Genomic DNA, 72,089 nt, shown 5'->3' on the forward strand with positions numbered 1-72,089 from the left:
GATGAAGGAAACAATTTCCGAACTAATTAATAAGAGCAGGGATCTTATTTAAATTTGCATGTGGAGGCATTATAAGTATTCTTGTATTTCAAATATATATTCAAATGATTATTTGTAGCTCCACTTTCAATCAAATATAATTCAAATTCACTTTTACCGTAAAAGTATCGTTTACCAAAGATCCGACAAAGTCACCCCATTACATGTACAATGAAATAGCTTCTAAAAACTTCGGCTTTCACTCAATGAAGCAACGATTTAGCACTATCCTGCGCTGAGGATCGTGTATAAGCTATTGTTTTTTGCAGCGAGTTGATTTCTTTATTGGTCGAATTACGTAGTTATGAAACCTGATTATGAAAAACCCGGTATTGATGCCATTTAAAATGATTATGGAAGTACTTAATATGAACAGAATATATGAGAATGAACTCAGCTAACATAAAGTCGTATAATTAATATAAATATAAATCCTACATTACTCTCTCGTGTACAGTTGTGAAACGTAATTACGATAGAATTTTAATCATAAATTGACGTAATATCCTTTATTCAGTTTCATGTGACAATAAAAATGCTATTCCTTAAGAGCTACTAAACTGTAGAGGCGATTATAATCGATTATTGTATTGAAAAAATATTAGAAAATTAATTTATAACTTATGTTTTCTTTCTAGTGAACATCATTTTCCTGACTTCAACTGCAACTCCTACACAGGCTACAATAAATCTCATGAATCAAGCGATAGCTAATCTGAACGTGCCTACTTCCTGGGTGAAGCTGACGGAACAGGATACATGCTAAATGCTACGAATAATTCTATGCAATTTTCATGAATGCATAATCACAGCTCGATATTCAAATGCTTCGTTTTTAATTTATAACGGTTTTTTACTCTAGATTTCTCACTTGTATGTACTTTAAAAAAAAGTATGATAACAAATATAGAAAATATATACATGACCTGAAAGTAATTATCTTTTTAGAGGTGAAGAAATGAATTTGTCAAAAACATTCCAAAATGTTGAAAAAAATAGAAGTTGTCAAATTTTCGATGCATACTATCATATTATTATTTTTGAACTTTTACTTGATTCAAATGTATTGAGCTATGAGTTATTGACGTAACCTTCGGAGTTTCGACTCATGACAAGAAAAATAAGTAAACCTATTCTGTGTACACTTTTATTTCCAACTTATATTTCTCTACTTTAAACAAGAATAAAAAAAACTAATAAAATTCCGTTTCCGCGGCTTTATTATCCCAATACCCATCCTTTTCTAAAACCATGCCTCATACGTAATTGCATTTAATCAAATCTTCTTCCGCCAACGTGCTAATACATCCTTTAACGTTAAGAATAAATTGTATCTAAATGTAAATATAGGAGGTCTGTATCAATATTGTAGTAGTTGTATGTACTTCTCCTACACAAGAAACAAAAATTAATTGTCAATAATATATATATATATATATATATATATATATATATATGGTATAAATTCTAAAAAATGTTATGCTTCGTATTTAAAATGGTAAAGGCACTATACTGAAGAGAAATAACTTATGAAGAGAAAGAAAAATTGCAAAAAAAATTTGCCTTTTATATACTTAATATATATGTTATTGGTAATGGTGGCCTTTGTCACAAGACTATTCTTAATATTTTCCAACCTCATTTTTTAGAACCTAAATTCAATTTTAATTTATAGCATCAAGACACTTAGGAATGGTCTGAATACAATTCCAAAAGAACTTAAGTTATTGAGCTAAAACTTTTTCAGTGACATGCACTTAATTTGTGTATACTTAAATTGTCATGCAGTAGGATTCATGAAAGTATATCCTAACCATTAGTCAGTTTTTAAACACATTACTCTAATGGTTAGCATTGGAGGCTCAAATGAATTCGAATAAAAAATAATATTGACCGTTAGAAGCATTTAATTTCCTAAGAGTTTCGACGCTCCACCGGACACGAAGCAATATTTTCAACTTTCCTGTCTAAAATCTTTGGTGCCACCCCAAGGAATAACTGAAAATCCCAAACTTTTGTCTTCACAACGAAGAATAGAATGAGGAACGATTTAAACCATGTCGTCAATAACAGCCTCATTGTTCCCCATCTTGGAACTGATACTGAGGTAATGTAAAATCTGTTAGCGCTGTGAAGAATAAATGGTTAGCACTTAGGAAACCACCTCAGCCATGGTAATATTTCACTTTCCACCTATCAAAGTTAAATGCTTTTAGGCCTTTTAAAGTTATGTTGAAAAATTCACATGGTGTTGATCCATACTGGGATCTTCTTTACCTACATACGTCTTTTGCACCTGTGATAATATATCATTGGAAAAATTTATTTTTGGCATGCGATTTATCAACCTCTGTACTGTAGTGCTTGCATTTATATGTACCTATATAACATGCAGAAACCCGTAGCTACTCTCAACAATCGGATTCCCATAACACTCATTGTTCTATACAAATATCAATTCTAATTATATCAAAATAAAATAAAAAATCTATTTTCAGGCCTAATTTTTTTAGCAACTTTTTCTTTCTCCTCAAAAATTATCTCTCGAGAGCATAGTGCCTTTATCATTCTGAGGCGGTAATGAGCGGAAGAAACCGACAGTTGAAGCAATGTGGTACATGAGGATAGGATAGGTAAGGAAGGGTGGAGAGAAATCCGGCGTCGGCATTAGCCAGCTCTAACGAAGCACCAACGAAAAGCACCAACGATACTTTACCACTTTACGAAAAGCACCAACAGGACCAATTCTTACTGTCCCATCCGACGGACGTAGTGTTGCATTTGAAATGTCGACAACATTTCAAATGCAACACTACGTCCAACATTTATTTAGCATTGGTATCTAGGTGTAATTTTTACGTTGACTGAAAATAAGTCACTAGTGCCCCTAACGTTCATAAATGGTAAAATACTCCTTCTCAAACAGTCCGTGATGTGGAAAATATTCCTTTGTGCAATAGAATTGGGATCATTTCTACTGGTTGACCTAACCGTTATTTCATGACTATTTCTCTGGATTCATTGACATAAGTCTAGGTCAATTTCTTCAAAGAATTATCAAGATTTTAATGGGATATCGTTTAAAATATGAAAGTTTTTGAAAAGAGAATTTAAGTTATTCAACGCATTATTCAATGATCAATCAATGAAAAAAATATCTCATGATGTAGCCGGTACAGTTGTTCAGCCTTCCTTACTAGGTTTTCGAAATATTCACTTTCCTCTCAGTCTTCTTATGACTCTTGCCCATATGATAGATCGACTTCATTTGCATTATTCATCCAGAGCAAAACATTACAAATAAATCACCCGTGACCTATGTGCTACTGTCATCAATTCGCGCACGAGTTTTTAATGATTTTACTAAAAATGCTACCCTCTTATTTATAATTTTCACCTCCATAAAATCATAATTGATGCACTTTCCAGTGTTAGCTTCCATTTCAAAATAATTATGCCAAGTATTTTACAACCTGAATCCAAATTGATTTACTTTGGTAAATAAAGGAGCCGCGGGTCTTCGTAATAATTTTGTAATATAATTTCAGAATTTTCCGTGTTTTCAGTAATTCAATAGAAGCAAATGAATATGCTCCAACTTATAAGACATACGGGGAGGGGCGCTCGATAGTATTGCTCCATTTACTTCAGCCACTGCGCAATACTCCCATACTGCTGCATACTGCACACTACATACATATACTCCCAAAGTGCTGTCACTTCGCTGAATGTTTAAATGTTGTTATTTATAAATTTAATATCGTCTAGAAAACCACAAATATCAGCATGAGTACAGACCAAATGCTTTTTACGTGTTAAAAAGTTACGCTCTCTTACTTCAGACAGCCAATGACGAAGAGTAGGTCTAATTAAATATTCCACCTGGAATTGATCAAACGAAATTATCACAAGATACAGATGTTAGGGATTAGGCACCTATTTGTGTAATGTCAATGGCTGGAAGTCGAACCTCGCCATATAAAAATCGCTGTTTCTGGCTCATGAAGTTGATTTCGTAGTTTTTCATGCGACGCTCAGAGTAGTATTTTTTTAATGCCAGCGTTAGGGCACTGTGGATCTAAAACAGAATATTAGAATATGACTGAAAATTAAGTAATATTGGGATTTTGACAGAAAATAATACGTTTTTATAACAACTAAAACATGAAAGTGATAGCAATGAATTGTTTTGACAGAATAGTAACAAAAACCAAAGCTGAATGAGACGGAAATCGACCGATTGCGGTGTAGAATGTTTCATTTTGTAGTTTGTCTGCTGGCAGAAATTTTCTATCCCACTTGAAAACTGCATGACGAATATGTCACATAAATTTATTATGAGCGTAACAAAACTGGGTGAGAATTTAAAAATATAGTTGAATTATGAATATTATGTTGAAGCATTGTAAAAAAATTTATATCAATTTCGGGAATGAAGAAAACTATAAGAGGTACCGCAATTATTTTATTGTTTTTCAAAAGAATTCTCCACGATAGCCAATGCAATTTTGCATTCGATGGAACTAGATGTTATAACATGTATTCAATTCCAAAGTAGGGGTAGTCAAAATGGTTTTTTTGCAGGCATCAACCGCTTCTTCAGGCGTCTAGAAGCGCTTTCCACGTAGCATATTCCTGATTCTGGGGAATGTTAAAAAGTCATTTGGGCTTAAGTCCGGGCTGTATGGAGGATGATCAGGAATTTCGACGTTTTGCTTTTCCAAAAACGACTTTGTGACTCGAGCGGTGTCTGAGCTTGCATTGTCACGATGAAGCGTAATGCGTCGATTAGGGTTATCTTTCCGAAGCTAGGTGATCACTTCCGGCAAGCAAATGGTGGTATACCATTGATCATTAACTTTTCTTTGATTTTCAAGAGCAAACGTCAATACATGACCTGATTTGGCTACGAACGATGCGACCATTTTCTTGGAAACGCTGCGAGAGCGAACAACTTTTGTAGGTATGAGCTCACTTTGGAAGACCCGTACTGAAGATTGGCGTCTTGATTCAGGCTCGTAACTATATATCCATGAGTCATCACCACTTACGATGTTGTGAACGTGCTTTGATGCTCCTGAGTTGAGTATTTGTAGAGAATTTCGACACCATTTGACTCGAGCTGCTTTCTGTTCTTCTTTGAGGAGGTGCAGTATCCTACGGGAAACCAATTTTTTAACACCTAACTCTTCCTGAAAGATCTTTTGAACTGAAGTCCCTGAGATGTTCAATGATGTCTGAATCTCACGGTATGTAACATTTCAATCTTCCATAATCATGTTACGCACATCATCCACGTTTTCTTGAGTGACGGTGGTTTTTGGTCGCCCTTCACGTGGTTCGTCACTGAGGTTATAGCGTCCTCGCTGAAACTCTGCATACCGGCGATAAACGGTTGTCTTTGATGATGCTTCTTCACCAAAAACGACAAAAAGTTCGGTAACGCATTCTTTTTGGGTGAGGTTTCGTCGAAAGTTATAGAAAATTATGGTGCGGTACTGTTTATGACTTAATTTCATCTCGTACAGCGACTTGGGAGCTTTGACACCTCACCGTTTTAAAACTATCGGGCCGTTCTTAATGAAACTTTGCATGGGAATTAAACAACTGAAAGAGTTGTTTACAAACACCATATTTTTGATGATGGTGATAAGGAACATTCTATTCCTGACACTTAAAAGGCTACCTCGTTCGAAATATATTGTAACGTATTGTATTTGTTTTTGGAATATTGGTAAATAAAAAGTAAGGTTTACTATTTCAATTTTTAAATGGATATATTCCTATTCAAAGGATATTTATTCCATGTGAAATACTTAATACCCATCCCTCCAGTTTACTATCCACATATTTTCCTTCCCTATACTAAAATATAAATAAATATTGTATAGAATGACCGTAAAAAGAGCTACACTTCCTAAAGCATAGAATTCTTGTTAATTCCACCTCAAGTTACTGTCGAAAGATGAAGGAGTAAGAGAACCTCACAGGTGGAAAGACAAATATTAATGATAATGATAATAATAGTAATAATAATAATAATAATTAACAAGTACCAAGAATTGGCAATAGAAATAAAAAGAATATGGAATATGGAACATGTTTATATAGCTCCAATTGTCATCTCAGCTACCGGTATCATTCCAAAACATATACAAAATAGTTTCAAAATACACAATTTCCATCCAAATATATACATCAAACTGCAAAAGGCTGTAATAATTTCAACCTGTCATATCACGAGAAAATTTCTCAACCCAATTCAACAGTAAAGAGTTACCTTGGTGAGAACCCGTGCTCTTAACACTAAAGCTACTCAGTGAAAACTGAAGAAAATTAAAGAACAAAATAATAATAATAATAACATTCATTGTTCTTGGACAAATGTCCATTAAGAACATAAGATGAATATTACATACAAAAGAGATCACAAAATAAACTTGTACAAAATATATAAAAATTTCCGAATGGAATTTAGCACAACTAACACATCAGGGTATAGAAATGAAATCTTGAAGCTAACTCAATCAATCATAGCAAGAAAATCTAAGTATGCACATATACCCATCACAACATTTAAGGCAGAAGATGAGAAAATAATTAAATAACAAAATAATAAGAACATGAATAATGATAAATCATTTACTCCTACAAATATGGCATTCGATTTCAAACAGACCTGAGGTTAATGTTACAAAGCATTAATTATGAATAGTTGAAATCTCAATGACGAATAAATAAATGCATTCATAACAAGTTTGAAATCCAGTAAATACTTTCCAATAGCATGGACATAAATTTTTAAACATGCTAATGGTATTGCATCTGCGATATATTATGTATTTCACATTATTCAAGAGTTTGCAGGTGTATTCTTTCTTAGCACCATCACTTATTGCTAACTAACCCACATCTATAAAAACTAAAAATATTTATAAATGATAACCACAGGAGTAGGCAGACACATTACAATGAAAAACAATACAAGAGCACAAAACGAGGTCATACATTTTCGAGGGTTTTAACGAATTGAAGAAATCTTTGCTTGAAAGAAGACCGAGACATAGAATCTTTTACATTCTTTGGAATGCTATTTCACAGACGTGCTCCGACTACAGAAAATGATTTTTCATACGTGTTATTATTTATTATTAGTATATTACAAATATTGTATTTTGAGCTAACATAAAAAATCATACGTGGTGGAATATCAATCGACAAAGGCTTACAAAGTAATTATGATAGCATTTGCTGAATTTTATGCCCAGGCATGAACGAAAGCAAATGATTAAAAGTATTTTTCGTCTTGTTTCCAGGAAACTACAAAATTCCAAAAGAAAAGCCTAAAAAGGCCATTGCCGCCGACAGTTTACTTTTCTCATTTGTTACCTCCTCACGAATCAATGCATAACACCCCTCCCGTTCACTCAAAGAGAGTCGCTAACATTTGTTTACTTTGCATTTCCTCCAAACGGAAGTTTTCTTTTATATTCAAAAGCGCATGCGCAGGGGCTGTTTCCAAGACCTCTATAAATAAGGGAGTCCTCCAAAAATAGTTGGACTTGAATGCTGTTCGTGCTTCTGAAACATTGACTGAAGAGACTCCTTTAGAAGGTAATTTTACATTCACTCAGACTGACTCTTCATCCTTTACTCAACTCACGTTCTTCAGTATTTGCATTTGATATGGCCTCTTTTCCTGGATTGTCTTACGATATCTGCCGCAAAAACATAGTTTGCATATTTTGGTAGCAATTATAGGGACATTGCGGACTTTATCTGTATAGGTCGGCCGTTAATTTCAAATTTTGTCGAACCAATTTCATAAATCTGATATTACCTCGTGAACCGGCCTAATATGTTTTGGCGTGTGGAAAAGCTTGTCATTTTCAAAATTTCTAAACGAGTCTCCAGAATCCTGTGAAAATGCCTCGGAAATTATAATCTCTATCTTTCTCTAAACTTAAATCGGATATCAATTCATTCTACTTCTTATGTTAGAGGGGCCAAACAGTACAGGCCGTATATATGCTGTTGGAGGAGCCAACAATGTAACTGCAAGTTTTTATAATATTTATTTATCTCCATCCAAGTCCATCAAATGAAAATGCTCCCTTTCACTGCTAAATGGAAGCTCCAGAGCTTTTTATATTAAAATCTCTACATACTATCTCTGATTCTGCGGTAAAAGTGACGCACGTAAATAGTAGACGCCCTTTTGTTGTGTGGTCTAAAATACTTCGTTTTTTCTTCTTATATTCCATGAAAAGTGCAAAATTCATTTGTATTCTCTAAGCCTTTTCTTTATGCAACAAATTTTAGTACCCTAGAAAATAGTTGCGAAACAGTTTCCGCAACTTGGGCAGAAACAATTTATCCAAAATTCTAATGTGAATTTACAGTGTCATTCGTTTTCCTGAGAGTCATGGGTTCCATTTGAATGATTTTCACCTGTCTTGGCATGATATTCCTTACGATGCATCAGATCAAGCCTAGTAAGGGATATACTTTACGCAAATTTTAAATTTTTCTTGGCCAATTACTCATCAATCCTGCCATGCATAAGTTTCATAGGAAAGTGTCCTCAGATATTCTTGACAAATTTTCCACTCAGATATCTTAGCTAGTACACAAACGTGGTGTTTAATCTCAAATTTGATTTCGTGACGCTATAAAAAAATTGAGTTACTGCTAAAGATTATAATCGCTCACTCTACGGTGGACACTGTCGCTGCTTGCTCAATGGCAATTGCTTGGAAAATCTTGAAAATTTGTCACCAATCATCTATATTTATTACCAATGAAAAGCATCGTTTTATTTCTCTATTTAATTAACATCCGAAAACTAAATGGATATTTTTATCTTCCAATTTTTTTATTTTGATAAGAATCTACTAATTAATCAATTTCATTGCAGGTCACAACAAATAATGAGTGTTAATTCGGTACTACATTATTTTTCTTCTAGGGTTATCATAATCGTTTCGAAGTATGGGGTTAAGAATGTCAGCTTCCCTGAGCTTCCTTGTCACAGCATTATTGGCGGTGGTCTTTAAAACACCAGGATCCAATTCCCAAATAGTAAGAGTTGGCAACTGCCCGAATCCGAATGTAACTCCTCCTAATCCAGCCTTAACATTGACTACGGTACGTATAAGAAACGGTTTCATCTCCTGAAAATAAGACTGCTGGTCATGTGAAAAAACTATATTCTTTTCTCTCAATAATAGCATATGTTGGTGAAATAAAAATTTGAGAGGCATCATGCCGCAACAATCGCTGTATGTGTTACTTCGAATAAAGTCTAAACTCTAGGATATTGTTATCAACTTTACTAAATCTTATTTTAAAATTTATCTAAAATTTTTTTTTAAATCAACCGGGGAGTCGTCACACATTTTAAAGTTACCTTGATATCACCCAGTGACGAAACCATAGTCCGCTTTAATTGATACACATGTGGAAAAAGTATAGTCCATTCTTGAGATTGGATTCTGTTCCAAAAGTCTTCCATACAAGGTGTCTCAGGAAGAAAATTGTTATAATTTTTTGTCTTATAAACATGGGGTTGCAATTCCTTAGTCACTGCGATAATAGCAATTCCTCAGTTACTGAGTCACGTAAAGATTTTGTTGGGCAAATTTTGCAAATCCCATTAAAATACTGAATAATGTACTGTAAAATGATCACAGGATAGTAATACTCGTGCTAATTGTGTTTGAGATATGTTCCGCTCGTTTTACTCTACCTACGAAGAGAATGGTGGCTGATATTTACAATTGCCTCCGCATAATAGTAGATATTACAACTTTAAAAGACACATTTATTTACGATAAGAGCTTCATTTTTACAGGGATAAAATAAAAATTTTCACAAATAATTTTTAGGATAATTTATTTTGTTCGTTTCAGTACACATCATTTCTCTATCGTTATTTGCTCTGATGATATGGAAACTTTGGAAACTGGAAAAAGTGATGCCATGACCGTTTAGCAGCATTCCACAAGCAATGGGGAGATATTTGTTTTCCCCTCCTTCTGAGGCCATTAGCTACAATAACGGAAGCTTGACAGAGAGATAAGCAACTTTATGTGAATGAATACACCGAAATTTCTAGGTATTATGTAATAAAATCATCTATTAAAGTATGGAAACAAGAGCTTTGAGCTATTTTCAACAACACAATATTCAGTGCCGGCCCCAACTTTTTTCTTGTGTTTCAATTCCTTAACGATTTCAGTCCGAAGATAAAAATATTAACTTTGCCGTGATCCGTCATTTAGGCTTCGAAGAGCTACGTTTAGTCTAAAAGAATCAAAATAAGTCCTTATGGAAAAAGACTTTAATGCCGACATCCGTAGACTATGCTCAGGTCAGGAGGAAGTAAAAGGCTGCGGCGCTGGCAGTATTATTACGTAGATTTCACAAAGCATTGTTTTGAGAATCTTTTTTGCTAACTATTACACATTTTTTTATTTCTATGGCTGATTAAAAACGCTACAGGTTAAACGTGTGTATAGAAACGTGCATTTAAACAAACGATTCATAAGGCCACAGGAGGATAAATTTAGGCTATTTTTACTAAGTGGGACATTTTTTTACTAGTGTTACTACTGTTTACAGGTAAATGATTTATTTTAGTTCCAAAGGGAGGGAACTTTCTGTCCGCGCGTCAAGTTATGTTCGACTAGGATTAGCGGTTTTTAAGTTGTGGTGCCGCTGATAGTACTAGTTACAGTGTAGTAGAAGGGAAAACATTTAGGCGGTACTCACCCAAAATTTGCCAACAGCTTAACATGTATTATACCGATTTAAAAATGTAGTCTAACCGGTACGCTTATAGCTGGTATCTATTTAGCGGGTACGCCTTAATATCCCGTACCGGCCCAACTACAGCACTAATTATTTACGTGAAAAATTTCACTTAGCAACGAAAAAAATTTTGTTAGTTTTGAACGCGTGTCCCAATTGTACCAGCTCCGTATATTCTGGAGAGGCTCGGATCTGGGCTGAGTCGGCGCGTTATCTATAGATGATGCTCGGTTTCAAAGTGTTAAGCTCTATGCATATATTTTTCTCTGAGGTGATAGATCGCGCACTGGTAGTCAGAACTCAGAATCAAGTCAATGAAACTAATGCAAATTCTTCTTACAGCTTGTTGACGAATCCCCATGGTTCGTTACGCATCGAACAAAATCTTTTTTTGGCCTGAAACCTTACTGCGAGACGTTTCAATTTACTGAAAAACAGGGCGCCATGAATACTTTAGAAGTTGTCATCACAGGAAATATCCCACTGTGAGTATCGCTTTTCTTTCGTCTCATATCTGAATCCTCGTATTTGTATAGCCTAGTTTTATTGATATAAGGAAATTAACTCTAACAATTTATCCATTTTTATGACAAAATTAATGTAATTTTTTGACCTTTCGTTAACACATTCTAAATTATAAATAATGAGTGGATTTAATTTGTATTTTGAGCCCTTCTGGTGCAGTCGTGTTTCTAACCATGGAAGCTTAATCGTATTCTTGTAGTTTAATTATAAAATTTCTTTTAATTTTACCAATGTTATTACTAACTCCTAATCATATCTAAATAACTTCAGAATATAGAGAAATTATGACTTGAATATATTCAATCTGACTATCATGTTTCGATTTAAAGTACTTAATTTGCATTTTTTAAAGGTACGACTAATTTAGATTGAGCATATGTATCTATAGGAAGGGTTTTCAGGTCACAACTTTGCAGTCAATCTACCTAATCATACCAGTTCTATCTGTCATTCACAAGTCACATGAAACAGTAAAATAGTTTATTTCAAAGTGTTTATTTCTTTGGTGCAACACATTCCGATACATCCGGATCGAAGATTTAAAATTATTTTTATGAAATCATTGTACTTGTGGATAAAGATACATGTCGGTGTTATCCTCGTGCCGCAGTACAGACTTCAGGAAAATGAATTAGTACTGAGTGCATACCTAAGCCCTTTCTGCTGCAGTTTAGTGCTCACTAAATAGCGTACTATTAGTATTTGAACAATTATATCGGTAAATTTGCATCATTATATTTTCAGCAAGTTATTAACAATTATTAATGGGGTCTTTCATTTCAGTTTCAATAGAGTTACGATCAATGGTGAAATGACTACAACGCCTCCGGGTTTCCAGAGATATACGGTGACATTTAAAAGAACAGGTGAGTAGAAATCCACTCTCAAGATATAGATGGCTGGATTGATGATTTTGAAACGGTAGCGTTAAAATTAAAATAACTAAAAATCAATACTAAGCCGCTAACACTACTGCAACGAAACTATTCACCAAAGGCTAATTATATTCTCAAATGTAAGCATACCGGAACCTGCCACGATGATAATTTTACGAAGTCACCTGCAATACAAAAATTGTGCGAATAATTCTCAGATAAGAAATCGTTCCTCTTGACCAGCATTCGAACACAAATCTTCCAATTTCCGGTCAAGTGTTTGAGATAGTTAAATATCCACTGCTAAGCTGGCTAATGCCTCGGTAATACCTCGGTAGCTTCAATGGCTACAGCCAATTTTGGCATGTGACACGAAACGAAAATGTTCCGTTTCGACCCGGCGGTAAACGAAAATAAGAGGCCTAGGTTTAGTTTCGATACCGCACGAAATTAAAATCACCAAGCAATTTATTTGCGATCCGGGACGAAACTTTACCCTCTGGAACAAAACGAAAATAATCTAACTACGCCGCTCATACTTATGGTTCAACCCCAAAGGTTGAGAGGAGGGGGACAAGAGAGAATACTTTCGACTCATTACGGTTGACATACGTGTAAAGAAGTTAAAACCTCGAGCTTGAAAATCTATTGGCCAGTTTGCGTTTACCTTTATCATGTTAGTGGTAAAAATATGAGTGCCCCACGCAACTAATGCGGTTAGCCGAGCCTAGCATACCATTAGTGCGTACCGTCTTCTTATATATAAGAAGTATTCTTCGTACTCGGTGTGTGGGTCGAAACTAAACTGCTCGAAGGTAAAGCATGTGGTCGCTGCGGTGCAAAACGTTATCTACGATTGGTTTCATCCCAGAGTTTTAGTTCAGTTTTTACCCAAGGTGTTTTGACTGTGATATCGCTTGGACCCCGAGTTCAGCTCCCAGGGTTTAAATCCATTTCGTTTCGTATCTACATTCCGCTCCTGAGAACGAAACTATTCAAAGTTTACTGGTTTATACTTTCGTTTCGTTCAACTAGCCAAACCTGGCTAAAGCACCCAGCCAAATTATTGGGAAAACCGGGTTCGACCCTCGATCTAGGCGAATGTTTTTTTTCTCTCTGGGTTTTTCTCGAAATTCTTTCTCAAAACTTTTACAATATTCTACTTTTGGCCACTCATGTTTATACTAAAATGGCAGTCCATGATACTCTTAAGAGCTTTTCTAGTTTTGGAGAAGTATTACAAAATGAATGGACTGAGAATCGTACTCCACATAAGTCCACAGTTCAAAAACCTAAGTTAGCTTTGCCGGTTAAGTATAATTTATTTTTTAAATATTGAACCCAAAGGATTTTAGGACAAAATTTTGACCTAGCATTTTTAATCATTTAAGTAACATAATAACATAAATATACTAAAATGCTTTAGCCATAGTTTTGAGATCTATCTGCGTTGCCAAGGAAAACGTTTTACGATTCCATAGTCATTGTACTTTATTTACCTTATGAGCATTTTCAAGCTCATGTGTTATCCATAAGTGACCAATAAATACTAAAGCAAGCACAAGTAAGAAGAATGACCAATAACATAAGAAAAACACATTACATGTATTTCGTAGAAAAACTTGAAATGACAGAAAAATTTCCCTATTTAAACGATTTTTTCATTCTATTGTTTTTTGATATTTAAAATAAGGTATCTAAAAGTATTAATAAGCATTCAACTTTCTGAAATCTTCATCATCTTTAAAAATGAACTGGACAATTATATTTCATGCTCCAATTCACTTCTTGATTCTACGAATCATTGACCTTAAATGTGTTGATATATCTGTGATTTAAAAAAATGCTTCTGTTACTTTTCTGTACACCTTTATTAAAATAAATGGTGCATTGAATCTCCTTTCAAAGGAGAAATGAGAATGAAACCAATTTTCTTTTCCTACTTTATTTCAGTGTTGTCTACCCTGGTACTACCGAATCTCCTTTCTTCGCAATACATTATCCTTGGCACCAACGGCAATCCACCCACCTTGGCTGTTATTTATTCATGTAACCAAAGTGGCTCATTCTTTGTAGGTAAGTCAGGGGCGCCGACTTAAAAAAAATATTGGGGGGGCCCATATCGGGGGTCTTACCCCGGGAAGAGGTTAAATTCAAAGTGTTTCTCAGCACCGTGACACTATCATAATTCACACCACTTGCTTAGTACCTGCTTAGTACCTTAAAATTATTTGTTTTAACACATTATTGAATGCATTTTAAAAGGTGTCTATCGTCAAACATGGGAAAATAACAATATATTTTGTGATTTTCCCTAAGCATAATATAACTTAATTATTTTCTTGAATTATTGAGGGGGCTCAGCCCCCCCTAACGGATCTTTGAGGGGGCTCGGGCCCCCTCAGGCCCCATGGAGTCGGCGCCGCTGAGGTAAGTAAAAGATCAGTATTTGCTAGCTAGAGGCGTTTTAGTTTATTTTTCTAGATATCATTGGCGTTGTGATTTAATATAGCCAATTATCCATCAATAGCTTTAACCTAGGTCATTGAAGTTATAAACAATTTGGGATGTCACCGCGTCAAATTTCAGGCGGCCCCAGCGTCTCCCGACAGGTGCTCGCGCATTTTTAAGGGAATCTGTTGCAGTTCAAATTACATCAGATTCCGTAGAAAATTCAACCGGCAATAGACCTGCATCGGTCGCCAAACGTTGGGGCCACTCGAAAATTGACGCGGCGACATAGTTTAAAGAGTTTTTAACTGCCATTACGAGAACCCACGAAAGTTTTAACGAAGAATTTTGGTTTAAATTAGGAATGGAATCTTATCACTATATACATTACACTATATTCTTTCAATTAATATAATGCGTCGCAAAAGTTTAAAAAAGATGAGTATATTTCGTAATTTGCCTATCACTACACAATTATTAGCGGGGGGGGTGGAATTGAGTCTTACCATCTCATGCCGTGGGCCCGGTTTCACATCCCGGCAGATATTCAAAGGTTTCTCGATACCTACTGGAGTGCTTTGTGGGGGACATTTCTGGTACAGCACTGCGTTCGTCAAATGGGACGCTTACCTGTGGTCTAATTGGCGCATTTCACGGATGCTAATGGCGAAGCCGGGATTCCTTATACCCTTTTTTTCATACCCTTCCCTAATGGTGCGCATGACCTAATCTGTGAGTTGCCCACTCTGAGTAATACACTGTACCTTTCAAAATTACACTTTATAGTACGTACGTCCCCTATGTCATAGTTTTTTTTCGTCGCCCAGATATTTTGTGTTTTTAATCCAGATTTACTCTGCATTAATGGAAACCTGACTCTCCCTCTCCTTAGCAATGTACATAACAAACTTGCCACACAAATCCTTAACATTCAGCGTTTCTAACACGTTTCGAAACATGAAATAATTATTGCTGCTAATGAAGTCTCACATTTGTCTTCAATGTTCCTGGGAGACGTGCATTTGATGCACGGTCTGATAATACGGATTTTACATCCCCTTAAGATATATTTCACATGCAATCCCTACCTGATAGCAAAAACAGCGCGAGGAAAATGATGAAGGAAATTTTTTTAGCAAAAGATCTCCGTCCGGGACCAAGAGACAAGTACTTTGGAGAGTCCAATTTCAATTAAAAGAATTCAGTGAGTGGGCCACTGGCGTAAGCGAAGCTTCGCAAACCTGAATGTGTGTGTGATTGAGACCTACGTGGTAATTTGTTCCTTAGAGCAAATCTGCTAGGTGAGTGAGTGAGCTGCGCGATTGTTTTGTTCAAAGTGTTTTAGCTTAATGCTCGTGTATCACCCAGCTCGCAGCCTTTAAACTTCCAACCTATGCCCAGGCAAGACTATGGCACTGGGGAATTTGTTTTATTTCAAGTGTTCAACAGCCGTAGATCGCTCAATTACTTGTATTTACTCTTTTTTAGGACTGTTGAACATTTCAAATAAAATAAAAGTTTTAACTGAAAAAAATAATATTTGCATAATTTATGAATGTAATTATACATTTCCAAAATCACGCACTGATTTAGAATTCGTTATTAATGTATTGATTCTCTATGATATTTTTCGCAGAATCGGCATACGTTTTGTCCAGGACGAGATTCATCAATACTGCAGACCTTGACACTGCGAGGGGTATTCTCACCGGAGCTGGATTGTCCAATACTCTCAGGGAGGCGGAGCAAACAGTCTGTTCGACATAATATATGTAAAAAATGGGCCACGTACCTACTTTGTTCTTTCTTAATCATTTTATCTAAGTTAAAAATGGGAGAAAATTGTCCCATATTCTTCCGGACAATGAACAATATCAATAAATTGGTTAAGTCCTCAAAAAATTGCTGACTGAGTTATTATTGAAAAAAATGTAAACATTTATGATGAGTTTTTGCAAATCTAGAGCCTTGATTTTAGCGCAAGTTAGGGTAGAGCCCTCCTAAGACCAAGCTACAGCAACGTAAATTTCATACACTTACGGTAGAAAGACTATTCACTTTCCCTGGTGTTTTCTGCCAAGTTTTATAAAAAGCTTCAACCGGGACTCGAGCAAGGAACCCTCAATCAGCCGCTTCACGCTCGGCATATTATTAAGTCATCGAGCCATATCAAAACACAGAAATATATATTGTAGCTACTTCCACAGCGCAAACTTTCAGGGAGAATTTTGACAATTCGAGCAGAAAGGTTATTAAGAGCAGAAGAATTTACCAAAACTTACATTTCTGTAACAGGTTTTCATATTGAAAGGCGAGGGAATGTGAATATGATGAAGTATGAAAAATAGAAATATAGTTTTTGGAAATGGTATGCTTTTGAATACTCCATGAATATTATTTAAATTCAATACTTGCGTTAAACACATTGTAATATAATATTTAAGTGTGCTATATTATACAAATAATTAATGAAAAAAATTGATTTCGACCTTAAAAATGTGTGTTTAATTTTACTCGCGACATTTGCAAATTGTTAAAGAGGTAACTTGTCGGCGGTGGTTCGCACTGAAAAAATCATTGACTCAAGTAATGAAATGTCGACAATAAATATGCAACAATTTTACTGGAAGGATGGTGTGATTCTTTTTTAAAAACTGTCCACATAAAACCTTCCACTCAATTTCTTTAATACATTCTCAAACTGGCCTCCCCAACCAGAATGTGTAAATTTCCACGCCTTCGGCTAAGTTCGGGTTGACCAAAACTGTCACCTATCCAAACCAACTTTCGGATCAACTCACTTAGTGAGTGATTTTCAATTTAAATTATGACTCTTGAAAGTTGAATGAATATGCCTATGTACTTCTGTTTTATGCTACGTCAGATGAATTCACATCATTATAAGATAGCTCTTAACAATGATGTGTAAAAATCGAAACCGGTTGAGCATATTAAACAATATGAAAAACAGCTTTTTGCACCATTACTTCTTGCTATTGCAATTTAAATCAAAGGAGAGAAATTGCAGAAGTGAAAGCTACATCTCACTTTGAAGTTGAATTCAAGACGGTAATAGAGAAATTATTTAGAAAACAAGCATTCATTCATCACTGCAAGATAAAAATAAATAAATAAATGTCTGCCTTTAAGATAGCAAATAGCAATAGCAAAAAAATAAAGATGCAAGACAAAAAATATCCTAATTTAGTATTGTTAAATGAGCATTAATTTTTGGAAACGTATTTAAAATTAACGGAATGAAATTGAAAAAAAAAATCTTACTCAATGCCAATGACACACGCCACAAAAATCACCTGACATCGGAATTGGTATACTCACATACAGAGGGAAGAATATGGGTAAAATATATTCAATATACTACAATGATGGGTACATATTTTTATCTTCATTGCTTTAACCGTGGTAAAAGCAGCTAAAGGAATATTCCAGAAGCAGTGAATACAATAATAACACAAGTACAATGTGCAATGCAAAGTGAGGGCTATATGGGCTAAGATATTTAATACGAGTGCACTAGCAGATGCCAAATTTCAATGAAATGCATATGCATACAAGAAAATAACTAGCATGCATATCAAAGTAATTTAATCTTCAAATACATTTTCTTCAAATCTTCAAAGAAGATGATAATGAAGAACAAAAGGTGATTGCAAGTTGATGAATGATAAGAAAGGAAAGTTTTTCAGTATACATACTTGAAAAAATATGCCTATTTTATTTAACCCATAAAAATATCTTCCATTGATAGAATCACCAATGTTTGATTATAGTACCCATAATTGGACTTCACTGTTATGTGAATCATACAAAAATAATTTGCCTGATATATTGCATCTGCAATTGCAAACCTAATGCCGCTTAAAATGTAAATGTTGGGACCGAAATGGTTGCTTTGTATATTATGCGTCAAAGAACAAGAAATTATCTAGATTCAGTAGGCTTGGGCTCACTGCAGTAACTACCAGAAAATGTAGTACTGCATACCGTTGTGCGATAACATGTCAAAGTCAAAGAGCTACCACTTATAACTGAAAAATGAGGCTATGTAATCATCATTGCAAAATATACCGATTTGTAAGATGATGGTGGTAATGGAAAACACGCACCTTGTTATTGATTTGAATATTCGTGCAGCATTGCTTTACGGTGTGCAAAAAGAGGACTCCGTTCCAAATGAGGATAAAGAAAATTTTCAATCAATGAGGAACGTTAAAAAGAATATCATTATTTCTATTAAGAACGGAAATCAGACAATGCAGTTCAGTCCCATATTCAACATGAATTATTCATTCAATTTGAAGGCCTGACCTGTAAATTTCTCCCAGGCGAAATCCGAACCCATGGACTTCGATTATGCAGTCAAGAATATGACCATGCCGCCACCCTGGCCGTCACAATAACACGATAAGATGAATAAACAAGGATGCGATGTTTCGAAGTACGTGGGTCATTTTCCCATAATCGTACAAAATTATGTCCATGGACTGCCATAAAAAAACCAAAACTGTTAAATCAAAAATAAAAGGGCATATTATTTTATGCACCCTGTTATTAATTTAAGTGACAAATTAGGAAAGAAAAAATTATATTGCTCAAATTTAATGCCCACAGACTATGAACCATCATGTCCATGGACAGTCCCACACACATTTACGGAGAGATGTTTATTGTGTTAACAACCTTTACTAAATAATTTATAATAAAATCTATGATTAAACAGTTAACAGCAATATAAACATTCCGAAGTAGTGCACAAAGGTTAAGAAAAGACTTCGCTGTTTCACAAAATTAAATATATTTGCGACCGGTTTCGTTATATAAATATACTTTATTTTGTGAAACAGCAACGTCTTTCTTAACCTTAGTGCATCATGAAGGATTTTCACCATGTTACGCCAACCACCATCGCATTTCCGAAGTAGTGTTTTTTGGGATGCTCTTATTCCATGATATTTATTACAAAATAAAATTAAACATTTGTCCTACCCAAAAAAGCAATGTTCATGGACACACAGAAAAAAGGGGGAATTATTCATAGGAGATGGTGGCTGCCCTGTATAACCAGTGTGAAGAAAAGAGGATGTTCAGCTATACTGGGTTGTTTGCTTTAATACTTGGCTAAGTGAATGTTTTTAACGCTGGAAGAAAAATTTCTTGGAAAAAAGTGCAAATCTGTGGACAAGTAAAAATTAGTAAAGTAAAATATTTTACTAATTACAACTGAGATGTCTTTAACAGCTATAAGATTCAAGTTCAAAGTAGTAAGGACAGTGTCCTAACTTATATCAGTCCCAACTATAACTTAATGTATAGGAAATCGTCATGTCCGTGGACATCATTTCCGTAGACACCATACCCGCGGACGTCATGCCCGTGGACATAATGTTCGTGAACTCTGCAGTCCATGGGTATGCCAGATGGAAACGGACATGATGATACACTATGCCTAGTTACAGATGGTCCAATGACAAATAAAACAAATATTTTCTCGTCAGTAAACACAATATTCCTTTCCTGCTGTGCCCGTGGAAGTAAATATTATGTCCGTAGACGGCACAAAAGTAAAAATTAAAAACAAACTGTAAATAATACTGAAGATCTATGCCATATACGTCATTAGATTGTATGCTTGAAAAAATGTAATAACACAAAATTGGTTCCAATGTAAAACAAAAATTAATTTTGTTTTAATTTTGCCTGTAGAAGTACGTAATGTTGGATATTGACCCATGTATGGTCCGTTAAAGATATTTCGAGACCATGATGCTAACAACACATTATTTAAATAGGATTTTTGGAGTGAAAAACCTGAATGAGAATATAATAAAAGTATGCATTGTATGACTTAGGCTTCTCTCAATATAAGTTTCAATCCGGTATTTTGAATGAAAATAATTTTAGTTAGTGTACCTACACGATATTCTTGACAGAATATCAATTTTTTTCTCACGGAACAAAATTTATAATGACTTTATGACTTTTTATGACTTAGGCTTCTCTCAATATAAGTTTCAATCCGGTATTTTGAATGAAAATAATTTTAGTTAGTGTACCTACACGATATTCCTGACAGAATATCAATTTTTTTCTTACGGAACAAAATTTATAATTGTAGCGGAAGGAATAGCCATATGAAATGCGAGCTGCAAAGTTCCTACATTGGGCATATCTCATCGCCAGAAGTGTAAGTTGATGAATCAATAAATAAATACTCCGTCTTTTTCAGGTACCAGACTTCCGTTTTTATATGCATCGCTATTCCTTTTTTAAATATCTAACCGTAAAAAAATTTAATCTTTTATTTTCCACAATAGTAAGGCTAAGTACAGCTAAAAGAGTATATTATTCAATGAATCTGCCAGAAAGAAACAGGAAAACTAATTCTTTCAGTAAGCGGCCGTTAATCGGCCGTTTCCTTAAAGCAGGAATATTCTGTCTGATTTGACAGTAGTGGATAATTGTATGATTCATAAAACTTATGAAATTCTTTTCTGAATAGAAAAGAACTATCCATGCTTAAAAATTAATTCCTTTACTAAAATTTAGCATGTGTTATTATTATATCTATGACAACTATTACCAAAATAGAGTCACAAAAGTATATTTTGTAGGAATGCAGTTCGTTTTAAGTAGATTTCAATATGGATTAACCAGATGCTAGAAAGCGGCGAATTTATATAGCAAAACCTAAATGTCCACGTTGAGTGTGAAAATGGCGTGGGTCACCATGTCCTGATATCGCTATTTAGTGAAAATATTTAATGAATAGATAACAAGAAATTTCTACACCAAATTTAAAATTCATTAGCCCACTCTCTTCTGCCATAATTGAACATAACCAAGGAAATATGCTTGTAAAGAGGAAAAGAAAAATAATCATGAAAAAATAGAAACAGTACGAGAATGACAGTAGAAGACCGAAAACGCATTGCAGGCATCCTCAGAGATGCTCGGTGATTCAGCTGTCTCCCCAGGATAAAATTGAAAAGAACAAAAATCTGTGAGTGACACATGGCCCGTATATTTCCAAATTGGAATGTTCCCAATGAGTGGCATGTTTCCCGTCATATCTCCTTCCAAGTATTTGAATAAACGACAGAAACTTAACAAAGCACGATCGGCTGTATAACGTTCCACTGGATATGCTTTGTAATAATATTTTTGTGTCAATGCATCCGTAATCATATTTGGTTCCTCGATATCGCATTCAAGTGCCAATACCAGCGTTCATTTATATTGGAATTTTTGATAAATATACAATAGAAAGATCCCAAGGTGAAGGTATAAATTCAATATTTATAATGCTAAATAAAGGATGCACTAGAATATTTTCTTTTCATTGCCTGATCCAGCCACTGATGCCACCAGAATTACAGAGATGGTGCACGTAAACCAATTTTCGTGAATATTTACAGCCTTAGGTTTATTGCACGGAAAAAAATAATCAAAAATATAACATTTTTAAAGAGCCTTAATAATGCCATGTTTCAGCGGGTATTATCCAGTCACTTTAAGAATGAGATTCATTCAAGTAGGGAATAAATATAATCCTGGGGTGTATTTAAAGGAGGAGGCGATTGATGGCTAAACGTCACTTGCTTTATGACTATATCGTATGATGGAGATGACATAGACATCGGCATAATCCTTCTCTTAAAAAAATGCGCCGAGGGGATTATAACGTTCAATTCAACTGGAAGACTGCTGAATATTAAGTATTGTTAAAACATCACCCAATCACTCACACAATCATCGGGCAACCTCTTATAGATATCCGCCACCAACGACATCTGATCCCAGGCCGTAGATACTGTAAAAAAAGAAATCATCACCCTAATATGAGAGGTAAAATACGTTGAGAATCGAGTCATACGCTGTAAATCATTTCGGTTATCACACTCAGATATTAGGTCGTATGCGTTCAAAACCGAGTTGTACGCTACAAATCAATTTCGTGGACATACCCTAAGCCCCTTCAACCTTCACAATTCTTGCTTCGAGTTGAGCGTCTGATTGTGAAAAGGCCTGGGTTTGTCCTTGCTGCGAATCCCCTCGTTTTTGAAAAGCAACACAGTATTTGTTTCGTATCTATGGTGTGATCCTTAACGTTATGGCCATTGCAGCGTTTATTTTCTGCTTTATGATATCTATGATTTTGACATAAAAAAACACGAAAAAAATCTTTAAACGAAAGCTTCATAGGAATGTATACGCCCTCACAAACGCTCATTTATTGGAATACGGCCTTCGATTCGCGGCGTACTACTTTTACCCTAATCTATCCTTTTCTTGATTTTTTAGAATAGGACAGCCAAATTTTCACTGCATCATTAAAAAAAAGTTTCATCTTACCTTTTTCCGCAGTGCAATATTTACATTCAATTTTGACAATGGTATTTTCTACCTCCCCATAAAATTTCAGGATTAAATTTTGTGTTTGAAGCATGCGCCAGGACACGGAAAGACACAAATTACGTAGCGCAGAATTAGGTATCAACTTTTAGATACAGCCCTGGCAATTTCAACTATCCATTGCGACTTTCATGACTTAAAGAGCTATATTGCAAAATAAAAATAGTGTCATACATTCCAAGTAAATTGCCTTCAAAGGTAACCCTCTATCACTTGGACCTGTGGTAAATTACCATTGGAAAAATTAAATTGTTTGGGTGCAATTTATCATCCTGCGCACTGAAGTGCTTTCATTGAATTTTACAGCTAAGGCTGGCAAAAAAACTTAATAATTATTATTATGTCATTTACACCAAGTATATTTCAACGAAAATGGTTTGTTTAATTCGATGATTTCGACACTTTGCAGTCTTATATAGTTCGAAACATAAAGATATTGCATTGGATTGTAAATAATTGTATTGTAATTGTAAATAATTCATTTAATTATTCAATGATCAGTCTGTGAATAATATATCCAATAGTAAGGACGATTAAGTTCTGTAGCCGACTACATCGATACTTCTTCGATTCGTACTTTTTTATGCGTTCCAATCATTTCTCTTTTTTTATCTTAGTCTTCCTACGAGTCATAATTCACACGATCGATAAATTTTTTTTTCATTGTTTATCCATACCAAAGCAGTACGAATACATCCACCCGAGAACTCTTGACTAAGTCGATTCGCCGGGAAATCACGAAATCTTTCTTCAGCCGTACTTAATCTGTTGCTGTTACCCTTTCACACTAGAATTTTTAGTAATTGTATTCATAATGACACCCGTCAATTTAAATGTAATTAAATCCATAATCCATCATGATCGTTGCATTTTCCAGCTAAATAACCTCAAAAGTAATTATTCCTGGTTTTCTAAAACTTGACGAAAACATAAAGGATCCCTAGGCCTACTAATCGAATCAAAATAAATTTCAGAATTTTTCGTATTTTTAGTAATTCAATAAGAGCAAATGAATCGACTTCAAGATGTTAGTCTTACATCAGATCCAGAGATTTGTTGGCAGCGAGACCCTAATATTAAAAAAATCGTTATTTGTGACGCATGAGGTTAATTCAGTTCTATTCCATGTTACGTGAAGTGTTTGATTTTCGTTATTGCCATTCTTAGGAAACTAAAATAAAATCAAAATGACTACAATTTCAGTAAATTTTTGATTGAGAAGAAAAAAATACGCCTGTAAAACAAAAAATTAATTGATAGCAATATTATTATTAATAAATAGCGACATAACCCAAATCTGAAATAAGTTGGAAATCCATTGATAACCTATATAAAATTTTATTAGCCTGCTGGCAGAAAACTTCAATCTTATGTGATGACTGCACGATTTATAAATGAAGTAAATTTCTCAGGAGTGATAACACCTAAGGTTGAATTGATATTTAGAGGTGATTCATTAATTTGTTGGAAAAACTTTCGTGTTGTAATTTGAATTTCATGGTGAAAAAGTTAAGGAGTACCGCGAAAGTTGAATGACAAAATTTTTATTTTTAAATAATTTGAAGAAATAATTGGTGCTTATTTAAAAGTAGACCAAGGTTTACCAAGTAATATTGAAATTACAATTTCTGACTTTGTTGCCCTGAAAGAACCGAAAAATAAAATTCCCACCTGCAAACTACAAATTTCCAAATGAAAAGCCTAAAGAATGGTCATTGCAAATGACAGCTTTATATTCTCTTTTGCTATCTCCTCCCATATCAATGTGTAACAAATTCTCTGTTTGCTCTAGCAGAGAAGTTAAAAATTTTTTTCTTGGCATTTCCTCCAAACGCAATATTTCTTCTAAGGTCGACAGCGCATACGCAAGGCTTCTTTTCCTTCCAGACCGCTATAAATAAGGGTGTCCTCCAAAAATAGTTGGACTTGAATGCTGTTCGTGATTCTGAAACGTTGACTGACTCCTTTACAAGGTAATTTTACATTCACTCAGACTGACTCTTCATCCTTTACTCAACTCACGTTCTTCAGTATTTCATTTGATATGGCCTCTTTTCTTGGATCGTCTTACGATATCTGCCGCAAAAACATAGTTTGCATATTTTGGTGGCAATTATAGGAACATTGCGGACTTTATCTGTATAGGTCGGCGGTTAATTTCAAATTTTGTCGAACCAATTTCATAAATCTGATATTACCTCGTGAACCGGCCTAATATGTTTTGGCGTGTGGAAAAGCCTTTTTTTTTTCAAAATTTCTAGACGAGTCTCCAGAAGCCTGTGAAAATGCCTCGGAAATTATAATCTCTGTCTTTCTCTAAATTTAAATAGGATATCATTTCATTCTGCTTCTTATGTTAGAGTGGCCAAACAGTACAGGCCGTACAAATGCTGTTGGAAGAGCGAACAACGTAACTGCAAGTCCTTATAATATTTATTTATCTCCACCCAAGTCAATCAAATGAAAATGATCCCTTTCACTGCTAAATGGGAGCTCCAGAGCAGTTTTAACTTTTTATATTAAAATCTCTGCATACTATCTCTGATTCTGCGGTAAAAGTGACGCACATACATGGTAGACGACCTTTTGTTATGTGGTCTAACAAACTTCGTTTTTTCTTCTTATATTCCATGAAAAGTGTAAAATTCATGTGTATTCACTAAGCCTTGACTTTATCTAACAAACTTTTGTACCCTTGAAAATAGTTGCGAAACATTTTCCGCAACTTGGGCAGAAACAATTTATCCAACATTCTAATGTGAATTTACAGTGTCATTCGTTTTCCTAAGAGTCATGGGTTCCATTTGAATGATGTTTACCTGTCTTGGCTTGATATTCCTTACGATGCATCAGATCAAGTCTAGTAAGGGATATACTTTACGCAAATTTTAAATTTTTCTTGGCCAAATACTCATCAATCCTGCCATGCATAAGTTTCATAGGAAAGTGTCCTCAGATATTCTTGCCAAATTTTCCACTCAGATATCATAGCTAGTACACAAACGTGGTGTTTAATCTCAACCTGATTTCGTGACGCTATAAAAAAATTAACTAAATGCTAAAGATTATAATCGCTCACTCTACGGTGGACTCCGTCGCTGCTTGCTCAATGGCAATTTCTTGGACAATCTTGAAAATTTGTCACCAATCATCTATATTTATTACAAATGAAAAGCATCGTTTTATTTCTCTATTTAATTAACATCCGAAAAGTAAATGGATATTTTTATCTTCCAATTTTTTTATTTTGATAAGGCTCTACTAATTAATCAATTTCATTGCAGGTCACAACAAATAATGAGTGTTAAATCGGTACTGCATTATTTTTCTTCTAGGGTTATCATTATCGTTTTGACGTATGGGGTTAAGAATGTCAGCTTTCCTGAGCTTCCTTGTCACAGCATTATTGGCGGTGGTCTTTAAAATACCAGGATCCAATTCCCAAATAGTAAGAGGTGGCAACTGCCCGAATCCGAATGTAACTCCGCTTACTCCACCCTTAACATTGACTACGGTACGTATAAGAAACGGTTTCATCTCCTGAAAATAAGACTACTGGTCATGTGAAAAAACAATATTCTTTTCACTAAATTATAGCATATGTTGGTGAAATAAAAATTTGAGGAGACATCATGCCGCAACAATCGCTGTATATGTTACTTCGAATAAAGTTTAACTCTAGGATATTGTTATCAACTTTACTAAATCTTATTTTAAAATTTATCTTAAATTTTTCAAAAATCAACCGGGGAGTCGTCACGCATTTTAAAGTTACCTTGATATCACCCAGTGATGAAACCATAGTCCTCTTTAATTGATATACATGTGGAAAAAGTATAGTCCATTCTTGAGATTGGATTCTGTTCCAAAAGTCTTCCACACAAGGTAACTCAGGAAGAAAATTTTTTGTCTTATAAACATGGGGTTGCAATTCCTTAGTCACTGGGATACTAGCAATTCCTTAGCTACTGAGTCACGTGAAGAGTTTGTTGGATACATTTTGCAAATCCCATTAAAATACTGAATAATGTACTGTGAAATGATCACAGGATAGTAATACTCGTGCTAATTGTGTTTGATATATGTGGCGCTCGTTTTATTCTACCTACGAAGAGAATGGTGGCTGATATTTACAATTGCCTCCGCATAATAGTAGACATTTCAACTTTCAAAGGCACATTTTTTACGATAAGAGCTTCATTTTTACAGGGATAAAATAAACATTTTCACAAATAATTTTTAGGATAATTTATTTTGTTTGTTTCAGTACACATCATTTCTCTATCGCTATTTGCTCTGATGATATGGAAACTTAAGTGATGCCATGACCGTTTAGCAGCATTCCCTTTGCAATGGGGAGATATTTGTTTTCCCCTCCTTCCGAGGCCATTAGCTACAATAATGGAAGCTTGACAGAGAGATAAGCAACTTCAATTGAATGAACACACCGACATTTCTAGGTATTATGTAATAAAATTGTCTATTAAAGCATGGAAGCGAGAGCTTTGAGCTATTTTCAACAATACAATATTCAGTGCTAGCCCCGTCTAGCTAGATCCGTCATTTAGGCTTAGAAGAGCTACGTTCAGTCAAAAATGATCAAAACAAGTCCTTATGGAAAAAGATTTTAATGCCGATATCCGTAGATTATGCTCAGGTCAGGAGGAAGTAAAAGGCTGCGGCGCTGGCAGTATTTTTACGTAAATTTCCCAAAGCAATGTTTTGAAAATCTTTTTTGTAAACTATTACACATTTTTTTTATTTCTATGGCTGATTAATAATGCTACAGGTTAAACGTGTATATAAAAACGTGTATTCAAACAAACGATTCATAAGGCTACAGGTTGATAAATTTAGGCTATTTTTACTTAGTGGGGCATTTTTTTACTAGTCTTACTACTGTTTACAGGTAAATGATTTATTTTCGTTCCAAAGGGGGGAACTTTCTGTCCGCGCGTCAAGTTATGGTCGACTAGGATTAGTGGTTTTTAAGTTGTGGTGCCGCTGATCGCACTAGTTACAGTGTAGTAGAAGGGAAAACATTTAGGCTGTACTCACCCAAAATTTGCCAACAGCTTAACATGTATTATACCGATTTAAAAATGTAGTTTAACCGGTACGCTTATAGCTGGTTTGTATCTAGGGGGTATGCCTTAATATCCCGTACCGGCCCAACTACAGCACTAACTATTTACGTGAAATTTTTCAGCTCCGTTTATTCTGGAGAGGCTCGGATCTGGACTGAGTCGGCGCATTGTCTATGGATGATATCTACCGATTTGATCGATAGATTTTTCTTCCTTATAGGAAAATCTACTAAAATTGGTAGCATATTAATTGCGTATTGCTTGGTTTCGTTAGTAGTAGGACCTGCCCGCCTCTGTGACGGTGCAGGATTCCTCGTCCCTTCCTTCCTTCCCCGTCCTTTCCTTGGAGGCGTCGTCGGGCTCCTATCGCGGCGGCGCCTCCTTTCCTTGTTCCTTCCCATCCTTCCCCTTCTGGGGGCAGAGGAGAAAAGCTAATCGCTTATAGTCCTCGCCTCAGGAGTGTGTCCCGCGAACCCGACCCAAGGGTTTCGTTACCATTGTCTATGGATGATGCTCGGTTTCAAAGTGTTAAGCTCTATGCATACATTTTGCTCTGAGGTGATAGATCGCGCACTACCAGTGCAGTGCAGCATTTCCGTCTCTTATTGACCGAAAAAACTTCCTGCATGCCAATGTCCTATGCCAAAAAAAGCTTTTTCATAAATTCTGCTGTTATAACAATGTACGTACATCATTGAAAGTCAATTAAACTAATGCAAATTCTTCTTACAGCTTGTTGATGGATCGCCATGGTTCGTTACGCATCGAACAAAATCTTTTTTTGGCCTTAAACCTTACTGCGAGAGGTTTCAATTTACAGAAAAACAGGGCGCCATGAATACTTTAGAAGTTGTCATAACAGGAAATATCCCACTGTGAGTATCGCTTTTCTTCCGTCTCATATCTGAGTCCTCATATTTGTATAGCATAATTTTATTGATAGTAGGAAATTAACTCTAACAATTTATCCATTTTTATGACAAAATTAATGTAATTTTTTGACCTTTCGTTAACACATTCTAAATTATGTATAATGAGTGGAATTAATTTGTATTTTGAGCCCTTCTGGTGCAGTCGTGTTTCTTTTAGCTTAATTAGAAAATTTCTTTTAATTTTACCAATGTTATTACAAACTCCCAATCATATCCAAATAACTTCAGAATATAGAGAAATTATGACTTGAATATATTCAATCTGACAATCATGTTTCGATGTAAAGTCCTTAATTTGTATTTTATTTAAAGGTGCAACAAATTTAGATTGAGCACATGTATTTATAGGAAGGATTTTTAGGTTGCATATTTGCAGTCAATCTACATATTCATACCAGTTCTATCTGTCATTCACAAGTCACATGTAACAGTAAAATAGTTTATTTCCACGTATTTATTTCTTTGGTGCCACACATTCCGATACATCTGGATCGAAGATTTAAATTTATTTTTATGAAATCATTGTACTTGAAGATAAGGATACATGTCGGTGTTATCCTCGTGCCGCAGTACAGACTTCAGGAAAATGAATTAGTACTGAGTGCATACCTAAGCCCTTTCTGCTGCGGTTTAGTGCCCACTAAATAGCGTACTTTTAGTATTTGAACAATTATATCGGTGAATTTGCATCATTATATTTTCAGCAAGTTGTTAACAATTATTGATGGGGTCTTTCATTTCAGTTTCAATAGAGTTACGATTAATGGTGAAATGACTACAACGCCTCCGAATTTCCAGAGATATACGGTGACATTTAAAAGAACAGGTGAGTAGAAATCCACTCTCAAGATATAGATGGCTGGATTGATGATTTTGAAACGGTAGCGTTAAAATTAAAATAATTAAAAATAAATACTTAGCCGCTATCGCTACTGCAACGAAATTATTCACCAACGGCTAATTGTATTCTCAAATGTAAGCATACCGGAACCTGCCACGATGATAATTTTACGAAGTCACCTGCAATACAAAAATTGTGCGAATAATTCTCAGATAAGAAATCGTTCATCTTGACCAGCATTCGAACACGAATCTTCCAATTTCCGGTCAAGTGTTTGAGATAGTTAAATATCCACTGCTAAGCTGGCTAATGCCTCGGTAATACCTCGGTAGCTTCAATGGCTACAGCCAATTTCGGCATGTGACACGAAACGAAAATGTTCCGTTTCGACCCGGCGGTAAACGAAAATAAGAGGCCTAGGTTTAGTTTCGATACCGCACGAAATTAAAATCACCAAGCAATTTATTTGCGATCCGGGACGAAACTTAACTCCCTGGAACGAAACGAAAATAATCTAACTACGCCGCTCATATTTATGGTTCAACCCCAAAGGTTGAGAGGAGGGGGACAAGAGAGAATACTTTCGACTCATTACGGTTGACATACGTGTAGAGAGGTTAAAACCTCGAGCTTGAAAATCTATTGGCCAGTTTGCGTTTACCTTTATCATGTTAGTGGTAAAAATATGAGTGCCCCACGCAACTAATGCGGTTAGTCGAGCCCAGTATACCATAAGTCGTACCGATTTCTTATATATAAGAAGTATACTTCGTACTCGGTGTGTGGGTCGAAACTAAACTGCTCGAAGGTAAAGCATGTGGTCGCTGCAGTGCAAAACCTTATCTACGATTGGTTTCATCCCAGAGTTTTAGTTCAGTTTTTACCCAAAGTGTTTTGACTGTGATATCGTTTGGACCCCGAGTTCAGCTCCCAGGGTTTAAATCCATTTCGTTTCGTATCTACATTCCGCTCCTGAGAACGAAACTATTGAAAGTTTACTGGTTTATACTTTCGTTTCGTTCAACTTGTCAAACCTGGCTAAAGCACCCAGCCAAATTATTGGGAAAACCGGGTTCGACCCTCGATCTAGGCGAATGTTTTTTTTCTCTCTGGGTTTTTCTCGAAATTCTTTCTCAAAACTTTTACAATATTCTAATTTTGGCCACTCATGTTTATACTAAAATGGAGGTCTAGCTTAAAAGCTTTTCTAGTTTTGGAGAAGTAAAACAAAATGAATGGGCTGAGAATCGTACTCCACATAAGTAAACAGTTCAAAAACCTACGTTAGCTTTGCCGGTGAAGTATAATTTATTATTTAATATTGAACCGAAAGGATTTTAGGACAAAATTTTGACCTAGATTTTTTAATCATTCAAGTAACATAATAACATAAATATACTATAATGCATTAGCCGTAGTTTTGAGATCTATCTGCGTTGCCAAGGAAAACGTTTTACGATTCCATAGTCATTGTATTTTATTTACCTTATGAGCATTTTCAATCTCATGTGTTATCCATAAGTGACCAATAAATACTAAAGCAGGCACAAGTTAGAACAATGACCAATACCATAGAGAAAACATATTACGGGTATTTCGTAGAAAAACTTGAAATGACAGAAAAATTTCCCTATTTGAACGATTTTTTCATTTTATTGTTTTTTGATATTCAAAATAAGGTATCTAAAAGTATTAATTCAACTTTCTGAAATCTTCATCATCTTTAAAAATGAACTAGACAATTTCATGCTCCAACTCACTTCTTGATTCTACGAATCATTAACCTTAAATGTGTTGATATAGCTGTGATTTAAAAAAATGCTTCTGCTACTTTTCTCTACACCTTTATTGAAATAAATGGTGCATTGAATCTCCTTTCAAAGGAGAAATGAGAATGAAACCAATTTTCTTTTCCTATTTTATTTCAGTGTTGTCTACCCTGGTACTACCGAATCTCCTTTCTTCGCAATACATTATCCTTGGCACCAGCGGCGGCAATCAACCCACCTTGGCTGTTATTTATTCATGTAATCAAAGTGGCTCATTCTTTGTAGGTAAGTAAAAGATCAGTATTTGCAAGCTAGAGGCGTTTTAGTTTATTTTTCTGGATATCATTGCCGTTGTGATTAAATATAGCCAAATATCCATCAATAGCTTTAACTTAGGTCATTGAAGTTAAAAACATTTTGGGATGTCACCGCGTCAAATTTCAGGCGGCCCCAGCGTCTCCCGACAGGTGCTCGCGCATTTTTAAGGGAATCTGTTCCAGTTCAAATTAATCAGATTCCGGAGAAAATTCAACCGGCAATAGACCTGCATCGGTCGCCAAACGTTGGGGCCACTCGAAAATTGACGCGGCGACATAGCTTAAAGAGTTTTTAACTGCCATTAGGAGAACCCACGAAAGTTTTAACGAAGAATTTTGGTTTGAATTAGGTATGGAATCTTATCACTATATACATTACACTATATTCTTTCAAGTAATATAATGCGTCGCAAAACATTTATGTAAGATGAGTATATTTCGTAATTTGACTATCACTACACAATTATTAGCGTGAGGGGGGGGAGGGAATTGAGTCTTACCTTCTCATTCCGTGGGCCCGGTTTCACATCCCGGCAGATATTCAAAGGTTTCTCGAAACCTACTGGAGTGCTTTGTGGGGGACATTTCTGGTGCAGCTCTACGATCGTCAAATGGGACGCTTAACTGTGGTCTCCTTGGCGCATTTCATGGATGCTAATGGCGAAACCGGGATTCCTTATACTCTTCCTTTCATACCCTTCCCTAATGGTGCACATGACCTAATCTGTGAGTCGCCTACTCTGAGTAATACACTGTACTTTTCAAAATTGCACTTTATAGTACGTACGTCCCCTATGTCCTAGTTTTTCCCCTTCGCCCAGATATTTTGTGTTTTTAATCCAGATTTACTCTGCATTAATGGAAACCTTACTCTCCCTCTCCTTAGCAATGTATATATCACATTTACTACCCAAATCCTTAACATTCAGTGTTTCTAACAAGTCTCGAAACAGGAAATAATTATTGCTGCTAATGAAGTCTCACATTTGTCTCACATGTTCCTGGGTGACGTGTATTTGATGCACGGTCTTATGATACGGATTTTACATCCCCTTAAGATATATTTCAAATGAAATCCCTACCTCTTTACGAAAACAGCGCGAGAGATAAATGATGAAGGAAAATATTTAAGCAAAAGATCTCCGTCCGGGACCAAGAGACAAGTACTTAGGAGAGTCCAATTTGAATTAAAAGAACTCAGTGAGTGGGCCACTGGCGTAAGCAAAGTTTCGCAAACCTGAATGTGTGTGTGATTGAGACCTACGTGGTAATTTGTTCCTTAGGGCAAATCTGCTAGGTGAGTGAGTGAGCTGCGCGATTGTTTTCTTTCATAGTGTTTTAGCTTAATGCTCGTGTATTTCCCACCTCTCAGCCTTTAAACTTCCAACCTTTGCCCAGCAAAGAGTATGGCACTGGGGAGTTTATTTTCTTTAAAGTGTTCAACGGCCGTTGATCGCTCAATCACTTGTATTTACTCTTTTTTATGACTGTTGAACATTCCAATAAAATAAAAGTTTTAACTGAAAAAAATAATTTTTTGCATAATTTATGAATGTAATTATACATTTCCAAAATCACGCACTGATTTAGAATTCGTTATTAATGTATTGATTCTCTATGATATTTTTCGCAGAATCGGCATACGTTTTGTCCAGGACGAGATTCATCAACACTGCAGACCTTGACACTGCGAGGAGTATTCTCACCGGAGCTGGTTTGTCCAATACTCTCAGGGAGGCGGAGCAAACAGTCTGCTCGTCATAATACATGTAAAAAAATGGGCCACGCACCTACTTTGTTCTTTCTAAATCATTTTATCTATGTTGGAAAATGGGAAAAAATTGTCCCATATTTTTCCGGCCAATGAACAATATAAATAAATTGGTTAAGTCCTCTAAAAATTGCCGACTTAGATATAATTGAAAAAAATGTAAACATTTACGATGACTTTGTGTTAATCTGGAGACTTGACTTTAGCGCAAGTTAGGGTAGAGCCCTCGTCCTAAGACCAAGCTACAGGAACGTAAATTTCATACACTTACGGCGGAAAGGCTATTCACTTTCCCTGGTGTTTTCTGCCAAGTTTTATAAAAAGCTTCAACCGGGACTCGAGCAAGGAACCCTCAATCAGCCGCTTCACGCTCGGCATATTATTAAGTCTTCCAGCCATATCAAATCACAGAAATTTATATTATAGCTACTTCCACAGCACAAAATTTCAGGGAGATTTTTGACAATTCGAGCAGAAAGGTTATTAAGAGCGAGGAATTTACCAAAACTTACATTTCTGTGACAGGTTTTCATATTGAAAGGCGCGGAAATGTGAATATGATGAAGTATGAAAAATAGAGAATATAGTTTTTGGAAAGGGTATTTTATTGAATACTCCATGAATATTATTAAAATTCAATACTTGCGTTAAACACATTGTAATATAATATTTAATTGTGCTATATTATACAAATAATTAATGAAAAAAATTGGTTTCGACCTAAAAATGTTTGCTTAATTTTACTCGCGACATTTGCAAATTGTTAAAGAGGTAACTTGTCGGCGGTGGTTCGCACTGAAAAAATCATTGACTCAAGTAATGAAATGTCGACAATAAATATGCAACAACTTTACTGAAAGGATGGTATGATTCTTTTTTAAAAAGTGTCCACATAAAACCTTCCACTCAATTTCTTTATTACATTCTCAAACTGGCCTCCCCAACATGAACGTGTAAATTTTCACGCCTGTGGCTATGTTCGGGGTGACCAAAACTGTCACCTATCCAAACCAACTTTCGGATCGACTCACTTAGTAAGTGATTTTCAATCTAAATTATGGCTCTTGAAAGATGAATGAATCTGCCTATGTACTTCTGTTATATACTACGTCAGATGAATTCACCACATTAACAGATAGCTCTTAATAATTATGTGTAAACATTGAAACCGGTTGAGCATATTAAACGGTATGAAAAACAGCTTTTTGCACCATTAATTCTTGCCATTACAATATAAATGAATTGAGAGAAATTGCAGAAGTGATAGCTATATCCAACTTTGTAGGTGATTTCAAGAAAACAAGCATTCATTCATCACTGCTAGATAAAAAAAATAAAAAATGTCTACCTTTAAAATAGCAAAGAGCAATAGCAAAAAAATAAAGGTGCAAGACAAAAAATATCCTTATTTAATATTGTTAAATGAGCATTAATTTTTGGAGACGTATTTAAAATAAACGGATTGAAATTGAAAAAAAAATCTTACTCAATGCCAATGACACTCGCCACAAAAATCACCTGACATCGGAATTGGTAAACTCACATACAGAGGGAAGAATGTGGGTAAAATATATATTCAATATACTGCAATGATGGGTATATATTATTATATTCAATGCTTTAACTGTGGTAAAAGCGGCTAAAGGAATATTCCAGAAACAGTGAATACAATAATTACACCAAGTACAATGTGCAATGCAAAGTGAGGGCTATATGGGCTAAGAGATTTAATACGAGTACACTACCAGATGCCAAATTTCATTGGAAATGAAAATGCATGCAAGAAAATAACTAGCCAGCATATCAAGGTAATGTAATCTTCAAAGACATTTTCTTGAAATCTTCAAAGAAGATGAGAATGAAGAACGAAAGTTGATTGAAAGTTGATGAAAGATGAGAAAGGAAAGTTTTATCAGCATTCATAGTTGAAAAAATATGCCTATTTTATGTTACCCATAAAAAATACCTTCCATTGATAGAATCACCAATGTTTGATTATATTATACAAAATTGGACCTCACTGTTATGTGAATCATACAAAAATTATTTGCCTGATATATTGCAACTGCAATAGCAAACCTAATGCCGCTTAAAATGTAAATGTTGGGACCGGAATGGTTACTTTGTATATTATGCGTCAAAGGACAAGAAATTATCTAGATTCAGTAGGGTTGTGCTCGCTGCAGTAACTACCAGAAAATATAGTACGGCATACCGTTGTGCGATAACATGTCAAAGTCAAAGAGCTACCACACATAACTGAAAAATGAGGCTATGTAATCATCATTGCAAAATATACCGATTTGTAAGATGATGGTGGTAATGGAAAACACATACGCTAGTAATTGACTTGAATATTCGTGCAGAATTGCTTTACGGTGTGCAAAAAGAGGACTCCGTTCCAAATGAGGATAAAGAAAATTTTTAATCAATGAAGAACGTTAAAAAGAATATCATTATTTCTATTAGGAACGGAAATCAGACAATGCAGTTCAGTCCTACATTCAACTGAATTATTCATTCAATTTGAAGGCCTGACCTGTAAATCCCACCCAGGCGAAATCCGAACCCATGGATTCGATTATGCAGTCAAGAATATGACCATGCCGCCACCCTGGCCGTCACAATAACACGATAAGATGAATATACAAGGATACGATGTTACGAAATACGTGGGTCATTTTCCCACAATCGTACAAAATTATGTCCATGGACTGCCATAAAAAACCAAAACTGTTAAATCAAAAATAAAAGGGCATATTATTTTATGCAACCTGTTATTAATTTTAGTGACAAATTAGGAAAGAAAAAATTATATTGCTCAAATTTAATGCCCACAGACTATGAACTATCATGTCCATGGAATGTCACACATATTTACGGAGAGCTGTTTATTGTATTAACAACCTTTACTAAATAATTTATTATAAAATCCATGATTAAACAGTTTGCAACAATATAAACATTCCGAAGTAGTGTTTCTGAGATGCTTTTATTTCATGATATTTATTATAAAATTTAAAAAAACATTTGTCCTACCCAAAAAAGCAATGTCCATGGACACACAGAAAAAAGGGGGAATTATTCATAGGAGATGGTGGCTGCCCTGTAAAGTAAAGGAGATGTGGCTGCCAGTGTGAAGTAAAGGAGATGTTCGTCTATATTGGGTTGTTTGAGTTTATACTTGGCTAAGTGAATTTTTTAACGCTGGAAGAAACATTTTGTGTGCAAGTGCAAATCTGTGGACAAGTAAAAATTAGTAAAAGTAAAATCTTTTACTAATTACAACTGAGATGTCTTTTACACCCATAAGATGCAAGTTCAATGTAGTAAGGACAGTGTCCTAACTTATATCAGTCCCAACTATAACTTAATTTAGAGGAAATCGTCATGTCCGTGGACATCATTTCCGTGGACAACATACCCGCGTACGTCATCTCCGTGGACATAATGATCGTGAACTCTGCAGTCCATGGGTATGCCAGATGGAAACGGACATGATGATACACTAAGCCTAGTTACAGATGGTCCAATGACAAATAAAACAGATATTTTCTCGTCAGCAAACACAATATTCCTTTCCTGCTGTGCCCGTGGAAGTAAATATTATGTCCGTAGACAGCACAAAAGTAAAAATTAAAAACTAACTGTAAGTAATACTGATCATCTATGCCATTTACGTCATTATATTGTATGCTTGAAAAACTGTAATAACACAAAATTGGTTCCAATGTAAAACAAATATTAATTTTGATTTAATTCGCCTGTAGAAGTACGCATTGTTGGATACTGACCCATGTATGGTCCGACGCATTGAGGGGATCTTAAAAGTAAGAGAGTATTCAACTAATGAACATTGAACATTGAACAAAGCATTTAACTTGTAAGTCCTTGAAGATGAATTCAAATATTTAAAGATATTTCGAGACCGTGATGCTAGCTACACATTATTTAAATAGGAATTTTGGAGTGAAAAACCTAAATGAGAATATAATAAAAGTATGCATTGTATGACTTAGGCTTCTCTCAATATAAGTTTCAATCCAGTATTTTGAATGAAAATAATTTTAGTTAGTGTACCTACACGATATTCCTGAGTGAATATCAATTTTTTCTCACGGAACAAAATATATGATTGTAGCCGAAGGAATAGCCCTATGAAATGCGAGCTTCAAAGTACCTTCATTGGGCATATCTTCATAATTTCACGTATTCTTCGCCAGCAGTGTAAGTTGATGCATCAGTAAATAAATACTAAGTACGTCTTTTTCAGATACCAGACTCCCGTTTTTATATGCATCGACATTCATTTCTTTTGAAATCTAACCGTAAAAAGTTTATTCTTTTATTTTCCAATATAGGAAGGTTTAACACAGTTAAGCCTGAAGTTATCACTTATGCCTCTGATGAAGCTTTGACAAAATGTAAACAAGTATACGCAAAATTTCAAGAAAAAAAGAAACATTCAGTGCTTGGTAATATTTATAATTTATATCACTGGACAATTAATCATTGATTACTTAGTTTTTCTCTCTCATTTAATCTTTATTCACTCTTCTTTCCCCACAAATTTTTCAGATCAAAACATTTTACCACTTCTTATTAGTCTTCAATTTTTTTATTTCCTTTTGTACTCACTTTCATCGTTATGACTTTAATATGACTCATCGATTGGACTGTTCTGAAGACTTGGTTTCACAATTTCCTGAATTTTTTCGTTCAGCAGCGCTCATATTTAAATACAGATCAGACGTAAAACTCCGATTTTCTTCCAGAAGTTTCCATTTCTTGGCGACCACAGCGCTGTTGTTAAAACTATCAAATTTCAAATAGAGAAGGAAGTGGATTATAGCTAAAATAGTAAATTATTCGATGAATCTGCCAGAAAGAAACAGGAAAACTTATTCTTTCAGTAAGCAGCCGTTGATCGGCTGTTTCCTTAAAGCAGGAATATTCTGTCTTATTTGACATTACTGGATAATTGTATGATTCATAAAACTTATGAAATTCGTTTCTGAATAGAAAAAAAACTATCCATGCTTAAAAATTAATTCCTTTCATAAAATTTAGCATGTATTATTATGATATGTATGACAACTATTACCAAAATAGAGTTACAAAATAATATTTTGTATCAATACAGTACGTTTTTGGTATATTATCAATATGGAATAACGGGATGACAGAAAGTGATGGATTTATTTAACAAAACCTAAATGTCCTCACTCAGTGTAGAAATGGTGTGGTTCACTGTGTCTTGATATCGCAATTTAGTGAAAATATTTTATGAATGGATAGGAAGTAAATGTCTGCAATAAATTTAAAATTCATTAGCCCACTCTCTTCCGCCATAATTGAACAAAATCAAGGTAACAATCTTGTAAAGAGGAAAAGAAAAATAATCATGAAAAAATAGAAACAGTACGAGAATGACAGTGCAGGACCGAAAAAGGCCCGGTGATACATCTGTCTCTTCAGGATAAAATTAAAAAGATCAAAATTCTGTGAGTGACACTTTGCCCGTATATTTCCCAATTGGAATATTCCCCATGAATGGCATTTTCTCGTCATCTCTCCTTCCAAGTATTTGAATATACAACAGAAACTTGACAAACTACGATCGGCAGTGTAACTTTCCACTGGATGTTCTTTGTAATAATATTTTTGCACCAATGCTTCACAATACAGATTTGGTTCTGCAACATTGCAGTCAATCGCCAATACAACCGTTTAATTATATCGAAACATGCGATAAATATACAAAAGAAAGGTCCTTAGGTGAGGGTATAAAGTAAAGTCAATGTTTATAATGCTAAATAAAGCATACACTTGAATATTTTGTTTTCAATGCCTGATCCAGCCACTGATGCCACCAGAATTACAGAGATGGTGCATGTAAACCAATATTTGTGAATATTTACAGCCTTAGGTTTATTGCACGGAAAAAAAGAATCAAAAATATAATATTTTTAAAGGACCTTAATAATGCCATGTTTTAGCGGGTGTTATCCAGTCACGTTAAGAATGAGATTTATTCAATTAGGGAACAAAGGGAATCTTGGGGTGTATTTAAAGGAGAAGGCGATTGGTGACTTACGTCAACTGCTTTATGCTTATATTGTACTAGCTGACCCGGCGAACTTCGTACCGCCTAACAATCAATGAACTTACAGTTTACTTACATCATTTATAAATCAAGAGCGGCTGTATCGTTTTTAATCATGTCTAATTTATTATAATAAAATAAGGATACAAATTCAATAAAACTACGTAAATGAGTACCAAAATTGCTTGTCAGAAAGACATTTTCTTTATTGAATCTACATAGGGTGAATCGGAGCACGTTTACGCGGATTTTTTTCAACAAATTTTCTTACGTTTTGGCTTAAGAAATTTTGGGCATTGTGGTTTAATAAAGCAGTTCGTGAAATAAAAATTATACGCATTCAGTTGTTGGCTATTTGCGTTATTAGCTGTAAAAAAATGTTTTTAGGTCCAAGTCTGTTGCATACACTTGGCCCATTCAGGGGGCAGGTTGACACGACCCCAGACCGACGCTTGACTGATGCTCAAAATCGTGCAAGAAAAGCCCCTATGAAGCAGCATTCGCATTAAATGACCTAAGGCGCGCCAGTTTTAGTATCTCTGTTTGGAAAAAATGCACTGCGTAAACGTACTGCATGCGTAAACGCACCACGGTGAGCCCTACACATTCGGGTTTAATGTCTTGCGTCAAGCACCTTCTGAGAAACAACAGTTTTTGTTTTGTTATCAGGCGCAAGATGAAGTGGATAAAGCTAAATAAATATAGCGAAGCAAAGCAGTGACGCAGTGAGGGGAGGTTTTGGGGGATAAACCCCCCCCCCCCCCCCCAAGAGCTTAGAGAATTTTTTAATGAAAGATTTTGTTATTAATATTTGGGGGACGGATGACTAACAAACAAAACATATTTAACTATTCACACAGCCGCAAAACCCACTATTTTGAACCATTTATCTTAAAAAATGTCAGGGGGAAGTGCCCCCACACTTCCCGCTTACCTTCGCGAGTTTTCTATACCCTACAGACCCCTGGTATTAGCTGCGCCCAAAACCCCCTATCCTAGCTACGCACTTGAAGCGAAGGAAGAAATAGAGAGGATGGTTTATCGACTCGTGAACATAGCACGCTAAATTGATCATGAGAAAATCATGGGTTTTCATTAGCACATGAGCACAAACAACACAAAAACTGAAAGAAAGACCATGCGAATTTTTAATCGTTATCACGAATGCAACACGAATTGTAAATTGAATACGTTTAATCTCAAAAGGGCATATGAGTTGAGATCATGGAATCTACGGAATGAGGACTTCCTAACCTTTGAATTTGCCTTTGAGTAAAGTTGCGTGTATCACATTCATCACCAATTTTTTTAATGATCAAACACGTTCCGTTGGATAGTTATGGTTGGTTTAGGCTTCGAAAGATCATTAGCACAGAAACTACATTTTTCTGTAAATCGTGCCTTGGTAAGCCAGGTACGTCCAAGGACTTAAAATATTCAGATAGATAGTTGGTGATTTCGTCTTCGTTTGTTACACATTTAAAAGATTCGAATCCATGCAGAGTACGAACTATTTGAATTTACCTCGTTTTAGTCATCCACATCTTCGTTCTTGCTCGCTAAATCAACCATCTTTGATTCTTTTGGTGATCAATCATATTCTGGAACTCTTTGTTGATGAGCTCACCGTCCGCTCACCTCAGGAACACGGACATTACCGTTTGTCAACAATTGCTTGGAGATTTGTTTACAAACACGGTAGTGAAGTGTCAACTCGAGCTGGGCCACGGCTGGGCTTACAATCAGCTCGAATTAAATGTTTTAAATGTAATTTCAATTTAATTAATATTTTGAATATATTTAGTAATTAAAATGTTATATTGTTACTAAATTCAGTTATTTAAGTGGTAAAAACAAAACAAATTATTTAAATTGTAGTTTTGACCGACTTATCAATTGTTGTGTTACTATAACTCCTAAAAGGAAAGAGATGAATTTTTTTTGTGAAATTATCCTTTTTTTAATGGCCTATATGTTAACCCCGCCTGAGACGAATCCAAAGAACCAAATCTCATTGAAATCGGTGCAGCCGTTCTCGAGTTATAAGTGTTCTAACTAACACGATTTTCGACTTTCTTTTATATAGATAAAGATGATGGAGATAACATAGACATCGACATAATCCTGTTCTTAAAAAAATGCACCGAGGGGATCATAACGTTCCATTCAACGGGCAGACTGCTGAATATTAAGTATTGTTTAAACATCACCAACTCACTCACACAATCATCGGGCAAATTCTTATAGATATCCGCTACCAACGACATCTGATCCCGGGCCGTTGATACTGTAAAAAAAGGAATCATCACGCTAATATGTTGAAAATCGAGTCATACGCTCTAAATCATTTCGGTTATCACACTCAGATATTATGCCGTACGCGTTCAAAACCGAGTTGTACGCTACAAATCAATTCCGTGGACATAACCTAAGCCCCTTCAACCTTCACAATTCTTGCTTCGAGTTGAGCGTCTGATTGTGGAAAGGCCTGGGTTTGTCCTTGCTGCGAATCCTCTCGTTTTTGGAAAGCAACACAGTATTTGTTTCGTACCTGTGGCGTGACCCTTAACGTTATGGCCATTGCAGCCTTTAATTTCTGTTTTATGATAGCTTTGATTTTGACATAAAAAACACGAAAAAAACTTTAAACGAAAGCTTCATAGGAATCTATACGTCCTCACAAACGCTCATTTATTGGAATACGGCCTTCCTTTCGCGGCGTGATATTTGCCTTTACATTAAGCTATCCTTTTCTTGAGTTTTTAGAGTAGGACTAAGCCAAATTTTCACTGTAACCTTAAAACAAAATGTTTCACCTTACCTTTTTACGCGGTGGAATATTTACATTGAAAGTTGCCAATGGTATTTTCTACCTTCGCCTAGAATTTTAGGAATAATTTTTTTTAAGTATGTGAAAGGACACGGAAAGACACATGTTACGTAGTGCAGAATAAGGTTAGAACCTTTAGACACAGCCATGACAATTTCCATTATCCATTACGACTTTCATGACTAACAGAGTTAGGTATATTGCAAAATAAAAATAGTGTCATATATTCCAAGTGATTGAACTTCAAAGGTCTCTATCACTTGGACCTGTGGTAAATTATCATTGGAAAAATTAAATTGTTTGCGTTCAATTTATCATCCTGCGCTAGTATTAGTACTTTCATTAAATTTTACACATAAGGCTGGCAAAAAACTTAATTATTCACACCAATCCAATTGCTACTATAACCATTACTAATTTCATATGTCATTTTAAACCAAGGGTATTGCAACAAAATTGGTTTGTTTATTTCATTGATTTTGACACTTTGTAGTTTAATATCATTTGAAACATAAAGATAATGCCATTGGATTGTATATACTTGTATTGTAATTGTAAATAATTCATTTCATTATTCAATGATCAGTCAATCAAAAATATATCCAATAGTAAGGTCGATTAAGATCTCCAGCCGTCGCTATCGATACTTTTTCGATTCGTACTTTTTTAAGCTTTCCAATCATTTCCCTTTTTTTATCCTTGCCTTCCTACTAGTCCTAATTCACGTGATCGATAAAATTTTTTTCATTATTCATCCATACCTAAGCAGCGCGAATTCATCCACCCGAGAACTCTTGACTAAGTCGATTCGCCGGGAAATCAAGAAATCTTTCTTCAACCGTACTTTATCTGCTGCTGTTACCTTTTCACACAAGAGTTTTTAGTAATTGTAATCATAATGCCACCCGTCAATTTAAATGTAATTAAATCCATAATCCATCATGATCGTTGCATTTTCCAGCTAAATTACCTCAACAAATAATTATTCCTGGTTTTTAAAACTTGACAAAAATATAAAGTTTCCCTAGGCTTACTAATATAATCAAAATAAATTTAAACATTTTTCATGTTTTTAGTAATTCAATAAGAGCAAATAAATCGACTTTGAGATGCTAGTCATACGGAGAGGGGCGTTTCATCCTATTTTTCAATCATCTTTAATTATTCTGCTTATATGCATATTTACATGATTTCCGTGTCTTCGTGGAAGATTTAAATATTTATGCCTCTATTATTTACTTTTGTGAAGAAAATCACAAATATCAATGAGATTTCTTCAAATGGATATTACAAGCCTAAAAGTAAACGGTCTCTTACTTCATATAATTAACGACGAAGAATAAGTCCAATTGCATTTCCCACCTCTAAATACTCTATTGAAATCACCACATGATACATTATAAGATTCGGAGATTTGTTGGCAGCGTGACCCTAATATATAGAAATCGTTTTTTCTGGCGCATGAAGTTAATGGAGTTCTACTCCATGTGACGTGAAGTGTTTGATTTTTATATTTGCCATTCTTAGGAAACCAAAATAAAATCGATATGACTTCAATTACGGTAAATTTTTGATTCAGAAGTAAATAATACGCCAGTAAGACAACAAAAAATGAATTGATAGCAATATTATTATTTATGAAAAGCGACATAAACCAAATATGAATTAAGTTGGAAATCCTTTGATTACCTGTATAAAATTTTATTCACCTGCTGGCAGAAAACTTCAATCTTATGTGAAGACTGCACGATTTATGAATGAAGTAAATTTATCAGGAGTGATAGCACCTAAGTTTGAATGGAAATTTAGATTTGATTCATTAATTTTTGGAAAACTTTCATAGCGTAATTTAAATTTTATGGCGAAAAAGTTAAGGAGCACAGCAAAAATTAAATGACAAAATTTATGTGCATAAGTAATTTAAAAAAAATAATTGGTGCCTGTTTAAAAGTAGACAAAGGCTTACCAAGTCATATTGAAATTAGATTTTCTGACTTTGTTGCCCTGAAAGAACAGAAAAAAAAACAAAAAAAAATCCCACCAGGAAACTACAAATTTCCAAACGAAAAGCCTAAAGAGAGGTCATTGGAAATGACAGTTTTATATTCTTATTTGCTATCTCCTCTCATATCAATGCGTAACAACTCTTCTGTTTGCTCTAACAAGGAAGCTAAAAATTTTTTTCTTTGCCTTTCCTCCAAACGCAATATTTCTTCTGAGGTCGAAAGCGCATATGCAAGGCTTCTTTTCAAGCCCTCTATATATAAGGAAGTTTTCCAAAAACAGTTAGACTCCAATGCAATTCGTGCTTCTGGAACTTTGGCTGGACTATTTAGCAGGTAATTTACCTTATGCTCAGCTACCCATTCAGCCTTCTCTCAACTTTCACATTTTTCAGTTTCAGCTATAATCAAGGATGAGCTAGAGATATCTGCCGGAAAAATTATGTCTTGCAAAATTTGCGGGCACCATTTAATACTATTTAAACTTTATCAGTAGAGTTTTACAAGATTGTATACAAGTGGTAAATTGTAAGTGTAAATGAAGTACCACATTATTTCTCTTCTATAGTTTTCTCGATCAAATGTTAAGTATGGGCTTAAGAACTTCAACTTCCCTTAGTCTCCTTGTCGCAGCAGTATTTGCGGCGGTCTTCAAAACACCAGGATCTAATTGTCAAGCTCTAAGAGTCGGAAACTGCCTGAAGCCAATTGTGACACCACCTTATCCAGCCGCAACATTGAATACGGTGCGTAGATGAAACAGTTTCATCAACTGAAATTAGGACTACTCGTCATGTGAGAAAATTAAAATAAGAAAATTATTAACTTTTATTCATTCAACAAAAGTTTATATTGGTCAAATAAATTTCCCAAGGCATCGTGCTGGAGTTGCTATGTAATCCTCTTGAAAAGGATTAACTCCAAAATACTTTTTTCATCTTCACCGTGATTTAAGAAAATGTATTGAAAACGACCACTAATTCCTCACATGGTGACATTTTTAAGGTCCACTGATATCACCCTGCAAAAAAAACCGTTATCGTTTTTGATAGATACCATATGGAAAAAATGGATTCCATGTTAAAGATTGTTATTTTTCCAAAATTCCTTCCATTTATTTTTTCAGTTTTGATAATTACGTAGACACAAACGTAATGTAAACTTAAAATCAGTTGTTGCACTACAGTTTTAACTGATATTGTTTGCAAGTCCTCACTTGGAGAGGGATGGCCAAAATAAATCACATATTTATAGTTGCCAAAATTTTACTGAATCTCATCAACAGGTTCATTTTTTATTGAGGACATATTTTGGCCACATATCAATCAGCCGTTGTTATTAACACAAAAAGTTGGTTTCCATATAACTGATATAAAATTTGAGTAATAATTTAATGCCGCAAGTGCATACGTGACTTAGAAAATTTCTGAATGTAATAGTGAATACAGATGCAATGCTGAAAGATGAAGTAACGTCTAAGTCACGGTTAGAATACTGTAAATCCTATATCATCGCTAGTGCCCTTGATAAATATGCTTATTCTAACCGCAAGTGCGATACAATTTTCATTCGCGCAACCAGAGACTTTAAATGAGGTACCTAATGGTAATACTACTATTATTATACTTAATATCAATATTGAAAACATTCTACCAAAGTTTACGTTGAGGCGTTAGTTCAACCTTACAAAAATACTTAATCGACACAGATAAAATCGGTACAACCGATACGCTGGAACTAATAATTTACCCTCGAGATTTTTGAAATTTAAGCAAAGATTTATAGGATACCTTATTTCATACAATTAGTACGTAGAAATATAAGTTATCTCGTACTCTAGCTGGCAATAACGATACAGTACTGAATATCAAAACTCTAGCCTGCGTTGAATGAAATTTTTAATAACGTTTGTAAGTATTTCAATGGTAATTTTTAAATGTGTGGACAATACTCAGAAGAAAATCATTTAAATTTTCCATTCGGACCTCGATCACTTTTAGATGTACCGACTATATTCACGAAAATTGGCGTTGAATGTGCAAAATTTGATTTACTTTCGGTTCTTCAGCGAGACTATCAATGGTTGATAATTCCTATAGTGATCTAAATAAAATTGATTCAGATCATTTAATTATAATTTTCAATAATTCACTCATGAAAAAGGGAGATATTGGGATTTTAAAGGATATAAAATACATTTAAATAAAATTTAAAAGCTTCTTCAATTTTATTTTCAACAAGCATATATAAATGCCAAGTTCAGCGTTTTCTTCTGATTTTTGCTTCTAATGTCCTTGGTGCATCGATTAACATTATATATGGGGTGAAATTTCGCGCATCACAAATGCAGGCGCGATTTTTTCGCCTCCTTAAGTTCAAATGCGTTCGAGATATAAGTCCCGGCATCTAGAGCGTAGGTTCTTGGGGATAAGTTACTTTATTGACTATATTTTCAACACCTATTGAGCGATAACACTTCCTACATGCTAATGAACTTTCCAAATCAAAGCTGTTTCAAAAATTTTGCTTGATTAAAATGAATGCTAATTATTTCAATTCTATGTAATGAATGCAAATTCTTCTTACAGCTTGCAGATGGAACGCCATGGTTTGCTACGCATCGAACAAAGTCTTTTTTTGACCTCAAGCTATACTGCGAGAAGTTTCAATTTACTCAAAAACCAAGCACCACTGGTACATTAGAAGTTGTCATTACTGGAAACATCCCACTGTGAGTATCGCTTTTATTCCGTCTTCCGTCTTTTATTCCATAATTTTATGGATGGCAGGAAATTAAATCAAATTAATTATCCATTATTATGACAAAATTAATGTTATTTTATATCTTTCTGTAAGTACATTCTAACTAACGTACGTTGATCGCATGCAGCTTGTGATTTCTTTCTTCCTAGTGCAATTTTGATTTTTAATCAGAAAACCAAGAACATTAAATTGTTGTTAAATTTTTAACTTTCAATAAACGCAGTGAATACGTAGCTCAGCTGATATAAATTTATGTTTCCAGGTTGGACAAGCCTTAAAGTACCAAACGTATTTATGACAAAAAAAGAAAGTTATAAAAATTAAAGAGTTTTTTTAGTTTTAAATTTTCAACTAATTATAGTGAAGGGCTCATCCGTTACCTAGGTTATCAACTCTCCATTAGGATTAGCTGCCTCCTCTAAGTCTAACAAAATGTGTTCAGTACTTTTCTTTATTTTTGTGGATGCTTTATCCAATAACAAGATTTTCAGCAGAATTAAATATTTGCTGTATTTTTCTCTACATAATGTGCTCATATGTAGGCGATGAAATAGAAAAAAATTTTAAATGCATCAATATTTTTATTCATATATCGATCGAAAATACCTATTTTTTATTTTTTCTATTTTAAGCCACAGCAATTTAATATTTAGATATTTCAGCAGTAGGTAGGGTCTTGATGCTTCAGCTTTGAAATCAACCTAGTCATACCAGTTGGATCTGTCATTCTAAAGCTGCATGAAACCGAAACATGTTTTTTTAACTCCAAACATGTTGTTTTATCTATTGGTGCAATAATATAAGATGTGAAAAATCGATGTCAATAATTCAAAACATGAAATCTTTTTACTTGAGGATAACACCAACGCGACGAGTAAAACATGTCAAATCCCATTCTTCTGAGGTTTAGCACTCATTGAACAAATTTTTCTCGATTCGGCACTGAAACCTTACAAAAATGAGAATCCGCATGTCTTTTTTCAGCATAATGCTTGATTTTGGCACTGTGTATTCCAGGAATTATAATTTTTGGAATTTTTTTTTTAAAACAATGAAAATAAAATGGTGTGATTAAAAGAGTCTATTAAAAAATTGCATGAAAATAATATTCCCTTATTATATTTTATATCGGTGAATTCATACCATTGCAGTCAGCAAGTTGGTGACAATTATTTATACGGTCTCTCATTTTAGTTCCAGAACAGTTATGATAAATAGTGAAATGACTTCAATGGATCCAAATTTCCAGAGATACACGGTGTCATTTAAGAGAACAGGTAAGGATAAAAACAATCAAAATATTGTGTGGGTGGATTGATGGTCTTGAGACTATAGCGTTAGCATTAGCGTGACATTATTATAAGCCACCAACGGCATTGAATTAAAATTACTCACCTTTTTACTCAACATTTTACTCAATATAATTTACACTAATCTAATAGAATCATTTCACTTTTTTTAGATCTAAGAGCGTTACAAGAGTTAAGGATTAACCGTATTGCTAATTTTCCATAACTATGATATTTTATTAAAATCAGAATCATAATTTTCACTTCTTTAACAGATACTCCTGACATATTATGGCCTCTGATACATGGCTTCGGACTGAAAATGACGAAATTGATTCTATTAACTTTTTCTTCCATCTTTATTCAAATAAAATCAGTTTAAAATCTATTATCATTGCATACCTATATTGCAAATTAATTTTTTTCTTTCATATTTCAGCATTGTCAACCCTGATGTTACCGAATCTTCTTCCTTCGCAATATATTCTCCTTGGCACTAGCGGCAATCCACCCACCCTGGCTGTTATTTACTCCTGCCCTACAAGTGGGTCAATAAACGGAGGTAAGAAAGGATCAATTAGTTAGAAGAAACAAAGTCATATTTCCCTACAGCCGAAGTTATTGTGATTAAGTAGGGCCAATTTTCCTTGAACAGCTGAAACCTGGGCGTTCGTTTGAATTAGGCATGGAATCTCATTATAGTACTTTCCATTATTTTATAAATCCTTTCTAAACTTGAGCTGCTTCTAGGAGAAATTAAATTTCAAGACTTCTCATCTTAAAAATGCGAAAATTATCTGGTTATTCATAATTAATGTAACAGCCACATATTTCGCCATTAATTTTTGCAGATCAAAAGAGCAGTTAGTTTAAATATTTCATTAATAGATCTGAAAATGCACACATTTTTAATATTAAGTAACATTGCGGTGTGTGTGATTAAAAGTAATATAGGGTCATCATGGGTACACTAAAATACTTTGTTATGAAATTTAATATGTAGCTTTAGTATTCTTTTCGTCCTGTTTCGTCACGCTTACACGAAGGGACCAGATTTCAAAAGCAGTACCCCCTTACGAGTAACGCCAATATTTTTTGGCATTGCCTATTAGAAAGTTTCGGTAGGCCAGGATCCTCACACACGTTTACAAGCTTGATCCCGGGTCACCAGATTTTTTCCTCGGCCGAGGGGCCGGTGATATTAAGTAAAATATTTTAAATTTTTATTATTTTTTAACAGATTTACTAGTTTGAAATGATAATAACCTGAATTTATAAATTTATCTAAAAATTAGCCATTTTTAAATGAGTATTTTTCAGCAAAAATAGCCTAAGCGTTAGTCTGTTACGACACCAAGATTCTTTTATGGTCCAGAAATGGAGGAACTGACCCGGTGTGAAACCCGAGAAAACTTCACTGCAAAATGTACCTTAGTGGGCTAGATGGATTCATAGATTAACTCTTGATTCTGGGAATGATGAATAGTTTTCATATATTTTAAATCTTTAAACTGAAATAAAAATGTTTATAATTTTATTTATAATTTTCCCAATAATACTCTCTGATTTTGTGTCTTTTATTAACATGATTAATCTTCGTGTTTTTTTTGCAGAATCGACTTACGTTTTGTCCAAAACAAGATTTATAAACGCTGGTAATCTTGAGGTAGCAAAGAATATTCTCACCTCTGCCGGCTTGTCAAATAATCTCAAGGAGGCGGAGCAAACCATCTGTACGTTGTAATATATGTAAAAAATAATTGGCACAAGCCTGCACTTCAGTGCTCTTTCCCAATTATTTTGTCTCTGTTGGGCGAAAAAATGGACGAAATTTGTACCATTTTTTCCTGCCAATTAACCGATATTAATAAATCGATGATAAGCTAAAAATATAGCTGAGTGCGTTATTATCCCTCCGTTAGTCATGTGGCGTCCACCAGACGCCCAGCCATTTTCTTTTCTTTATCCACATTCTGTTTTCAAAGTTAGGAATCTCACCTGCCTTGTATCTCATTATTTTATGATTCTTAAATATCCACCAATATGATTTTATTTTTTGCCAAATTTCTGAAATAAATATTGATGTTTTGTTGCTTTTGAAGTCTGGTTGACGCCACGCGACAGTTTGATTTACAGTAAGTAATATGCTAATACCTTAGTGATATTCATTGAAAAGGTTTTTAATTTATTTATAATTGAAAAAAAACTATTTGAAGCGTTAAATTTTGGATATACATCTATTTGTTATGCCATTTTGGATTGTAAACAATATATCACCTGAATGAAACCATTATTGCGAAAAATTTACTATGATTGTCACAAAATTTGAGTAAACGTCGGCATATACTACAGCGTTTCCCCCTGCCATACACTTTTATGTAGGCTTTCAGGGTGCTACAGTGTTGTATACGCTTGACTTTAACCACACATATAAGGATAAAAAATTTGTTGCTGCATCGGATAGTAACGTTTCAAAATGATATGTCGCCCCACAATCAGTAGCTCATCGCTCGTCATAAAATGCCATATAATATCCTAAGACTTAATCATTATAGCTACTTCAGAAATACATGAAGTCAAGGAGAATAGTGGGAACTTTATTGCTAGAGACGATATTTTATTGTTTTCAGAAGGACTTAACTACCGGAAGCATGCTATTAACAGTGATTTTTGCGCGACGGCGCACAGTGGTCCCAAATCGAAAAAAGCTGGCCAAAATGAATAACATCGTAATTTTACCTAAATTATCAACCAAGGTGAAAGTCTCTTACTGATTTCGATCATCTGAATCTGATTTTGGCATTATTCTTACGATAACTCTTCATTTTAGCATTTTTCGAGATGTTATTAATTAAACAGTTTTTAGAAAATCTCGATGTATATATTATTGCTACTGGCGATAACTACTTGTTCATGGAGAGCTTAAAACAAAATAATTTTAAGCTAAAAGATACATTAATTGTAGTTCAAACCATGATAGAACTTACGACATGAAATTGACAAGATTCGAAGCCACGACCATCAGCATAGTCGGTGAGGTACCAAAATCGGAAAAAATAATCATACGTATTCATTTTTGGCTTCCATGTATTTCAGAAGACACATTAGGTGAAATGAAATGACTGATATTAAGAAGATTGAGGAGAAAAATTTTTGAATTTCAATAAAATTGCTTTCATGTATAACGAAAAACGAATTTTAAAAGAATCGTCGTTCAATGTCACCCCATCGGACTCATTGTCGCTCTGCGAATCACTCAAAATTACCAAATTGTCACCTCACCTGATAGGCTGACCTCGTTTTTTTTTTGGAACTCCTGATGTAATTAAAATGTATGATTCAGATATTAAAAGAAGTCTTCTAAATATATCTTCATAATTTAATTTATAATTTAATTTAATCTTGAAGATTTTCTTGTACGCTGCTCTCGGAATTTCCTCATGTCTACGTTCCAGGCCTCCAATGATTCCTCCGTTAAACCTGCAATTGCAAGAAAGGATTATTTGGCAATTGCTGTTGCATGAATCAGCAATTCATGTACCATGGGCAGCATATTATACCAACCACAAAGCTCGATGAACAGCTCAGCTATTTCCATGCAATATTGGCTGAAGGATTCATTATTTAGCCCTTTCTAACCCAGAGCTGATTCTGAGAGAAATCAAATTTGAAGATTTTTCGATTTGAAAACTTGAACATTTTACACTCAATGATAATTATCGTGGCAGTTTCATATTTCGTCATTAAAATTTATACTAAAAAATAGTAGATAGTTTAGATATCTCCTAAATAGAGCTGAAAGTTTAAACATTTTTGATGTTGCTTAGAAGCAACATTGGGTTATAAAAGGTTAACTCATAGTCGCAGGATAGGGACTTTAATAACACTGAAATTCGGTGTATAAGTATTTCATTAATACCTATCATGAAAAATTGAGAATCACATTAATAATTACATTTCATGCATATAAAGCATCTGATGGTAGATTTTTCAAAATTATGGAAACAGGTCCAATATTTCTTACGCATTGTGTATAACTATATATTTACGTATAATTGTCTGAAATGAAATCCTGATTTAAAACTCCACTTTTAAAAATATGATGATAAAGATTAATGAATGATTATTTTTACACATTGCATATATTAGCCGACTGCGCATGCACTGTAATCATTTGCACTCACTGAGAGGGATATATTGATATACTTCTGGAGGAAAATTTCAATTCCTTCTGCAACCAGCTTTTGAACGTCTCTTTGAAATGCTCATCTGTCCAAGAGCTTTGATACCACCTTTTCTGGTATTTTGGAAAAACATTCTTCGCATAAAACGCGCATGCTCGATTTTATTCAGCCAAAATCTTGTTTGCAAATCTTCCACGACATATTCCTTCTCCTTCGCTTAGGAATGTTCTTTTCTCTCTGTATTTATGTTGTACGAATAATTTGTGGCATCCATAATTCAAATTTAATAGGTGTTTTTACGACTGAAACGATGAATGTTATCTCAAAAGGTTGCCTATTTTTAACCAATAAAAAACCAGAAATCATGAGTGAACACTGAATTAATAGTGACTCGCATAGTGACTTATGCAGTCGCTTTTGATCACTCGTAATTTTTCTCATTAAGAGCATGAAAACCGGCCCTCTTTGGTTTCATGAATATTTGAAGGTAACCGCACAAACGAGAAGTGTACATACGATTCCAAACACTTGATGTATGTAAATTCACAGGATGTAGAATTATGCTTAGTACCCCATGCGAGTTCGACCACCGATACAGGAATGTTTGAGCCATAATGTCATTTAGTCTTCCGCCGACCGCCACCCAGCCGCCACCCAGCCGCCTTCAGCGGAGCGGTGCACCGCTCAACTTAAAGCCCTCTAGATGTCAGGCAAGTATAGGCAATATTTTTTATCTCCATCTTGTTGTATATACTCTTCCCAAGGATTCTGCATAGGAATCTTTGAGGAGCACGGTGGAGTTCAAAACTATATCGACACATTTTACTAAAAATAGGCCCAAAAATAGCTAACATTATAAATAATTAAATATTGTTATGAGAAATTCTGAAACGAACAAAACTTACCATAATATTGTGCAAAAATATGCAAACTTACCGTATGAAAATTGGCAGATGAATCCCATGAAATTATTATAGTCATTTATTAAGTTGAATTTCCCTAAAATCGACTATTTCTACGCGTCGGGCGTTTTAGCCTGAGCATGTCCATGTTTGACGGGTTACAAAGGTCAACGTAATAATCACACAGACATATAAGTTACGAAATACCGTAGGCCGTATCCTGTATAATTCGAATACATAATTCAAAACTTCCCCGTAAAAAGTCGAAAAAATTACTGTGGGCCAGCTTTTTTCGATTTGGGACCACTGTGCGGCGTGAATGGAAACAATCAAATTTCTGTGATAGGTTTTGATAGTGAAAAGCATGGAAATATGTGATATAGCATGAAAAGTGTGATAAATTAGAGAAATAAAGATGACACGCCTTAGCGAGGTATGTAATCTAATAGCCAATGAAGATTGTTACAATCAAAAAGAGACAAGTATGTTTAAAATAATTAAAACATTTAAAAAAATGCTTTTGACCTCAAAAAAGTGTTTTTAATTTTTCTCGCGAAGAAATTCATATAGTTAGTGAATTTTTTAAAGGTTTTATTCCGCAGGAATGAAGCCTCCTATAAAAGACGTACTCACTGGCTTAAGTTATTAACTATTGACGATATAAATGTTACAATTTTATTGCCTAAATGGCTTAAAATTTTAAAATTGTCAGCATAAAACTTTTTAATCATTTTCTTTGCTACATTCGCAATTAGGGCTCCCTTCCATGCATTTTCACACCAAACTGAAATTTCAAAGGAAATTGCACAAGCCTGTAGCTAAGTTATCTCAACCATACCATACCACCAATTGAAACCAACCCTACGGGTTGATTCAATGAACGATTCAATATAAATATTGGCGCATAAAGGATGTATACATGTGGCTATAAATTTCTGCAATAACAAATGACTTCAAAAGAGAGAAATTGCCAGAGATCTAACTCGTATCTTCATCCTTGAAGATGATTTCAAGACTGTAGCTGATTCATTGATGAAGCTGGATTTAAAACTACTTTCACTAGAAAAAATTTATTTCTCAAGCAATGTCAACGAAATACGGCACAAAAATGACCAGGCACTGGGATTGGTAGACGAATACTTATTGTTAGTGAGAAGAATACATTTAAAAATTCCTCAACATACAAAGATGACAATATATTTTTATCTTTAATTCCTTAATTGTGGTAATATAAGCTAAAGGCAACCTCCAAATGCAGTCGATAAAATACTGCCACCAAGTAGAATGTGCTAAACAAAGGACCATAAGCCTACGCAATTTAGCATTAATATGTGACGAATTTCACTGAAAACTTACATGCACGCAAGACAATATTTAACAAGCATCAAATTAGAATAAATTGAATATTCTAAGAAAATTACAATTAAGAACTGAATTTTTAAAAAAGGAATTTGATTTTTTTCCAATATTCATATTTTAAAAATATACCTATTTTCTATAATCTATAAAACATCTTCAATTAAAATAATGAACAGTGTGTGGTTATATACCACAAAATTCGACTTTACCATCATATGAAGTATGCAAAAATAATTTTCCAGATTTATTACATCTCTTTGCAAAACTAGTGTAGTTTTAAATCTACCTAAGGAGGCTACGTTGAATTCTATGAGGTGAGGGATGAAAAAATATATAGCATTAGAATCAATAAATTGAAAATGAATTCCTGGACATAAGCTACGAGATATATATATATTAAAAAATTATCAAGAACAGTATGCTTCTTACTTTAGTTTTACAAATTCCCTTAAATTCGTAGAACCACCATAGAAGTGATTAGTTCATTTCACCTCAATATAGGCATCAGTTTTCCATCTTCGCGATATTATGAACAGTAACGTTTACCAAGGAACTAAAAATCATGTCTTTGGCGAGGCAGTTATCAGACGAAGGGTATATGGCGGGCTCCATTTTGCTAGATGCTTTGAAGAACGATGAAAAAATTCACCGATACTAGATTGTATTTCACCAATGGCAGTGCAATGTCAATAAAACATAATATAAATAGGATTGTTGGAGCCTAAAATGAAAAAGAGAAAGTAATAAATAAAGTAATAAAGTAAATAAATTATAGATAAAGGTACGGCATAAAGCTTTCATGTCGTACAGTTGCCCTCGAAGTGAGTTTTTATCCAGTATTTCGATTGAAAATAATTTAAGTAAGCATTGCGACTGATTGAAAGCCAATGGTTCTCTCGCAGAAGAAAATATAGCATCATAGGGATAAGAACAGCCTAATGAATGGTTTGCTTCAAAGATCAGTTCTTTAGTGCAACCATTATTTACGGTACGGTCATACCTTCCACATTTCACGGTTTCATCGCTAGCAACGTAAGTTGATGAATAAGTGACTTCGTCCTTTTCTCGGTACCATGCTCCCGTTTTTTTATGTAGCTATTCCTTTTGTTTAGCATCTTTACTAAACATTTTCACTTCACCTTTATAAGTTTTCTTATCGAAATTAATAAACACCCTGGCATAGGAGTATAATGTGTTATATTTACTCGACGAGTACTCATACTCAAGCACCTATTCAAGCACCACAGATTTTTCTGAGTACCTGATTAATCGAATACTGAAATGAATGAACAAATATCCAAGCGAGTAGAAAAATCCTCAACCTCCCGATCTGAGGTGAAATTCCGCTGGTCCAATAGGTACCTAGTCATCCGGGTACTTGAAAACTCATGCAATTACCTTGATAATCTAGTTCCTGACACAGAATCTAATTACTCGATTGCCTAGAATTTAATAGATTTTACACACTCTCTGAGAGCTGATTATTATCACACGTCTGAAGTGGTTACTTTTAATATGGCTTTTGGTATAGCGGGCAAAGGGAAAAAATGTGAAGAACGCCTGCTCAGGAGGCATTCACCTTTTCAGGAAGTCGCAGGTTAGCCGTGACCTCCAAAAATCAAAGCGCCACCTGCCGTAGCGACCCAGCCTCTCCTTCCACCTCCAAACCCGTCGCCATAGACCGGTCCTTTTTCGCCAGGCGGGGCTAATGATGGGGGGAAGGGTGAACGGGTTGGAGTGGGATCTGTGGTACTGCTGATACAGTGTGAGGGCAAGAGTTTGGCTCCTAATCGGAATTCTGCTTCAAGATGTGTTGATGAAGTACTCGAAGCCATCCAGGCACCCGGACAATGCTAGAGTAGCCCCAGTATGCGTGAAAATTACTCTGTGTTTGGCTCCTAAAATCGGAATTCTACATCTAGAAATGTAGAAGATATACTCTTCCATCCGATAAATCCGAGCACCCGGATGATACTAGAGTAGCCATGGTAAGGGTACAAATTACTTTTTGGTATTGTTCATTAAATCGTATCACTAAAATATTGCCTATATATATAAAAGAAAGTCGAAAATCGTGTTAGTTAGAACACTTATAACTCGAGAACGGCTGCACTGATTTTAATGATATTAGGTTCTTTGGATTCGTCTCAGCCCCGGATAACATATAGGACATTAAAAAAGGATAATGTCACAAAAAATTCATCTTTTTCTTAGTGATATGTTTTTAGGACTTAGTAACGCAAAAACAATTGATAAGTCGGTCAAAACTACAAATTATTTTAATTCCAATTTAATAACTGAACTTCTTAGCAATATAACATTTTTATTACTAAATATATTCAAAATATTGAAATTATATTTAAAAAATTTAATTCGAGCTAATTGAGAGACCAGCTCGAGTTGACTCTTCACTACCGTGTTTGAAAACAAATCTCCAAGCAATTGTTGACAAACGGTAATGTCCGTGTTCCTGTCGAGGAATCGAGAGAAAAGAGCACTTCCTCGGAATGTTTGCAAATTAGTTTCATCGGAAGGTGAGCTCATCAACAAAGTGTTCCAGAATATGATTGATCACCACAAAAATCAAAAATTGATTGTGATTGAGCGAACAATTTTAACGGCGTAGAACGAAGATGTGGATTACTCAAACGAGGTAAATCAGGATCAAATAGTTGCTACTCTGCATGGATTAGAATCTTTTAACTGTGTAACAAGCGAAGACTAAGACTCACGAACAATCTATTTGAATATTTAAAGTCCTTGGCCGTACTTGGGTTACCAAGGCACGATTTACAGCTAGATGTATGCTCTGTGTTCATGATCTTTCGAAACCTAAACCAACCAAAACTATCCAACGGAAGGCGTTTGGTGATTTAAAAAAATTGATAATGAATATGATTCACGCGACTTTACTCAAAGGAAAATTCAAAGATGAGGAAGTTCTCATTCCGAAGATTCCATGATCCCAACTAATAAGCCCTTTTGAGCTTATACGCTTCCCAATTTCCAATTCGTGTTGCATTCGTGATAACGATTAACAAATCGCATGGTCATTCTTTCAGTTTTTGTGACGTTTATGCTCATTTGCTAATGAAAACTTGTGATAATGAAAAGTGCTTGACGCAAGATATTAAACCCGTATGTGTAGGGCACACCGTGGTGCGTTTACGCATGCAGCACGTTTACGCAGTGCATTTTTTCCAAACAGAGATACTATAACTGGCGCGCCTAAAGTCATTTGATACGAATGCTGCTACAATGGCTTTTTGTACACGATTTTGAGCATCAGTCAAGCGTCGGTCTGGCATTGTGTTAATCTGCCCCGTGAACGGGCCAAGTTTACGCAACAGACTTGGACCTAAAAAAATTTTTACGGTTAATAACACAAATAGCCAACAACTGAATGCGTATAATTTTCATTTCATTTACTGCTTTATAAAACCACAATGCTCAAAACATTTTGAGCTAAAACGTTAGAAAATTCACGAAAAAAATCCGCGTAAACGTGCTCCAATCCATCCTATATTGATTTAATAAAGAAAATGTCTTTATGACATGCAATTTTGATACTCATTAACGTAGTTTCTTTGAATTTGTATCCTTATTTTATATGATAAATTAAATATGATTAAAAATGATACAGCCGCTCTTGATTTAAAAAAGGTGTAACTAAACTGCAAGTTCCTTGATTTTTAGGCGGGATAAAGTTCGCCGGGTCAGGTAGTATTATATGAAAAACGTTTTCCTTAATACAGTAATACTATGAACAAATACAAACTTTTCTCAGAGTCTGAAATAGCCTCTAAATACATTGTTACATATAAAATGAAAAATGTTGGTCGCACTAATTTATATTGTGCTTCATAGGTTATGTATAAACATATTCTCGTTCCCCAAAATTCTTCCTACAGAGTTGTTTATTTGTATGGAATATAATGAGAATTCATTCAGCTCTCTTATGATAAAAATCTCTCTCGTTTTAATAAAAGTATATACACTACAATAGAATCTCATAATTAAATGGGCTTGTATTATAAAACACAAGTTACTATCTTAGAGCTAAAGAACGAGGCAAAAAAATGTATAATGCTATTATATGTTCAGGACATACAATATAAATAAAGGATCTTTTTGTAGCATACCATTTAAAACTTTTGACATTTATATTTGTCAAACATAAATCATAATTTGAAGAATATGTATTGATTTAATTAACCATCATATATAATAAGGCGTTTGAATTACTTTATACACTAAATGACATAATGTTAACGAAGCCAATAGCCAAAAAATATAATTATATATAAAAGTATATTATTTTTATGATTTACTTTAATTTACATTATTTGAGTTAATGATAAAATTTATTTCAATGAATTATAATTAATTTTGCTGTGTATCTTTTGTATGAAAGTAGTGCTGCTTAAAAATTCATTATTATAGTGGGACATAGGCCCAGTATTTTCCGTTTTGTATGAAGCAATATATTTAGAGCTATTGACAAGCTCAGAGAAAAATTATTTTTTATACTTGTATTTACCAACAAAAACATAGTTTCATGAAAGATTTTTCAGTAATTATTTATTGAACTTATACCTATCTATGATTCTTCTAAATACTTAAGAAATTCATCGGGTAATTAAAACCTGCTTTATTCTAAAATTCAGTAGGAATATTAAACTCTTGCCGCAATTGATCAGTCGTTAAATTTTTCTTATAGAAGTTTGGATTTTTTGGCGACCACCGCACCGTTATTAAATTTTCGTGTTCTTTTTTGGAACTAATATCCTTATCTAATTTTTAATTCTTAAAAATCAATCTAGATACTGTTCCGATCATGGTAAAAGTGTAAGAGGTATCGCCCATATCAGAGTCATCCATTAATGAACTATCCTGAAAATTTGAACGCTCGATGTATTTCAGTAATGTTCGATCAATCGATTGAAAATCTTTGACCGAACAGAGAGACAGACAAACCCAAAATGAAGTTAATAAAAACATTATACAGACCCCCCAGACTTCATCAGATTTGCGCCTAACCCGCACCCATCTTTAAGAGCAAGGTCAAAGAACAATCATTGGTTGTTGGTGCTTGAGGATTATGAAATGATGTTCCTCTAATTCATAGAAAATGTGTTTTTCGCCGATAAAAAGTTGCAGCTATAAACATTTGCAGCAAAGCCCAATAACGTATTCTTTAATATATATATTTTATTTATTATCATTATATTAAAATTAATATTATCCACCAATTAAATGAAATATTGTGTGCCACTGAGTTGTGATAAGCATGTATGAAAAATATAATTTTGAGACAGGGGTTTAACTACGGATAAGATGGATCGTTCATTTTCGGATACTAGAGGTTACCTTAGCAATTACTACGTACAGTATCGCTGGCACCGCTGCCAGCTACTTTACTTTCTACAGAAGAATTGAAAGATTTTCATTCTCCATGGAAAAATCTATCCCTTCCGTAGATACATCGAAGCATGGTTTTCCTAGTTGTAATCAACGCCGTCCCAATGACGGCGCTGGGATTTCCCTATCCTTTCCCTTCCAAACCTATGCCCACCCTAGAGGCGTCGAAGGGCTCCTAACCGCCATCGTCACATACGGCCAACGCCGGTTGTAACCATTAGTAACCGGAAATGAAGAACATCTTCGCACACCACGTAAATTTCTGTTCGATGGATATAGATGAAGTTTTTAAGAGAGAAATAAGTAGAACTAAATATATTTATAACTTTATAGACTAACTCTTTTCATCTTCAAGAAATAACACCTCCACTCACGAATGCTGGAAATTATTGGGTTATCAGCCAGACATCTAGGTACGAAAGCATGAGAAACCCGCCAAATAATAATTCCTTTCCTAAAATTTAGCATGTATTTTTATCACGTCTGTGACAGTTTTACCCGAAAGGAAATTGAATGCAGTGCAAATTTGGATGCTAGCAACCGGTGGACCTACTTCATCAAGTCTAAGTGACCTTGCCTTGTGTAAAAATGGGGTGGATCACTTTGAACTGATATCGCAATTTACCCAAATATTTAGAGAATAGATTGAAAATAAACTACTACACTAAATTTCGAATTCTTTCACCCACTCACGTATTCGCATAACCCATAATTGAAAAAAATTAAGGAAAGATATTTGGATAGGGGAAAATGAAAATATTATACAGTACGAGGATGATAGTGCAGAAAATCATAAGCATAACGGGCATCTTCAGACATAACAGGCCAAAGTTCCAGTAGTGCCATAGTGCAGAGTGTTTTCCAAGGCAAGAAATTAAAAAGATCAAAATTCTTTGAGTGAACATTGATCGTATTTTTCTTTACGGGATTATTCCCAATGACGAACATATTTCTAGTCATCTCTATATCCCATTTTTTAAATAAACGACAGAAACATTGGGAAGTACGGTGGGTACAAAAGACGTTACGTATTCTATACCCAGATTTGGCTAATGTGCCGTCGCAGCCAATTACCAATAAAATTTACAACACAATAATGATACAGATTAATGGTTCTTTGATAAAGGTATAAAGTTGTACGATGTTGCAATAAAGGATGCCCTAGGATATCTCGTTTTTTATGCTTACTTCCGTTATTGATGCGGCCAGAATGACAGCGATTAGTGCATGTAAACCAATGGCAGTATACCATTATTGCCCTCAGTTAAAGGAAAAATGAAGACATGAAATTAAAATTTTTTTTAAACCATAATTATAGCACAAAATTCCCTGTTTCGGCGTGTGTTATGCATTCACGTTAAGAAGGAGATTCATTTAGATAGGGAACAAATAGTATGTTTTGGTTTATTTAAAGAAGGAGGCGATTGGCAGCATAGATCACTTGCTTTATAAATTTAGTGTGTGATGGAGAGAAAATAGACATAGGCATAATTCTACTACTAACAGAAAGGGCCGATAGAATGCTGCACATTAATTACCATTAAGGCAGCATTTATACAAATATGGGGAATTTTGTCAAAATATATCCGCCACCACTGACATCCGATCCCGGGCCATTGAGTTAGATGCCACGACTCTGGCCACCACAAAAACTGGACTCCTCCATTCCACTAGAATAAATGAGGCATATGATTTGCGAAATAAAATTAACACTGACATGTAAATCGATCATTAACAATTTCATGAGAAGAAAAAATACAATAAGCAAATGGAAGCATTTAATATAAAATTGTAACACCAAAATTGAAAAATAATTTCAGCAATTACAAGGCAAGGAGGTTGTGGTGATACTAATCTCTCATGGCTCGCACTCATTTAACGGATATGTTCAAGAATGGCCCAAAACTGAATTCTCCAAATCCAGAACGAGTGACGGCGTTTCCTCCTCTGCCAAACATCCTTGGCATGGAACCAGTAACTGCCAGTCGACAATCAGACAAATAATAAATATCGTTAACCTATTCAGTCATCCGCAGTTTTTTTGGTCAACTTCTTTTAATCTGTCTGTGGGCAAGTTTCTGACTACCAAAGATTCGAGAGCAGCGGCAAGAGTGGCAAGAGAAGGAAATCTTGTTGATGTAAGTATATAAGTGGATTCTGAAATGAATAAAAGAAAGAATGTTCAATCAAAACCCAAAAGATATCTACAACCCCGTAAAATACCACATTTTTACCTGCATAACAGTAATAAATACAAAAACAAGTCTCAGACAATAACGCAATGAAGTTTTTGGAAGTAATTGGCTTGACTGTGCTTCAAAAACCTATTTATTACCAAGTGACCTAGGTCTCAAAGATTATTTTCCGAGAAAATGACTTTGTAATAGTTGAAACCAAGGTTGGTGAATTTAAAAATTTTAATCCTAGATCTATTCATAGATTAGACTAAGTGACCTAGGTTCATTTGCTTAATTCAATCATAAAATAATACGGGTAAACTCTTTTCGGGATTCCCACCGGTATAATTTATCCATATTAGCCAACGCTTCATGCTCATGGCTCATCCACAGGGCTGCTGAATGTTGTTTTATTTAATAATTAGGTATTAATAAAACAACATCAGCAGCACTGAGGATGAGTCCCGAGTCAAATATTAAAAAGTTGGCTAATATGGATAAAATAACCAGGTAGGAATCCCGAGAAGAGTTTACCTGTCTTTTATATGTTTAATTGACTTAATTAGCCCATTTTTGTTTTTAAATTGATTTAATTAAATTTTGTTCTTAAATTGATCTCTCAGGGCTGCAGAATGTTGTTTAACTTAATAATTAGGTATTAATAAAACAACATTCATCAGCTGCAGCAAGATTTATTTACTTTCGGGCTCTGATAGCAGTCGCGTGTATAATTTTGTTTAAAAATGAAGGCATAAGAAAACCTATCTGCATACTCCTATGGCAGGCTAATAATTTGGCACAGACCATGGAATTTTTATTGTGCAATGAATTGAAAGCAATTTTTTTTATGGTTGAAATTCCTAATTTTCCCTTCATACATTTTGAAAATAAATCAATTCAATAGCAATAAAAAATATTTTAAAAAAAGGAAAGGTGGTGGTTTGAAATTGAAACAAAAAAATTGGTGGTGGTTTGAAACCAAAGTTTTTACTCATTAATCTTGGGTTTGAAAATTCATGCAAACGACCTATATTTCATAGTAGTATAATACTCTATTTCTGCTCTTTTCACATATGTAAAAACTAATGCTCATCTGATACAACAAGTAGAGTTATATACGAACATATACAGTTAAACACGGTCAAATTTCAACTGTTTCACCAACTTCATGTTCTCCAATTTTTTATCTGTTGTAATACATAGTAAATTGATCTTTTTCCATTTGTAGCATGGGGCATCAAGTCTGCCAACTTAGGAAAGGATTGGATAGGGTAGGGTCGAAAATGTAACTATTTTTGGATTGAATGGACGTGGAATTTACCATGTCTTGTATTTAACTATAAAGAGTGAGTTTAAATTAATATATGACGAGTTGCATAAGATAACTAAAATCTTAATGTGGTTAGCGGAGCTAGTAGGTAGTGAAAGGTTTAGGATATTGCGTATCCAGATTGTTAATTTCAAAATCCCGGTTCTGTTTGTCATGGATTAGATTTTTGAATAATAGGGTAGTTTCCTTCATCAAAGAAACCGAAAGGCATTGATTTAGATTCGTTACCCACCATTAGTGTATTGATAATACACAAATTATTTGGTTTTAGAAATACCGGTTTAGACGAATGTTAATGGTCAATTATAACCTCATTTGAAAAGGGCTAGATTGGCGCCCATGCGATGCCACTCCACGTGACGTCACAGGGACCTAGTTTCTATAGGAGAAGATAGGAGTTTTACTACGTCTGAGGTTACCAATGCATGCATGAGGCACAGAGCTCAGGGAAACATGTCTTAATAATCACCTATTAAAGCTGGCTAATGTCGGAAAGTTTTCTTTGTTTGATAAGGTATTAATAAACCTTTTTTAAGCCAAGCGCTACCAGCCAGCAAGGTACTCAGCTACCCTCTAGCATCCTGCGTCCTATCAGCGCTCAAAGCCTCGATCAAGGTCACCTCACAAGACGGGAGGGGGAACCAGAAATACGTCACACGGAGAGATTTCCTTACCCGTCGCGTTTTCGCGCGCTTGAAAATTTTTACTTTTCATTTAATCGCGAAAAATAGATATCGTCACTTAAAAATCTAAAAGCGTGAAATACGTACTCCAGGAGTAATAAACTTCCGATATAGGCAATAAAAAAATAATAGGAAACCACCCTATTGAGCAGAATACCGCACACAGTGGCGGATAAGTTGAATCCGACGGAGGGAATTAATAAGGAAATGAGAATATAAATAAGATTTCGAGAATATTTTTGTGCGATATAAAAGCTTAAAATCGTTTGCATTGGCACACCATATGAGTTTAACATTGATAGGTACACACATAAATTCAATGGGCACAAGTATCAAATTTATAATTTACATCGCCCCCAATGAAGAAATTTACCTCATGAAAAAACGATTCCTGGATGAGAAAACATGGAAAGTCTAAATAAATCGTTAACGGCCATCTGATAAATGAGGTGTCATTTTGAACGTTGGATCACTGGCTTCCGACAAAAAACGCAATCTTCATCTCAAGTTTCACTAATTACCCATTAATTTGACTTAAAAGTTTCGATTTTTCCATGTCGATTTCTCGTTCGAGGTATATCAACTCCACACATTTTTTTATTCTAAACATTAAAAAACGACTATACCTTTCCAAATAACAAGAAAAAAATCCCAATCAATTTGACCTTTACAACAACCATTAGTAAAGCACAGGTTCAGACTCTTCGGAAAGCCGGAAATTACCTGCCAGAACCCGTTTTTTTCGCATGTACATTTATATGTTGCATTTTCTAGAGTTAGGATTTTCCGTGATATTTTTAGGGGTTTAGTTTCGTTCCCGCACGAAATTAAAATCACCTGCGAGTTTAATTTCAACCCGGGACGAAACTTTACTCCCAGGAACGAAATTTAGTTAAACGAAACTCCGCTGCTCATAGTTAAGTTTCGATCCCAGAAGAAGAAGAAGAAGATAGTTGGAGGGGCTAATATTGCCTCTGAACACGATGGAGTTTGAGAGGAAACCCGTTGAAAATAACACGGGAGACAACCAAATTGTGTTAACAGGATCAAAAGTAAAAGCTCGGTTGATTGAATTTGATAAAAGCTATCGAGACTTGGTTTGGAAATCAGGGTGGACAGACGGCTCACCAAGTCTTTGGCTCGGTTTAGGCACGTGAGTGGAGTCAACGGATAAACAGGATGAGTAATCAACTAATAGTTTCGATCCATTTCATGACAGAATGTATAGAGGTTAAATTTGAGCTTAACAATCGAATGGCTAGTTTGCGTTCACTATTATCCTGTTTGTGGCAAAAACATGAGTGTCCCATCCCCTATGAAAAAATTGTGTAAAATTGTTTCAAATTTTTATACATTGCCATGGTAATGTATAAGAATGTATAAAAATTTGAAACAGTTTTATACAATTTTTTCATAGGTGATGTATCTAATGGCGGTAGGCCATTTCTCTACTTCATTCAACCATACTTCGTACTCGGTGTGTGGGATGAAGCTTAACTGTTAGAAGATGAAGCATGTGGTTCCTACTGTTCGAAACATAATCTGTATTTCGTTTCGCCCCTGAGTTTAGCTTTCCGGGTTTAATTCTTCTTCATTTCGTTTTTACATTTCGTTCCTAGCAACGAAACTATTGAAATTTTATTGGTTTTGGCTTTCGTTTTATTTCGATTTCCATCCCTGATTTTATCTGGTAATCCAACCACGGATTGAAAACCCTCCCCCCATGGAACTCCCGTTCATGCACGAATTTCACTTGTTCTAACTCCATATTACCGTATCAAATCCAAAACCTAAGTCTTTCCGGGATATACCTACCATCAGCTCTGCAAATTCGTAAAAGATTCAAGGCGGCAGCGTGTAATCTTGCCTAATACCACCGCCTTTGATTCCTCATCCTGTTTATCCGTTGACTCCACTCATCCATTGACTCCACTGCCTAAATCGAGTAAAAAACAAGATGAACGTATGTCCACCCAGATTTTCAAACCAAGTCTTGATAGCTTTTATCAAATTCAATAAACCGAGCTTTTACTTTTGATCCTGATAACACAATTTGGTTGTACCCCATATTATTTTCAAAGTGTTTCCTCACAACTCAATCGTACTCGGAGGCACTCTCTTCCTGGATCTATAGCGAACCACCCCAATTAATTGTTACCTTTCTTCTGCAGTACTGTATATGAAATCATAAGTATTTCTTCAGATGCGAACAAAATTATGCTAATAAGACTTTCGTCTCGGCATTACATGGCTATATTCTCTTCCAAAGTGTATTGAGAACCGAAAGGCAGTCATAAGGGACGAGAAACATGAATACATCTACATCTACATAATACCCTGCGAGCCACCTCTAGGGTGTTTGGCAGGGGGTGATCAATCACCAGCATGCAATATGCATTTGGACTCCCACATGCACACCACACCGTCCAAGAAACGTCCCGTATAATAAAAAACTATACGCTGTATGCTGTTAGAAATAGAATATAGAATAGAAATTCAGTAACATGCTGTAAGTTTTACATAGGTTAGTAGGCTACACTACAAGTCATGCAATCTATTTACGAGGTCTATTGCTGCCGTTATAATCTCTTATTGATCGAGGAAAAAATGACATTCGGAATCTGTCTGTTCTGCAATTTATCTCTCTTATTTTATTTATATGATCTGATCTTCCGTAGAACGTTGGCGTCCGCAAGATATGGTTAACTTCGTCAGAAAAGACACTGCTCTTGAATTTATCTAAATGGTTTAGTCTATTTTTCAATCTACGGTCCGATAGAGATTCCCATCCGAGTTTATCTAAGAGGTCAGTTACACTAACAAGACTATCGTAACGACCTTTCACATACCTGGCAGCTCTTCTTTGCACGCGTTCTAACTCTGTTATAAAGCCTTTTTCATGAGGGTCCCAAACACTGGCAGCGTATTCTAAATGTGGTCTAACGAGGGAAAAGTAGCTAATTTCTCTCACTTTGTCGTCGCACTTTCCCAATATTATTTTAACAAAACCCATTTTACGATTATCTTGACCGGTTATTTCTCGAATATGTCTATTCCACGATAGATCATTATTTAGTCTAACCCCTAGATATTTCATGGATTCAACTGCCTTTAACTGCGTGCCCCGAATGACATAGTTACGCTGTAGGGAGTTATTCTTCTTCCAGAAATTCATTACGACGCATTTTTCCAAATTTAATTCTAACTGCCAAGCATCGCACCAAGCTTGGATAGCAGCAAGGTCATTCGTTAGTTCATCTATATCTTTGCTGGAACGGATTTCTCTGTAAACTACAGCGTCGTCTGCAAATAATCGTAACTTACTTTGCACTACTTCGCCAATGTCGTTTATATAAAGAAGGAATAGGAGTGGGCCTATGACACTACCCTGAGGGACGCCAAAAGTGACTCTAACCTCATTGGAGACTGCACCGTCTAATACTACTCTTTGGACGCGGTCGCTCAAAAATTCTCTAATCCAGGAAATGACATCTTCGTCTAGACCATAAGATTTCAGTTTTATTATTAACTTTCCGTGGGGTACTTTATCAAATGCCTTTTTGAAATCAAGAAAAATCGCGTCTACTGGAATGTTGTCTTCCCCGGAGACTAAAATATCGTGGGCGAAAAGCGCTAACTGAGTTTCGCACGATCTGCTTTTCCTGAATCCATGTTGAGTTCCCATTAATAAGTTTTGCGCGTCTAGGTGTTTCATTACCGAGCTGACTACGATGTGTTCAAGGACTTTGCAAGAGATGTACGTTAAAGATATCGGCCTGTAATTAGATGGCTGTTCCTTGTCTCCACTTTTAAATATTGGCGTTACATAAGCGATTTTCCAGTCATTAGGTACTTCGTGTTGCTTGATGGATTTACTGAATATTAACTGCAAGTAATGGGCAATTTCTGAGGCTAGTTCTTTATATACGCGAGAAGGGATTTCGTCTGGACCAGGTGATTTATTTGGACTAAGCGATTTCAACATATTTACTATTCCGATTGTACTAATGTCAACAGCTGGCATCTTATGTATACAGGGATTGTCATCGGTCTAGGGTGAGTTTTCGGAAGGCTCCGTGAACACGCTCTTAAAATAGGAATTTAATAAATTGGCTTTATCGTAACTGCTTGTCAACACATCTCCATTGTCGTTTCTCAGCGAACATACGGTAGATCGTTTACCTTGAACTTCCCTAACATATGACCAAAATGCTTTTGGGTTATCCTGTAACTGCTCTACTAGTGTTTTTCTTTTAAAATTCGTGAACGCATTCCTGAACACTTCCTTCGTGGCGGCTTTAGTCATCCTATACTTTTTAATTATTAGCTCGCGTTCATAAGCGGATAAATCCGTGCTGACTTTTTTCATTTTAGCATGACACGCTCTCTGTCGCCTCAATGATTTTCTCACTTCCGCGTCGTACCATCTCGGTTCGCTGCCTTCTTTTACTATTTTACTAGGGATGTAGCTATTTATTCCCGAAGTTACGAGCAAAAGAAAAGCTTTCTAAGTATTCTCTACACATAACTTTAATACTGATTCTTGAAACTCGGGGGAAGCATTTTTCAGATGACTCTTAAACCCATCAAAATCAGCTCTTTTATAAATGAAAACTTTACGCTCTTTTTTAAAGTTTACAGCGGTATTTAGAGAAAACTTTGCAGTTACTACCCTATGGTCGCTTATTCCTTCGACAGTGCCAACGTTTATTACCTGATGTGGTATATTTTTCGCTAATAAATCAAGAATATTTTCTCCTCTGTTTGGTGCGGATGCTATTTGAAACAAGGAATTAGATGTAAAAGTGTTTAATAAAGCCTCGCAGATCACTTTATCCCTCCCACCAGGAATGAAGCTATAAGTCTCCCAATCAATAGAAGGTACGTTGAAATCTCCACCCACAATCAAGTTTCTTTCAGGATACTTGGATGCTACGCTGTTTATTTGATTTTGAAAATCCAACATTGACGTTATATCTGAGTTAGGTGGTCTATAATACGAACATAATAAAATAGTTTTGAATTTTGGACATTTAGAAACACCACACAGATTTAACGCTGGTCTCAGTTACGGTTATCGCTTGGCTGACGATTGAATTCTTTACAGCTATAAAAACTCCGCCCCCAACTCGATTAATTCTATCTTTACGATTAACAGTGGACGATTTTGGGAAGATCTCATTGTCTGAATCATCATCTGTTAGCCAACTTTCTGTTCCAAAAATGACGTTACACTTCGTAGGTACTATGAATTAAATGGTGGAATTCGGGAATCTTATTTCTTAAACTACGGCAATTAACCACAGCCACGATTAAAACGTCGGAAGTAGTATTATTGCGATTCGGGAATACTTCTGATTTGCTTTTGTCGAATAGACTATTCACAGGCTCTATACCGTTGATAAATGGAAATGCATGTCTTATTGTCTCACTATCAAAATGACTTGAGCCTTGACTGCCTTTGAACGTATTGCTCGACTGACGCTTCTCATGCTTAAATGTAATACCTGAAACGCTGATTTTTCTTTCTACATCTCTATTCCCATTTCTGGAAGAATTTTTGTCTGAGAAAAGTTTTGAACTTACCCCTTTATTTTTCAACCCACTAATATATCTACACTCTTCCCTACTCTCTACTCTAAAAAAGACCTACAGTGCTCAAATATGCTACTCGCTACACGACTAGCTGACTCGGCCGTGTAATGGACTCCCGAACGGTTCAGAGGGATCCGACACGATCGGATTGCCAGCCTAAGGTCCACGAAGGAGGCTCCGATGTCCGTGCAGAAACGACGCAGCCTCTGGTTTATGCCTTCCACTCGGCTCCAAACCAGAGAACCACGATCGATCCTCGGGACAAGACTACAAATCGAAAGCTCTATGCCGACCCCAATGGTCCCACCCACCCGCTTTCACTTCGGCATTCAGATCCCGGAGGGAATCTAGAATTTCCTCAGATCCACGGAAGGTGGCATCATTGACGCCGACATGAGCCACAACCCGCAGTCTGTAGCACTTCGTGCCCCGTACCGCCGCACCAACCGCCTGCGCCACCTGAGGAACACCGCCACCAGGGATGCACCATGATGTTACACGGTCGCTTACACCCTCGCGGCCTGCCCTCTCCCGTAACGGGACCATCACACGACGGACATTGCTACTCCCTAACACTATGATCCCCCCCTTCCCACTCTGACGCCCCTTCCTAGGTGCCGGTTTCGGGGTAGGAGTGGGCACGTCAGGCACCTCGGAGTTTCCATCCGACAGCAACTGGTACCTGTTCGAGACGGGGATGGGATTTGCCTCAGCATCCCCCAAACCCCGTCTTAGAGTGACACTACCACCGTCCCTCCGAGACACGACCCTCCAAAACTCAAAGTCAAAGACTCCAAAGACCCTCCAAAACTCAAAGAATATAAGCCTTAGAGAAAGTTATGAACTACACATTCTTTACCTGCAAAAGGATTCTAAAAACACCAACTTCCAAGCCTTTTTAAACAAAGATTAGGTAAGAATTGGTCGCTATAATATAATCTTGTACAAATCCGTAACTTTTATAAGATCCATACCCCAATGGGCTTCTTGTATCTCGACGACAGACTGATAAAATTAGTTTCACACAGACGATTACCTACTGATCCCGTGAAGAATCAGTCGAAATAAAAGAAATTTATCTGTTCCCATCATATTTCTGATTTCAAATCCAGTTTAGCATGTGAGGATAGTGCCTGCACTTCAATTGTATTTATGTCAAACACTGAATGAATGTAATTACCTCAATTAAAATGAGAAAAAAAATCAAAATTAATAGTTGAATATTGGTAATCAAAGTAATTTGTAAAGAGCGTCAAAAATTTTAACATGCCATTAAAGGTCTCTACACAAGAGGGCCATATCAATTTATCCGATGCATTCTGTACAATATTATTAGTTTCTGGAAGCATAGAAATCAAGTCTATTGTACTTGAGGAAAAATTTCCTTGTAAAATAATCCGATTCTTAGAAAATTCTGATCAAGTGCTTTTAAAATTTTGTAAGTTTGCATTTTAATTGCAATTTACTTTATTTCAAGGCAAATAAAGACCTTATAACCTAAAAATTTAATCAATCCAATCCTTTTCCATCGTTTTGAAATGGGAATTCCAAAAGGCAAAAAAAATGTTCTTACCAATTTTCAGACCCAAAGCGAA

General features: G+C 35.2%; 3 protein-coding genes across 3 annotated transcripts; all 3 read left to right on the plus strand.

Annotated features, from left to right (window-relative positions):
* Positions 1–7,600: 7,600 nt before the first annotated feature.
* On the plus strand, positions 7,601–17,086 carry LOC124153674. Its single transcript, XM_046526975.1, has 6 exons — positions 7,601–7,653; positions 9,008–9,186; positions 11,194–11,336; positions 12,160–12,242; positions 14,205–14,327; positions 16,339–17,086. The coding sequence occupies exons 2-6, from the start codon at positions 9,031–9,033 to the stop codon at positions 16,467–16,469; spliced, it is 636 nt and encodes a 211-aa protein (XP_046382931.1). The 5' UTR covers positions 7,601–7,653; positions 9,008–9,030; the 3' UTR covers positions 16,470–17,086.
* A 7,980-nt stretch (positions 17,087–25,066) lies between these two features.
* On the plus strand, positions 25,067–34,413 carry LOC124153672. Its single transcript, XM_046526973.1, has 6 exons — positions 25,067–25,108; positions 26,471–26,649; positions 28,955–29,097; positions 29,898–29,980; positions 31,924–32,049; positions 33,715–34,413. The coding sequence occupies exons 2-6, from the start codon at positions 26,494–26,496 to the stop codon at positions 33,843–33,845; spliced, it is 639 nt and encodes a 212-aa protein (XP_046382929.1). The 5' UTR covers positions 25,067–25,108; positions 26,471–26,493; the 3' UTR covers positions 33,846–34,413.
* A 10,654-nt stretch (positions 34,414–45,067) lies between these two features.
* Positions 45,068–50,654, plus strand: LOC124153673. The gene is made up of 6 exons (XM_046526974.1): positions 45,068–45,127; positions 45,381–45,537; positions 47,380–47,522; positions 48,749–48,831; positions 49,283–49,405; positions 50,457–50,654. Exons 2-6 carry the CDS (start codon positions 45,382–45,384, stop codon positions 50,585–50,587), a joined length of 636 nt encoding a protein of 211 aa, XP_046382930.1. The 5' UTR covers positions 45,068–45,127; position 45,381; the 3' UTR covers positions 50,588–50,654.
* The last annotated feature ends 21,435 nt before the right edge of the window (positions 50,655–72,089 follow it).

This window comes from Ischnura elegans, chromosome 2 (assembly GCF_921293095.1).
Source record: "Ischnura elegans chromosome 2, ioIscEleg1.1, whole genome shotgun sequence".
Classification (NCBI taxonomy): domain Eukaryota; kingdom Metazoa; phylum Arthropoda; class Insecta; order Odonata; family Coenagrionidae; genus Ischnura; species Ischnura elegans.

Coding starts and splice junctions, on each gene's coding strand:
- LOC124153674 (XM_046526975.1), top strand. CDS start 9,031: ATGGGGTTAAGAATGTCAGCTTCCCTGAGCTTCCTTGTCACAGCATTA. Junction 12,243..14,204: donor GGTGACATTTAAAAGAACAG/GTGAGTAGAAAT, acceptor ACTTTATTTCAG/TGTTGTCTACCCTGGTACTA. Junction 14,328..16,338: donor AAGTGGCTCATTCTTTGTAG/GTAAGTCAGGGG, acceptor TATTTTTCGCAG/AATCGGCATACGTTTTGTCC.
- LOC124153672 (XM_046526973.1), top strand. CDS start 26,494: ATGGGGTTAAGAATGTCAGCTTTCCTGAGCTTCCTTGTCACAGCATTA. Junction 26,650..28,954: donor CACCCTTAACATTGACTACG/GTACGTATAAGA, acceptor TTCTTCTTACAG/CTTGTTGATGGATCGCCATG. Junction 32,050..33,714: donor AAGTGGCTCATTCTTTGTAG/GTAAGTAAAAGA, acceptor TATTTTTCGCAG/AATCGGCATACGTTTTGTCC.
- LOC124153673 (XM_046526974.1), top strand. CDS start 45,382: ATGGGCTTAAGAACTTCAACTTCCCTTAGTCTCCTTGTCGCAGCAGTA. Junction 48,832..49,282: donor GGTGTCATTTAAGAGAACAG/GTAAGGATAAAA, acceptor TTCATATTTCAG/CATTGTCAACCCTGATGTTA. Junction 49,406..50,456: donor AAGTGGGTCAATAAACGGAG/GTAAGAAAGGAT, acceptor TTTTTTTTGCAG/AATCGACTTACGTTTTGTCC.